Genomic DNA, 71,745 nt, shown 5'->3' with positions numbered 1-71,745 from the left:
TTTAAAACTTCATTTTATTTCTCTGTTTTCCTGTCACAGGAGGATGGTTACACACACTCACTAATGCTTTGAGGTGTCCTGTCCCCTCATTTTCAGTTATTTATACACTGAAAATGAGAATACTGTAGACAAGTAAAGACTGGACTGGTATTTATATAGATAGTTATCCATCTATATGTCGTTTTCTTCTTTTGCCTTTTTAGAGCACAAATGAAATGTTTATTACAGTGGATCTTTTCTTCTCTTTATTTAAGTGAGTGGTGGGTTTTAATGAAAGAAAATTATATTCATACACGAGCCAAACAGAATTATTAAAAGATTATACAATATTTATGATTAAAAGTCTTTAAAAAGTAACAGATGAGTAAAAATAGATCCATGCTGAAAGCTGAGCTGAAAGAGAATTATGTCTGAGTGTCCAAATGACCACATAAGAAATGTAATTTTGCCCCTAACTTTTATCTGGAGGAAAACTCTGTGTTTGTGTTTAAATGCTCACAGAAGCTGCTGGTTCTGTGAGCATCATTTGACCTTTGTTGTGGATAAAATTATCATTCCAAGAGTTGGAGTTAAAAGAAAGTAGGAAAGAAATTCCTCATCACATTTCATAGGAGCTATTTTTTTTTTTTTAATCTCTGTGTATAAACTAAGTAGTGATGGGTAAAAGTGTTATTTTCTCATTTTGTTTTCTGAGGAGAGGAGAGGAGAGCTGTCACATACATTACATTATCACATCATTACCAGCCTATTACATAATGATTGAGAGACAATGACCAGCTGCTAAAAGGAATTATATTAGCATGAGCAGAATGGCTATTTACACCACCGCTGTGTCCGTTTAAACAAATTATTCAAACCAAACGTTTCACTGGACTTATGGTGATAAAATCACACAAGAAGAAATTCTCCATTTCAGTTGGTTTAAAACTGCAGAGGAGGGCGATTTCACCTGCACGTCTGTAATGATTTGACCAGTGAACAACGACTAGAAGACGTTCTGGACTGTTAACGGTACAAAAGGATCTAGACTAAGAACAAAGACTCAGTACATAAAATAAATGAAAAATCTAAAACACTTATTTTTTTATTTGTTCTGCAAAGGTAGAAACCATGGCAAAGTTATGCTCTCCTGCATATCTATGTTCTGGTGTTTATGGGCTGTAAAAAGATCATCCTTGACTTAGTAAATATATTAACACAGAGAGACGCAGCAGAGCGCTGTAACACTGTGACAGACTGAGGCAGTGGGGTTTTTGATTTATCTGAGATTGAAAGCCTCCAAGCAGCTTTTGCTGTTGGTTTTATCTAATTATCCACTTTAACTCATTTTCCTTTGGAAATAAATTTCGGGAGTAAAACATTATTCATCAAAGATAATATGCTGCTTTGGCAGGCTTCAAGATCAAAATAAAATAAATAAATCATCAAAATGATCTTCTAACCAAATTAATAAGAAACATCTATAAATGTATTTATTATTATGTTTAATAATATTATATGTATTTACATGAGGGGTTAAAAAGGTTTCATGCCTCTGCTTTCAGTGTGAGTAAACTTCATGTATTGATTCTGTGTGACACCGACTGTCCTGTGAGCCCCGTTCAAAAAACAGCACATAGATCAACATTCGACTATAGAGACCGCAACTCCAAACAGCACATACATATACATGTATGTGTCTGTGTGTAAACATGAAGCCGTTCTGTCACAGGCAGAGCAGGAGAGTATTTATGAAACATGAAATAATGTTTGCTGTAGTTCGAGGCAGAACCATTAAAGAGTCATCTCTTTCTCACCCGATGTGTTTAAATGACCTTAAATTGATTTATTGCTGCTTTTTGCAAAGCCAATATTGCCTGCATTGGTTTGTTTTCCCTTAGCAAGCTGAGGTGAGACAGAAAGAGAGAAGAGGGCAGATGAGAGGCAGTAAAGAGCAAATAAAGACTAACTGGAAATGTGCTATTGAGTTTGTTTAACTGTTATTCTCTCCCTGTCTCTCCATCCAGCCATGAATGTAGGCATCTGTGTTTGTGTTATCCTGGCTGCTTTGTCCAGTGGTTCCCTGAGTCTGCCTTCACAATCAATTGTAAGACACACACACACACACACACACACACACACACACACACACACACACACACACACACACACACACACACACATTATGCAGAGCTAAACAGCGCGTACATTGCCAATTAAGGGAAGTGGAGTAGGACCCTGATTACAAACTTTAATGTCTAAATTGCCTCCACGTGGTACAATTGGATTCAATTTTCCACTGGAGGATAAATATTTTTTTTCATTTGAATTTTTTTTATTTTTTTTATTACTTTTTAAATGTGTTATTTCATAAATGTGTCATTTTCTCCACAGACAGCTGAAAGTACGGCTCTTCTCTCAGGCAGCGGATCTCTCCCTTCTCCCAGCCTGAAACGGCAGGCTCGCTCCGCTCCAGCGCCCCTCTCAGGGCATCTTATCAACTACAGCCAGCACCAAGAGGACGCAGACACTCCAGACAGCCTGAACCAGCTTCTGGCCAGACTCATCTCTAGGAAAGGTGTGATCAGACTGCCGATACAGAATAAGAGAACAAAGGATGGGAAGAGAAAATAAAATGACCGCCTTTCCCTTTTCCCTTTACTTGTCATCTCATTACATGCTCATATTTCCCTCTTCCTCACATCCATCCTTCTGCAGCTTGCGTTCATTCATGCTGTGTTTCAGTCCCACCATCTGGCATTTCCCACCTCCCTCTGGCCTCCTCTCTTCATCTTTCCATGCTTGCTACTCCCCTAACATTTCTGCCTGCGCCCTCTATCATAGTCGTCTGCCTACCTCCTGACCTCACTCTCTGCTTCCTCTGTCACCGCGCATCGGTTTTTTTCTTTCAAGTAAACGCTGTGTGACTACGAGACCTGCTGAGCTCATGGACAGAAATAGAAACACAGCGAGTCAGCATGAGTTAGATCAACAGTGCCATTTGGAAGATAGACCGTATATTATTATCATACAGTATGGGTAGTTTAAAAAAAAAAAGAAGAACAACATAAGTTTTATGAAATGCAGTGAATGTTTTCTTTTGTTTAGTTTGTTTCATCCATGTCTCCTCTAGGCTCTGCCTACCACACCAGATCCTCCCTCAGCAGCAGAGCCAGTGGTCTCCCCCCCAACCACAGGATAAAGGACAGAGATTATCTCGGCTGGATGGACTTCGGACGGCGTAGTGCAGAGGAGTACGAATACTAGTCCTGAAGGCACGGCTTTGTTTCTTCGAACGCTGAGCCCAAAACCTCCAACATCACCAGTTAAAGTTTTTATTTTAAAAAACCTGGAGCCCTTTTCACACTGCACTCTCAGCCCACCAGAGCTGACTTAGTGAGAAGTATATCTCAGCACATATCCTTCAATCTACGAACCACAAACTTCAATCCAAAACTTACGGCACATTATTGTATATCTGTGTTGCTGTTAAGACCAAAGGTAGCAATGCTTGTCCATCCCGCAGTGCTTTCTTAGTCCCTCACTCTCTCTGTGGTTTGGATGGTAATCACTAAAAATGAGTCACAAAAAAAGTTTTTTCATGGAAAAAAGGTGTTTTGATTTCTTAAAATATGGGGTCACTGTAATTTTCTAACCAGCATAGAGTTTTTAATTTGTTTGGCAGTACTTTCTTACTTAAAGTTACATGAGTAGCTCACGATCTGCTAATGCTATTAGACATTGGTTACACAGCAGATGCTTGTTACCATAAATTCATTGTTAGTTAAGTTGTTTTTGACAAATGCAATGTTAGCTTTTTGGTGTTAACAGATCAGTGAAGAAACAGTAGGTCTGGTATAACAATGGGAAATGCCACATTTCCATTTCAGTGGATATACAGAGCTTAACTAAGAAATCACAAATATTTTAGCAATGAGTCAAAACTTGTTTAAAACTAAAAAAGATTATCATTTAGTCTGCAATAAATCATGTTTATATGACTAAATTTAAGCTAGTGCTCTGAGAACTGCACTAAAAACATCATTTCGATTAATATGCTGCTGGATTAACCCATTACAGAAACATTAAAAATGATTTTGGCAATTACCAGTATTGTTAATTTAGGGCTTCTGTGACATTAAACTTACACTGGGTGGAGATCTAATTAATTTGTTTAGCACTGTAAGTCCAACAACTTCAACTGTTAAAAGGCAAAAATTACAAAAAGCTGTTAAACATAACACCCTTTAAATATATTTCCAGTGAGAAAAATCAGTGTCTTAGGATTTAGACATTCGTATTTTAAAGTACTGTTAAAATGCTTAATTTTACTGAGCGTTACTGTATGAATGTATCTGTAGACTTTTAATGTGCCCTTAAGGTGTCCTCTGCAAACTAATCTTCATAAAATTACACAATAAAAAAACAAAAACGACACAACAATAAAAAGCATGTTGTTTCATATCACACCATGCTCAACACTGAATGTGACACATCATTCAAAAATCTTTGATCGTGCTAGAAACTGGGAGAACTGGGTGAAAAGTGGCTAACATGGCAGGCTGCTGCAGTGTGCAGTGTGAAAAGGGCAAAACAGGTTTTGACAAGCACAAAGTGTTGTCTGTTTGATACCTGGGAGTCTCCCTGACTTTGCATAATGGACTTCAGTGGCAGACACAATAACATCAGGATGCTGCAGATATTAAATCTACAGATTAGAAATGTTTTCTTTTCTTTTCTTTTTTTAACGGCCTTTATTATATATAAAGGTTAACTCTCTGTATTAAATCATTTGTTTCTACAGATTCAGTGAAACTCCAAATAAAGCTTTGTTTTCCTCCAATGTCAGCAAGAAATTCAAACGCTTTCTTTTCAGTCTCATGATCTTATGGTTTCAGGGCACAGGTGGTGGGGCAGTTCTCTATATAGTGTTAGATTTGATCACTGCAGAAGAGAAAGAATGGATGTCTCTTTTTTTTACAAACCTTTGGTGCAACCCAGTGTGGGATTTCAGCAAAAGAAAGCCAAAACATTTTCATTTGTGCCCACTATAAGTAAAATAGCTTTCCCGGGATTAGCATTGGGACAAAGGAGCTGGTAGCTAGAAAAGGTTATAATTTAAATCAGACTTAAGTCTCAAAGAGCTCATTTTGCCTTTAAAAGTGTTTGTGTTCGTGCCTGGGGATTAATTAAAGTGGATTATGTTAATGATCTGTTAGTCCTAATGCAATGAAGTTAGGATGAGTACTGTGAATAAAATAAAAAGCCCTAAAATAATAAAAACAAATCTCCTGGTGAAATGAACTAAATGCTGATGAGGGGCAAAATAAAAAATTATCTTCCTCACCAGTGTTGGTCAAGTTACTTGAAAAAAGTAATCAGTAACTAATTACTGATTACTTCCCCAAAAAAGTAATCCCATTACTTTACTGATTACTTATTTTCAAAAGTAATTAATTACTTAGTTACTTAGTTACTTTTTAAAAACACGATTTACAACCTGAAGAGGTGATAAAGCGATAGATCTTTCAGCCCAATTCTACTTTTTCTACATAATCCATCATACAAAATGTAATCAAATGGAAAAGTCTCTTTTTTTAACTTGTTTTATCAGTTTTAATCTTTTAACTTTATGCATCAAGCAAAAATTTAATTATATGCAACATTCTCTGAGTTGAATAAATGAGTTTAACATTTAAACCTATTTTCTGCACATTCCAGCACATAAAATAAAATAATTTTTTGTGTTTACACTCACTCTTTCAAATAGATGCAAGTAAAACACAGCAGAACATAAATAAAGTCAAAGACTCAGCGGTCCTGTTGCTCTATTTTCACCTGTAAAGCAGGACTGCAGTAGGCGGAGGTTTACCCTGGTGCAGGTGTGCAGCGGTCAGTGGAAGGATACGGCAGTGTCTCTGTGAGTTTCCCATTACGTCGTTGCGCTCTTGGTGCTTCCTTGGAAGTTTAGGGGTTTTTTTCGCTGTAAAAAGAAGTTTTCTTCCCACGCACGATGGACGCTAATGTTTTTGTCACTTTTTATGGAATCAAACTCAAAGTAAGGTCAGTACTTCCACGCTTTAAACGCTGCATGCTCATACTCTCTCCCGCACTCGATATGTGATCCATTGTTGATCTGCACACAGCTGTTGTCACTAACGGCGCACTTGCTTACGTCACTGTCGTGAGACATTCTCGCAAAAAAAATCACGATTTTAGTAACGCAGCGTTCCTACGGTAAAGTAATGGTAATCTAATTACCGATTTTGCAATAGTAATCCCTTACTTTACTCGTTACTCGAAAAAAGTAATCAGATTACTGCCCATCTCTGTTCCTCACAAATATGAAAACAGAAAGACAAATTAAACTCTGGCTCTGTTTCTAATTAGTGTGAATGCTTGAAAAGCATTCACAGTATTGTTGTTGTAATCTTTATTAGTGTGAATGCTTGAAAAGCATTCACAGTATTGTTATTCGAATCTTTATTAGTGTGAATGCTTGAAAAGCATTCACAGTATTGTTCTTCTAATCTTTATTATTAGTGTGAATGCTTGAAAAGCATTCACAGTATTGTTCTTCTAATCTTTATTATTATTCCATTTTTTTATTATTATTATCTATTCCGTACGTTTTTTGAAAGCCTACTCCTTCAAAACCGTTCAACTTAGAAAAACCATTCAAACACCGTTAGATTCCTATTCTTTTGGACAACACTGCTTCTATTTTTCATATTTTTAACATTTATATTTTTAATTTTATTCAACTTTATTCAACAAAAATTTATAATGTATTTCAATGGGGAGACCCTTCAAATCCTCATTCAACTTACTCATTTTTAAACTCTTACTACTTCCACATACATTGACATAGAGCCACCATTCAAACTTTAAAACGAAGACAAGACATTCAACTATTCAACTTGTATTTATCTTTTCAATATCTATTATACTTTTTCTTCAGTTCCAGTTTAAGTTTCATGATGTTTTTTCACCCGTTTCAGAGTTTATAATGGGTGTGTATGGGACGGAATGTTGGGGCTAGAGTGAGAGAGCTCAACTGCTAGAGTGAGAGGAGCAAAAAAATTAATCTTAAAATATTTTTTAAAACTGCTGCTGTGTCCACAGCGTTTGCTCTACAGCCACCATTTTACCCTCAAAACGTAGCCATCGCTGTCCTCTTTCATCCAATGTGTTTACTATTGTCCTAGGTGTTATGGTTCTTTCATAAATGTCACCAATGCACAGCCTCCTCCCTCCAACTCTTCCATAGACTCTAATGTTAAAATGGCTCAGAAGGTTCTTTTGAAAATCAGAAGAGCATGGTGTCTTTCCACTGTCACCACGTCCATACAATAAACTCCACAGGCATGAAAACTGAGAATTCAGTAGACTAGACATTGCTGTCGCTCACGGTGAAAGAATTTTGTCAATACGACTTGTACTTTTCATATGGGAACGATTTGTTTCGGCCTGACTTTTCTGTTCATTTTAAGCAGCAAAAGTGAGGCGCATGTCTGTGTACGTGTGTATGGAGCCCTTGGGTGCGGTCACTATAGCAACCAGGCTCACACCTGCCTGCTTAACGAGCTCTCTCTCTCTCTCTGCCAAGATTCATCTTAAACACTTCTCTTTCAACTGCTGCTGTGTCCACAGTGTTAAAGCCATCATTTTACCCTCAAAACGTCGCCATCGTTGTTCTTTTTCCAACATCTTGTCTTTCAAAGCTCAGAGATGTAAACTTTTTAAACTGTGTGGGTCCAAGTGGAGGGATCACATTTTAGTCATTCAGTGATTCAAAGAATATGACCTTTTAATATTCATTCAGATGTTTTCTGACTCTAAATGTTCTTTTCTCATTTCTTAGGGTTTTCTAATTTACATTTAAAACATTTTCAGTTTTTTTCCAACTCCTTCTTCTGTGTAACCTTCAGCTTTTAGCAGTTCAGCACCTTTGTTTTCAGGTTAAATTCGTGTTTTTTTTTTTGTTTTTTTTTTAATCTCATTCAATATTTTTAACTCAAAATTCAGCAATTAATTCATTTCAGTGCATACATTCAGATTCAAGCATTCACACTGCAGTTTCTTCAGAAAATGCACTTTCTAGTTATATTTTCTTATTCCGTACGTTTTTTGAAAGCCTACTCCTTCAAAACCGTTCAACTTAGAAAAACCATTCAAACATCGTTAGATTCCTATTATTTTGGACATGACTGCTTCTATTTTTCTCATTTTTAACATTTATATTTTTAATTTTATTCAACTTTATTCAACAAAAATTTCCCATGTATTTCAATGGGGAGACCCTTCAAATTCTCATTCAACTTACTCATTTTTAAACTCTTACTACTTCCACATACATTGACATAGAGCCACCATTCAAACTTTAAAACGAAGACAAGACATTCAACTATTCAACTTGTATTTATCTTTTCAATATCTATTATACTTTTTCTTCAGTTCCAGTTTAAGTTTCATGATGTTTTTTCACCCGTTTCAGAGTTTATAATGGGTGTGTATGGGACGGAATGTTGGGGCTAGAGTGAGGCAGCTCAACTGCTAGAGTGAGAGGAGCAAAAAAATTAATCTTAAAATCTTTTTTAAAACTGCTGCTGTGTCCGCAGCGTTTGCTCTACAGGTATGATTTTACCCTCAAAACGTAGCCATCGCTGTCCTCTTTCATCCAATGTGTTTACTATTGTCCTAGGTGTTATGGTTCTTTCGTAAATGTCACCAATGCACAGCCTCCTCCCTCCAACTCTTCCATAGACTCTAATGTTAAAATGGCTCAGAAGGTTGGTTTGAAAATCAGAAGAGCATGGTGTCTTTCCACTGTCACCACGTCCATATAATAAACTCCACAGGCATGAAAACTGAGAATTCAGTAGACTAGAAGCTGCTGTCGCTCACGGTGAAAGAATTTTGTCAATACGACTTTTACTTTTCATTTGGGAACGATTTGTTTCGGCCTGACTTTTCTGTTCATTTTAAGCAGCAAAAGTGAGGCGCATGTCTGTGTACGTGTGTATGGAGCCATTGGGTGCGGTCACTATAGCAACCAGGCTCACACCTGCCTGCTTAACGAGCTCTGCCTGCCACTGTACCAAGATTCATCTTAAACACTTCTCTTTCAACTGCTGCTGTGTCCACAGTGTTACAGCCATCATTTTACCCTCAAATTGTCGCCATTATTGTTCTCTTTCCAACACCGTATCTTTCAAAGCTCAGAGATGTAAACTTTTTAAACTGTGTGGGTCCAAGTGGAGGGATCACATTTTAGTCATTCAGTGATTCAAAGAATATGACCTTTTAATATTCTTTCAGATGTTTTCTGACTCTAAATGTTCTTTTCTCATTTCTTAGGTTTTTCTAATTTACAATTAAAACATTTTCAGCTTTTTTCCAACTTCTTCTTCTGTGTAACCTTCAGCTTTTAGCAGTTCAGCACTGTTGTTTTCAGGTTAAATTCAGGTTGTTTTTTTTTGTTTTTTTATCTCATTCAAAATTTTTAACTCAAAATTCAGCAATTAATTCATTTCAGTCCATACATTCAGATTCAAGCATTCACACTGCAGTTTCTTCAGAAAATGCACTTTCTAGTTATTAGTGTGAATGCTTGAAAAGCATTCACAGTATTGTTCTTCTAATCTTTATTATTATTAGTGTGAATGCTTGAAAAGCATTCACAGTATTGTTCTTCTAATCTTTATTATTATTAGTGTGAATGCTTGAAAAGCATTCACAGTATTGTTATTCTAATCTTTATTAGTGTGAATGCTTGAAAAGCATTCACAGTATTGTTATTCTAATCTTTATTATTATTATTATTATTATTATATTTTATCTATTCCGTACGTTTTTTGTAATCCTATAACTTCAAAACCGTTCAACTTAGAAAAACCATTCAAACACCGTTAGATTCCTATTCTTTTGGACAACACTGCTTCTATTTTTCATATTTTTAACATTTATATTTTTAATTTTATTCAACTTTATTCAACAAAAATTTATAATGTATTTCAATGGGGATACCCTTCAAATCCTCATTCAACTTACTCATTTTTAAACTCTTACTACTTCCACATACATTGACATAGAGCCACCATTCAAACTTTAAAACGAAGACAAGACATTCAACTATTCAACTTGTATTTATCTTTTCAATATCTATTATACTTTTTCTTCAGTTCCAGTTTAAGTTTCATGATGTTTTTTCACCCGTTTCAGAGTTTATAATGGGTGTGTATGGGACGGAATGTTGGGGCTAGAGTGAGGCAGCTCAACTGCTAGAGTGAGAGGAGCAAAAAAATTAATCTTAAAATCTTTTTTAAAACTGCTGCTGTGTCCGCAGCGTTTGCTCTACAGGTATGATTTTACCCTCAAAACGTAGCCATGGCTGTCCTCTTTCATCCAATGTGTTTACTATTGTACTAGGTGTTGTGGTTCTTTCATAAATGTCACCAATGCACAGCCTCCTCCCTCCAACTCTTCCATAGACTCTAATGTTAAAATGGCTCAGAAGGTTCGTTTGAAAATCAGAAGAGCATGGTGTCTTTCCACTGTCACCACGTCCATATAATAAGCTCCACAGGCATGAAAACTGAGAATTAGGTAGACTAGACATTGCTGTCGCTCACGGTGAAAGAATTTTGTCAATACGACTTTTACTTTTCATTTGGGAGCGATTTGTTTCGGCCTGACTTTTCTGTTCATTTTAAGCAGCAAAAGTGAGGCGCATGTCTGTGTACGTGTGTATGGAGCCATTGGGTGCGGTCACTATAGCAACCAGGCTCACACCTGCCTGCTTAACGAGCTCTCTCTCTCACTCTGCCAAGATTCATCTTAAACACTTCTCTTTCAACTGCTGCTGTGTCCACAGTGTTACAGCCATCATTTTACGCTCAAAACGTCGCCATCGTTGTTCTTTTTCCAACATCTTGTCTTTCAAAGCTCAGAGATGTAAACTTTTTAAACTGTGTGGGTCCAAGTGGAGGGATCACATTTTAGTCATTCAGTGATTCAAAGAATATGACCTTTTAATATTTTTTCAGATGTTTTCTGACTCTAAATGTTCTTTTCTCATTTCTTAGGTTTTTCTAATTTACAATTAAAACATTTTCAGCTTTTTTCCAACTTCTTCTTCTGTGTAACCTTCAGCTTTTAGCAGTTCAGCACTTTTGTTTTCAGGTTAAATTCGGGGTTTTTTTTTAATCTCATTCAAAATTTTTAACTTAAATTCAGTAATTATTTCATTTCAATGCATACATTCAGATTCAAGCATTCACACTGCAGTTTCTTCAGAAAATGCACTTTCTAGTTATTATTATTATTATTATATTTTATCTATTCCGTACGTTTTTTGTAATCCTATAACTTCAAAACCGTTCAACTTAGAAAAACCATTCAAACACCGTTAGATTCCTATTCTTTTGGACAACACTGCTTCTATTTTTCATATTTTTAACATTTATATTTTTAATTTTATTCAACTTTATTCAACAAAAATTTATAATGTATTTCAATGGGGAGACCCTTCAAATCCTCATTCAACTTACTCATTTTTAAACTCTTACTACTTCCACATACATTGACATAGAGCCACCATTCAAACTTTAAAACGAAGACAAGACATTCAACTATTCAACTTGTATTTATCTTTTCAATATCTATTATACTTTTTCTTCAGTTCCAGTTTAAGTTTCATGATGTTTTTTCACCCGTTTCAGAGTTTATAATGGGTGTGTATGGGACGGAATGTTGGGGCTAGAGTGAGGCAGCTCAACTGCTAGAGTGAGAGGAGCAAAAAAATTAATCTTAAAATCTTTTTTAAAACTGCTGCTGTGTCCGCAGCGTTTGCTCTACAGGTATGATTTTACCCTCAAAACGTAGCCATGGCTGTCCTCTTTCATCCAATGTGTTTACTATTGTACTAGGTATTGTGGTTCTTTCATAAATGTCACCAATGCACAGCCTCCTCCCTCCAACTCTTCCATAGACTCTAATGTTAAAATGGCTCAGAAGGTTCGTTTGAAAATCAGAAGAGCATGGTGTCTTTCCACTGTCACCACGTCCATATAATAAGCTCCACAGGCATGAAAACTGAGAATTAGGTAGACTAGACATTGCTGTCGCTCACGGTGAAAGAATTTTGTCAATACGACTTTTACTTTTCATTTGGGAGCGATTTGTTTCGGCCTGACTTTTCTGTTCATTTTAAGCAGCAAAAGTGAGGCGCATGTCTGTGTACGTGTGTATGGAGCCATTGGGTGCGGTCACTATAGCAACCAGGCTCACACCTGCCTGCTTAACGAGCTCTCTCTCTCACTCTGCCAAGATTCATCTTAAACACTTCTCTTTCAACTGCTGCTGTGTCCACAGTGTTAAAGCCATCATTTTACCCTCAAAACGTCGCCATCGTTGTTCTTTTTCCAACATCTTGTCTTTCAAAGCTCAGAGATGTAAACTTTTTAAACTGTGTGGGTCCAAGTGGAGGGATCACATTTTAGTCATTCAGTGATTCAAAGAATATGACCTTTTAATATTTTTTCAGATGTTTTCTGACTCTAAATGTTCTTTTCTCATTTCTTAGGTTTTTCTAATTTACAATTAAAACATTTTCAGCTTTTTTCCAACTTCTTCTTCTGTGTAACCTTCAGCTTTTAGCAGTTCAGCACTGTTGTTTTCAGGTTAAATTCAGGTTGTTTCTTTTTTTTTTTTTTTATCTCATTCAAAATTTTTAACTCAAAATTCAGCAATTAATTCATTTCAGTCCATACATTCAGATTCAAGCATTCACACTGCAGTTTCTTCAGAAAATGCACTTTCTAGTTATTATTCTATTTTATTATTATTATCTATTCCGTACGTTTTTTGAAAGCCTACTCCTTCAAAACCGTTCAACTTAGAAAAACCATTCAAACACCGTTAGATTCCTATTCTTTTGGACAACACTGCTTCTATTTTTCATATTTTTAACATTTATATTTTTAATTTTATTCAACTTTATTCAACAAAAATTTATAATGTATTTCAATGGGGAGACCCTTCAAATCCTCATTCAACTTACTCATTTTTAAACTCTTACTACTTCCACATACATTGACATAGAGCCACCATTCAAACTTTAAAACGAAGACAAGACATTCAACTATTCAACTTGTATTTATCTTTTCAATATCTATTATACTTTTTCTTCAGTTCCAGTTTAAGTTTCATGATGTTTTTTCACCCGTTTCAGAGTTTATAATGGGTGTGTATGGGACGGAATGTTGGGGCTAGAGTGAGAGAGCTCAACTGCTAGAGTGAGAGGAGCAAAAAAATTAATCTTAAAATATTTTTTAAAACTGCTGCTGTGTCCACAGCGTTTGCTCTACAGCCACCATTTTACCCTCAAAACGTAGCCATCGCTGTCCTCTTTCATCCAATGTGTTTACTATTGTCCTAGGTGTTATGGTTCTTTCATAAATGTCACCAATGCACAGCCTCCTCCCTCCAACTCTTCCATAGACTCTAATGTTAAAATGGCTCAGAAGGTTCTTTTGAAAATCAGAAGAGCATGGTGTCTTTCCACTGTCACCACGTCCATATAATAAACTCCACAGGCATGAAAACTGAGAATTCAGTAGACTAGACATTGCTGTCGCTCACGGTGAAAGAATTTTGTCAATACGACTTGTACTTTTCATATGGGAACGATTTGTTTCGGCCTGACTTTTCTGTTCATTTTAAGCAGCAAAAGTGAGGTGCATGTCTGTGTCCGTGTGTATGGAGCCATTGGGTGCGGTCACTATAGCAACCAGGCTCACACCTGCCTGCTTAACGAGCTCTCTCTCACTCTGCCAAGATTCATCTTAAACACTTCTCTTTCAACTGCTGCTGTGTCCACAGTGTTAAAGCCATCATTTTACCCTCAAAACGTCGCCATCGTTGTTCTTTTTCCAACATCTTGTCTTTCAAAGCTCAGAGATGTAAACTTTTTAAACTGTGTGGGTCCAAGTGGAGGGATCACATTTTAGTCATTCAGTGATTCAAAGAATATGACCTATTAATATTCTTTCAGATGTTTTCTGACTCTAAATGTTCTTTTCTCATTTCTTAGGTTTTTCTAATTTACAATTAAAACATTTTCAGCTTTTTTCCAACTTCTTCTTCTGTGTAACCTTCAGCAGTTCAGCACTTTTGTTTTCAGGTTAAATTCGGGGTTTTTTTTTTTATCTCATTCAAAATTTTTAACTTAAATTCAGTAATTATTTCATTTCAATGCATACATTCAGATTCAAGCATTCACACTGCAGTTTCTTCAGAAAATGCACTTTCTAGTTATTAGTGTGAATGCTTGAAAAGCATTCACAGTATTGTTATTCGAATCTTTATTATTAGTGTGAATGCTTGAAAAGCATTCACAGTATTGTTATTCGAATCTTTATTATTATTATTATTATTATTATATTTTATCTATTCCGTACGTTTTTTGTAATCCTATAACTTCAAAACCGTTCAACTTAGAAAAACCATTCAAACACCGTTAGATTCCTATTCTTTTGGACAACACTGCTTCTATTTTTCATATTTTTAACATTTATATTTTTAATTTTATTCAACTTTATTCAACAAAAATTTATAATGTATTTCAATGGGGAGACCCTTCAAATCCTCATTCAACTTACTCATTTTTAAACTCTTACTACTTCCACATACATTGACATAGAGCCACCATTCAAACTTTAAAACGAAGACAAGACATTCAACTATTCAACTTGTATTTATCTTTTCAATATCTATTATACTTTTTCTTCAGTTCCAGTTTAAGTTTCATGATGTTTTTTCACCCGTTTCAGAGTTTATAATGGGTGTGTATGGGACGGAATGTTGGGGCTAGAGTGAGGCAGCTCAACTGCTAGAGTGAGAGGAGCAAAAAAATTAATCTTAAAATCTTTTTTAAAACTGCTGCTGTGTCCGCAGCGTTTGCTCTACAGGTATGATTTTACCCTCAAAACGTAGCCATCGCTGTCCTCTTTCATCCAATGTGTTTACTATTGTCCTAGGTGTTACGGTTCTCTCATAAATGTCATCAATGCACAGCCTCCTCCTTCCAACTCTTCCATAGACTCTAATGTTAAAATGGCTCAGAAGGTTCGTTTGAAAATCAGAAGAGCATGGTGTCTTTCCACTGTCACCACGTCCATATAATAAACTCCACAGACATGAAAACTGAGAATTAGGTAGACTAGACATTGCTGTCGCTCACGGTGAAAGAATTTCGTCAATACGACTTTTACTTTTCATTTGGGAGCGATTTGTTTCGGCCTGACTTTTCTGTTCATTTTAAGCAGCAAAAGTGAGGCGCATGTCTGTGTACGTGTGTATGGAGCCATTGGGTGCGGTCACTATAGCAACCAGGCTCACACCTGCCTGCTTAACGAGCTCTGCCTGCCACTGTACCAAGATTCATCTTAAGCACTTCTCTTTCAACTGCTGCTGTGTCCACAGTGTTACAGCCATCATTTTACCCTCAAATTGTCGCCATTATTGTTCTCTTTCCAACACCGTGTCTTTCAAAGCTCAGGCATTTAAACTTTTTAAACTGTGTGGATCAAAGTGGAGGGATCACATTTGAGTCATTCAGTGATTCAAAGAATATGACCTTTTAATATTCATTCAGATGTTTTCTGACTCTAAATGTTCTTTTCTCATTTCTTAGGGTTTTCTAATTTACATTTAAAACATTTTCAGTTTTTTTCCAACTCCTTCTTCTGTGTAACCTTCAGCTTTTAGCAGTTCAGCACCTTTGTTTTCAGGTTAAATTTGTTTTTTTTTTCTGTTTTTTTTTAATCTCATTCAATATTTTTAACTCAAAATTCAGCAATTAATTCATTTCAGTGCATACATTCAGATTCAAGCATTCACACTGCAGTTTCTTCAGAAAATGCACTTTCTAGTTATTATTATTATTATATTTTATCTATTCCGTACGTTTTTTGTAATCCTATAACTTCAAAACCGTTCAACTTAGAAAAACCATTCAAACACCGTTAGATTCCTATTCTTTTGGACATGACTGCTTCTATTTTTCATATTTTTAACATTTATATTTTTAATTTTATTCAACTTTATTCAACAAAAATTTATAATGTATTTCAATGGGGAGACCCTTCAAATCCTCATTCAACTTACTCATTTTTAAACTCTTACTACTTCCACATACATTGACATAGAGCCACCATTCAAACTTTAAAACGAAGACAAGACATTCAACTATTCAACTTGTATTTATCTTTTCAATATCTATTATACTTTTTCTTCAGTTCCAGTTTAAGTTTCATGATGTTTTTTCACCCGTTTCAGAGTTTATAATGGGTGTGTATGGGACGGAATGTTGGGGCTAGAGTGAGGCAGCTCAACTGCTAGAGTGAGAGGAGCAAAAAAATTAATCTTAAAATCTTTTTTAAAACTGCTGCTGTGTCCGCAGCGTTTGCTCTACAGGTATGATTTTACCCTCAAAACGTAGCCATGGCTGTCCTCTTTCATCCAATGTGTTTACTATTGTATTAGGTGTTATGGTTCTTTCATAAATGTCACCAATGCACAGCCTCCTCCCTCCAACTCTTCCATAGACTCTAATGTTAAAATGGCTCAGAAGGTTCGTTTGAAAATCAGAAGAGCATGGTGTCTTTCCACTGTCACCACGTCCATATAATAAGCTCCACAGGCATGAAAACTGAGAATTAGGTAGACTAGACATTGCTGTCGCTCACGGTGAAAGAATTTTGTCAATACGACTTTTACTTTTCATTTGGGAGCGATTTGTTTCGGCCTGACTTTTCTGTTCATTTTAAGCAGCAAAAGTGAGGCGCATGTCTGTGTGCGTGTGTATGGAGCCATTGGGTGCGGTCACTATAGCAACCAGGCTCACACCTGCCTGCTTAACGAGCTCTGCCTGCCACTGTACCAAGATTCATCTTAAGCACTTCTCTTTCAACTGCTGCTGTGTCCACAGTGTTACAGCCATCATTTTACCCTCAAATTGTCGCCATTATTGTTCTCTTTCCAACACCGTATCTTTCAAAGCTCAGGCATTTAAACTTTTTAAACTGTGTGGATCAAAGTGGAGGGATCACATTTGAGTCATTCAGTGATTCAAAGAATATGACCTTTTAATATTCATTCAGATGTTTTCTGACTCTAAATGTTCTTTTCTCATTTCTTAGGTTTTTCTAATTTACATTTAAAACATTTTCAGTTTTTTTCCAACTCCTTCTTCTGTGTAACCTTCAGCTTTTAGCAGTTCAGCACCTTTGTTTTCAGGTTAAATTCGTTTTTTTTTTTAGTTTTTTTTTTTATCTCATTCAATATTTTTAACTCAAAATTCAGCAATTAATTCATTTCAGTGCATACATTCAGATTCAAGCATTCACACTGCAGTTTCTTCAGAAAATGCACTTTCTAGTTATAATATTTTATTATCTATTCCGTACGTTTTTTGAAAGCCTACTCCTTCAAAACCGTTCAACTTAGAAAAACCATTCAAACACCATTAGATTCCTATTCTTTTGGACATGATTGCTTGTATTTTTCTCATTTTTAACATTTATATTTTTAATTTTATTCAACTTTATTCAACAAAAATTTCCCATGTATTTCAATGGGGAGACCCTTCAAATTCTCATTCAACTTACTCATTTTTAAACTCTTACTACTTCAACATACGTTGACATAGAGCCACCATTCAAACTTTAAAACGAAGACAAGACATTCAACTATTCAACTTGTATTTATCTTTTCAATATCTATTATACTTTTTCTTCAGTTCCAGTTTAAGTTTCATGATGTTTTTTCACCCGTTTCAGAGTTTATAATGGGTGTGTATGGGACGGAATGTTGGGGCTAGAGTGAGGCAGCTCAACTGCTAGAGTGAGAGGAGCAAAAAAAATAATCTTAAAATCTTTTTTAAAACTGCTGCTGTGTCCGCAGCGTTTGCTCTACAGGTATGATTTTACCCTCAAAACGTAGCCATGGCTGTCCTCTTTCATCCAATGTGTTTACTATTGTACTAGGTGTTATGGTTCTTTCATAAATGTCACCAATGCACAGCCTCCTCCCTCCAACTCTTCCATAGACACTAATGTTAAAATGGCTCAGAAGGTTCGTTTGAAAATCAGAAGAGCATGGTGTCTTTCCACTGTCACCACGTCCATATAATAAACTCCACAGACATGAAAACTGAGAATTTGGTAGACTAGACATTGCTGTCGCTCACAGTGAAAGAATTTTGTCAATACGACTTTTACTTTTCATTTGGGAACGATTTGTTTCGGCCTGACTTTTCTGTTCATTTTAAGCAGCAAAAGTGAGGTGCATGTCTGTGTCCGTGTGTATGGAGCCATTGGGTGCGGTCACTATAGCAACCAGGCTCACACCTGCCTGCTTAACGAGCTCTGCCTGCCACTGTACCAAGATTCATCTTAAGCACTTCTCTTTCAACTGCTGCTGTGTCCACAGTGTTAAAGCCATCATTTTACCCTCAAAACGTCGCCATCGTTGTTCTTTTTCCAACATCTTGTCTTTCAAAGCTCAGAGATGTAAACTTTTTAAACTGTGTGGGTCCAAGTGGAGGGATCACATTTTAGTCATTCAGTGATTCAAAGAATATGACCTTTTAATATTCTTTCAGATGTTTTCTGACTCTAAATGTTCTTTTCTCATTTCTTAGGTTTTTCTAATTTACAATTAAAACATTTTCAGCTTTTTTCCAACTTCTTCTTCTGTGTAACCTTCAGCTTTTAGCAGTTCAGCACTTTTGTTTTCAGGTTAAATTCGGGTTTTTTTTTTTTTATCTCATTCAAAATTTTTAACTTAAATTCAGTAATTATTTCATTTCAATGCATACATTCAGATTCAAGCATTCACACTGCAGTTTCTTCAGAAAATGCACTTTCTAGTTAGTGTGAATGCTTGAAAAGCATTCACAGTATTGTTCTTCAAATCTTTATTATTATATATTCCGTACGTTTTTTGGCATCTAACTCCTTCAAAACCGTTCAACTTAGAAAAACCATTCAAACACCGTTAGATTCCTCTTCTTTTGGACATGACTGCTTCTACTTTTCTCATTTTTAACATTTATATTTTTAATTTTATTCAACTTTATTCAACAAAAATTTCCCATGTATTTCAATGGGGAGACCCTTCAAATTCTCATTCAACTTACTCATTTTTAAACTCTTACTACTTCCACATACATTGACATAGAGCCACCATTCAAACTTTAAAACGAAGACAAGACATTCAACTATTCAACTTGTATTTATCTTTTCAATATCTATTATACTTTTTCTTCAGTTCCAGTTTAAGTTTCATGATGTTTTTTCACCCGTTTCAGAGTTTATAATGGGTGTGTATGGGACGGAATGTTGGGGCTAGAGTGAGGCAGCTCAACTGCTAGAGTGAGAGGAGCAAAAAAATTAATCTTAAAATCTTTTTTAAAACTGCTGCTGTGTCCGCAGCGTTTGCTCTACAGGTATGATTTTACCCTCAAAACGTAGCCATCGCTGTCCTCTTTCATCCAATGTGTTTACTATTGTACTAGGTGTTGTGGTTCTTTCATAAATGTCACCAATGCACAGCCTCCTCCCTCCAACTCTTCCATAGACTCTAATGTTAAAATGGCTCAGAAGGTTCGTTTGAAAATCAGAAGAGCATGGTGTCTTTCCACTGTCACCACGTCCATATAATAAACTCCACAGGCATGAAAACTGAGAATTAGGTAGACTAGACATTGCTGCCACTCACGGTGAAAGAATTTCGTCAATACGACCTATACTTTTCATATGGGAACGATTTGTTTCGGCCTGACTTTTCTGTTCATTTTAAGCAGCAAAAGTGAGGCGCATGTCTGTGTCGTGTGTATGGAGCCATTGGGTGCAGTCACTATAGCAACCAGGCTCACACCTGCCTGCTTAACGAGCTCTCTCTCTCACTCTGCCAAGATTCATCTTAAACACTTCTCTTTCAACTGCTGCTGTGTCCACAGTGTTAAAGCCATCATTTTACCCTCAAAACGTCGCCATCGTTGTTCTTTTTCCAACATCTTGTCTTTCAAAGCTCAGAGATGTAAACTTTTTAAACTGTGTGGGTCCAAGTGGAGGGATCACATTTTAGTCATTCAGTGATTCAAAGAATATGACCTTTTAATATTCTTTCAGATGTTTTCTGACTCTAAATGTTCTTTTCTCATTTCTTAGGTTTTTCTAATTTACAATTAAAACATTTTCTGCTTTTTTCCAACTTCTTCTTCTGTGTAACCTTCAGCTTTTAGCAGTTCAGCACTTTTGTTTTCAGGTTAAATTCGGGTTGTTTTTTTTTATCTCATTCAAGATTTTTAACTTAAATTCAGTAATTAATTCATTTCAGTGCATACATTCAGATTCAAGCATTCACACTGCAGTTTCTTCAGAAAATGCACTTTCTAGTTATTAGTGTGAATGCTTGAAAAGCATTCACAGTATTGTTATTCTAATCTTTATTATTATTATTATTATTATATTTTATCTATTCCGTACGTTTTTTGTAATCCTATAACTTCAAAACCGTTCAACTTAGAAAAACCATTCAAACACCGTTAGATTCCTATTCTTTTGGACAACACTGCTTCTATTTTTCATATTTTTAACATTTATATTTTTAATTTTATTCAACTTTATTCAACAAAAATTTATAATGTATTTCAATGGGGAGACCCTTCAAATCCTCATTCAACTTACTCATTTTTAAACTCTTACTACTTCCACATACATTGACATAGAGCCACCATTCAAACTTTAAAACGAAGACAAGACATTCAACTATTCAACTTGTATTTATCTTTTCAATATCTATTATACTTTTTCTTCAGTTCCAGTTTAAGTTTCATGATGTTTTTTCACCCGTTTCAGAGTTTATAATGGGTGTGTATGGGACGGAATGTTGGGGCTAGAGTGAGACAGCTCAACTGCTAGAGTGAGAGGAGCAAAAAAATTAATCTTAAAATCTTTTTTAAAACTGCTGCTGTGTCCGCAGCGTTTGCTCTACAGGTATGATTTTACCCTCAAAACGTAGCCATCGCTGTCCTCTTTCATCCAATGTGTTTACTATTGTACTAGGTGTTATGGTTCTTTCATAAATGTCACCAATGCACAGCCTCCTCCCTCCAACTCTTCCATAGACTCTAATGTTAAAATGGCTCAGAAGGTTCGTTTGAAAATCAGAAGAGCATGGTGTCTTTCCACTGTCACCACGTCCATATAATAAACTCCACAGACATGAAAACTGAGAATTTGGTAGACTAGACATTGCTGTCGCTCACAGTGAAAGAATTTTGTCAATACGACTTTTACTTTTCATTTGGGAACGATTTGTTTCGGCCTGACTTTTCTGTTCATTTTAAGCAGCAAAAGTGAGGCGCATGTCTGTGTACGTGTGTATGGAGCCATTGGGTGCGGTCACTATAGCAACCAGGCTCACACCTGCCTGCTTAACGAGCTCTGCCTGCCACTGTACCAAGATTCATCTTAAACACTTCTCTTTCAACTGCTGCTGTGTCCACAGTGTTACAGCCATCATTTTACCCTCAAAACGTCGCCATTATTGTTCTCTTTCCAACACCGTATCTTTCAAAGCTCAGGCATTTAAACTTTTTAAACTGTGTGGATCAAAGTGGAGGGATCACATTTGAGTCATTCAGTGATTCAAAGAATATGACCTTTTAATATTCATTCAGATGTTTTCTGACTCTAAATGTTCTTTTCTCATTTCTTAGGGTTTTCTAATTTACATTTAAAACATTTTCAGTTTTTTTCCAACTCCTTCTTCTGTGTAACCTTCAGCTTTTAGCAGTTCAGCACCTTTGTTTTCAGGTTAAATTCGTTTTGTTTTGTTTTGTTTTTTAATCTCATTCAATATTTTTAACTCAAAATTCAGCAATTAATTCATTTCAGTGCATACATTCAGATTCAAGCATTCACACTGCAGTTTCTTCAGAAAATGCACTTTCTAGTTATATTTTATCTATTCCGTACGTTTTTTGAAAGCCTACTCCTTCAAAACCGTTCAACTTAGAAAAACCATTCAAACATCGTTAGATTCCTATTATTTTGGACATGATTGCTTGTATTTTTCTCATTTTTAACATTTATATTTTTAATTTTATTCAACTTTATTCAACAAAAATTTCCCATGTATTTCAATGGGGAGACCCTTCAAATTCTCATTCAACTTACTCATTTTTAAACTCTTACTACTTCAACATACGTTCACATAGAGCCACCATTCAAACTTTAAAACGAAGACAAGACATTCAACTATTCAACTTGTATTTATCTTTTCAATATCTATTATACTTTTTCTTCAGTTCCAGTTTAAGTTTCATGATGTTTTTTCACCCGTTTCAGAGTTTATAATGGGTGTGTATGGGACGGAATGTTGGGGCTAGAGTGAGGCAGCTCAACTGCTAGAGTGAGAGGAGCAAAAAAATTAATCTTAAAATCTTTTTTAAAACTGCTGCTGTGTCCACAGCGTTTGCTCTACAGGTATGATTTTACCCTCAAAACGTAGCCATGGCTGTCCTCTTTCATCCAATGTGTTTACTATTGTCCTAGGTGTTATGGTTCTTTCATAAATGTCACCAATGCACAGCCTCCTCCCTCCAACTGTTCCATAGACTCTAATGTTAAAATGGCTCAGAAGGTTCGTTTGAAAATCAGAAGAGCATGGTGTCTTTCCACTGTCACCATGTCCATATAATAAACTCCACAGACATGAAAACTGAGAATTTGGTAGACTAGACATTGCTGTCGCTCACGGTGAAAGAATTTTGTCAATACGACTTTTACTTTTCATTTGGGAACGATTTGTTTCGGCCTGACTTTTCTGTTCATTTTAAGCAGCAAAAGTGAGGTGCATGTCTGTGTGCGTGTGTATGGAGCCATTGGGTGCGGTCACTATAGCAACCAGGCTCACACCTGCCTGCTTAACGAGCTCTCTCTGCCACTCTGCCAAAATTCATCTTAAACACTTCTCTTTCAACTGCTGCTGTGTCCACAGTGTTAAAGCCATCATTTTACCCTCAAAACGTCGCCATCGTTGTTCTTTTTCCAACATCTTGTCTTTCAAAGCTCAGAGATGTAAACTTTTTAAACTGTGTGGGTCCAAGTGGAGGGATCACATTTTAGTCATTCAGTGATTCAAAGAATATGACCTTTTAATATTCTTTCAGATGTTTTCTGACTCTAAATGTTCTTTTCTCATTTCTTAGGTTTTTCTAATTTACAATTAAAACATTTTCAGCTTTTTTCCAACTTCTTCTTCTGTGTAACCTTCAGCTTTTAGCAGTTCAGCACTGTTGTTTTCAGGTTAAATTCAGGTTGTTTTTTTATCTCATTCAAAATTTTTAACTCAAAATTCAGCAATTAATTCATTTCAGTCCATACATTCAGATTCAAGCATTCACACTGCAGTTTCTTCAGAAAATGCACTTTCTAGTTAAATTTGTACTTGAAGTCTTTGTGTGCAAAACTGGCAAAAGTGATATAAATATACTGATAGGTGCTCTTTGATGAACACGTGGAAAGGAATTCTCTTCCGTTTATCCAATTTAAAGTCACGGGGAGGCTGGAACTGACCCCAGCTGCCATAGAGCGAGAGGAGACACCCCGAACAGGTCGCCTGTTACAGAACCAATGCAGAGAGACAGATAATCATTCATAGATTTATCAACTTACTGTGATATTAACTTACCAATATTAGTTATGATGTTATGACAATGAAAAATCCCATCATAGCTTAAAGACCTTACACTAAAATATTATCACAATAGAGTACTTCTGTCCCAGATTGCAGGCTTACTTGTGATTCATTCAAATCTACTGGAAGTTGGACCAGTGAGGCCATGAGATAAGTGAACCATTTTGAAGAAGTCTCACAATTACTAAGATACACTACCTGGCTTAGCTTTGATTACAGCAGGCATTCGCTGTGGCATTGTTTCAATAAGCTTCTGCAATGTCACAAGATTTATTTCCATTCAGTGTTGGATAATTTTTTTTTTACCAACATCTTGTATTGATGATGATAGTGTTTTTTCTTTTACCTTTCAATACGGATGGTCTGTTTATGTTTTGATCAAGAGCCTTTTTTGGGCAGCTGAAGAGGAGAAGTCTATCTTATGTCCAACCTCTGGCTGTATCTTGGTCACATTACCCAGCAAAACCCAGTATGCAGGTTCATCTGTAACAGTCCTTGTGCCACAGATCAACACTGTTGCTTCTACATTAAACCGAAGAGCAGCGACATGGGTGCAGGTCTCCGGGACTCCGGCCTTACAGGTGCAGTGGGCGGCTTCAACCTTCCCTGTGATGCTCACAATGACCCATGGCTGTAATGCTGGTTCATTCAGTCTTTGAGAGGGCAGTACCTGAAACACACACAGACCCCAACCCCAGATCACAGCACTGCCCCCACAGACTTGTACAGTAGGCATGATGGGTGCATCACTTCATCTGCCTCTCTTCGTACCCTGTTGCGCCCATCACTCTGGAACAAGGTAAATCTGGACTCATCAGACCACATGACCTTCTTTCATTGCTCCACAGTCCAATCTTTATGCTCCCTAGCAAATTGAAGCCTCTTTTTTTTTCCGGTTTGCCTCACTGATCAGTGTTTTTTTTTTGGGCTCCACATCTATTCAGTCCCAATCTGTTGAGTTCCTTTTGCATTGCGTGTGTGGAAATGCTCTTATTTTCACTATTAAACATAGCCCTGAGTTCTACTGTTGTTGTTGTTGTTTTTTAAAATTAGATTTCACCAAATGTTTAAGTGATATCCGATCACAATCAATTTTTTCCGGTCACGTTTCTTCCTCGAAGACGATTGGGTACCCACAACCCTTCCACTTTTTAATAATGCGTTGGACAGTTCTTAATCCAATTTTAGTAGTTTCTGCATCTCCTTAGATGTTATCTTTTATCAATGCATGCCAATGATTTGACCCTTTCCAAACACTATCATCTTTTCCACGACCACGAGATGAGTCTTTCGACATGGTTGTTTATGAAATGAGAAGCAACTCATTGCACCAGTTGGGGTTAAACAACTTGTTGCCAGCTGAAAGACCTATGCAGTAATTATCCAATAGGAGGGCTTGTACCCATTTGCTTAGTTAAATCCAGGTGGTTACCTTTTTTTGGCCAGGCAGTGTAATTACATTACTAATTTGCAGACTTACGGACACACATTTAAAAAAAAAAAAAAAAAAAAAAGTGGTATTGCAGCATTTGAACAGTCGATTACTGGATACCTTAATGACCTCCACAGACTGTTGTGTGCAGTAATTACCTCATTGATTTGTTAAAAAGTGCAAAGATGTGTGAGAGATGAATTGTGGGGCTTCTGTGGGAACAGCAGGAAAAAGAAGACTCACACATGCTTGGAGTTGAATTTTCACAAACTTGTAATGAAAGATACTTTTCATTTTTGCCTTTATACACAAATACAGCTCAATGTTGCCTGCTCTATTACGTGCTAACATTCACAACATTCATTCATATTCAAGTGACTGACTTTGATGTGCCGTCACAGAACTGTCACCACTCTATGTTTTCGTGTGCAGAACACAAGAAGGACCAATGTAATAGAACACAACATGGTTATATTACCTTAAGTAATAATTTGGTAACCCTCTGTTTACATTGAAAACATGTTGAATGATCAGACAACTCAATGAATTTAACGTAATGAGTGAAATACTCATTGGTGGCATTGCTTGACTGATTTTTCAGCGCAGTTTCATCTGTTGTTGGATAAAGAGAAATCGTCATTGAGCTGCACTTGAGGACAGTATGAATGTAACTGTTAACATGCTTCCTGGTTGGAGGCTCATCGAATACACAAGAATATTGTAGCTCTCTGTTGGAGTCATCTGAAGTTTTTCACTTTCTATTCTAAGTTTTCTGCATGATTACGGTGAGTACACCTATGTCACACATATGAAATAAGAATTTCAGCTAAAATTTCTCTTTATTAAAAAATGGTGGCATGTGTTATCTGCACACAGGATGAAAATGTCTCTTTATATAGACAGGTGGGTATCTGCTGGTCTCTTAGCTCAGATTTATCCATCCAGTCTCGTTCAAAGTCCTGAACTCAGTTGATCTGCTGTAGTAAGAGTATAACTCATTTTGAAAAAGGTATTTAAAAAAAAAAAAAATACAAAATGACTAGTTATGTTATAATGGGTCTGTTTATTTATTCGTTTTAGATGCACTGATTACCATCGTCCTCACACACTCTATTGAAAACAGACATGCACACATTCACGCTCCAACACGCAGACACATTTGAAATAATCACCATCTGACATTCAGAACATGTTAAAAACCAGGAAGACATGAAACAATCAATATCAGTTGTACAAAGTTTACAACAACAGAATAATACCAACTACCCTAAACCGAGCCATAGTGTTAGAAAGTGCAGGAGGCCACGAGTCCCTGTTTGTAGGGCTAGCAAAAACAGATCCAGGAGCAGCTTATGTATGCGATTAATACATTTATAGTGTGAATGTGAGTATTAAGAGACAAATGTGTCTCAATTGTTCAAGTGCAAAAGTAAACAGGGAAAAATAAAGAAGACTTGTGATGCTGAACTTTGGAAGAAAATTAGCAGAGGTTTGCCGGCCAGTTCCCCAAACAGGAACCGCACAGCAGGGCTTAAAAGTGCAACGGAAATATCAGAGGTAAACTTTACAACAAACGATGCATCGCTATCACCTTAATCAGAGTTTCTGGAAATTTCTGCCCCAAAATCGATTTGAATGTGGATGCACAACATATTATTTTCGACTTATTGTCTTTGAGCACATTGATTGGAGACATAAATACTAAGGTCCTGTGTTCAAGTCATTCTCGTATAAGACACTGCTCACACACATATTTACACGCACACCCACATCAGTACCTAAAAGCACACAAATAGAGGCAACAACTGTAAAACTAAACAAGGATCAAGTGCTTTCGAAGTTAGAATAAAGGAAAATCATTAACGGCATTGCTACAATATAATGAGGCTGTAGATATTTGGCATTGGTTTCATCACGTTTAGCTGGACTGTTTGACAAAGCAACACTAGGTTAGTAACCTTTTATTGGCTACAATTGTCTTTTTGACAATTATTAATTGGAATTGAGTTCGTTTTCTAAATAATGTGACACCTCTCAGCGTTATGGATTGATATGATTTTGGTTGGTGTGTTTATGAGGGTTGACACAGGAGGTTTGGCAAAGATTTTTTTTTTTCCAGGCGATTAACGTGTACGCGTGAGATTAATGTGAAGTTCACGTGAAATTAAAAAACAAAATTAACCATATGCTGATAAAACAAGACAATCAAAGCAGTTTTAAAAGCCTCGGCTGAAGACATGACTGTTACAGCTGTAGAGATGGTAGTGATTTATAAACAGCATCATTAAACAGTGATGGTGAGCCTGGCATTAGTCAATAGGCAAACTCTTACCCAGTTCCCATTACTGAGCTTGAGTCCTGCTGGTTATAGAAACACTAACAGCTACTGGCTGGTTACTGGTGGCTGATTTAGTGGCTAAATGATATGGATTAATTACTCACATCCTCCAGACACACTGTCAACCCTTCAAATCTGATCTGCTCTAGCTCTCGTGCATTTATTTTTATTTTATGCTTCACTTTAAGACATCCACGTGGAACCACAAATCTAATCGATCTAAGCACGTTTCACAGGGTCTTCACTGAGGGCAGGGAAACAGCTCAGCAGTGGCTAAAGATTCAAAAGGTGAGGGGGAGGGTGGGGTCTTTAGTACACCAAAACCAAGCTCACTAAACTGCAACTACCTGTAACGGAGATTTTCTGGAACTAAACTCCACATTCACTGACATGGTCACAAAATGCTGCCATGACTACACACACACACACACACACACACACACACACACACACACAAGCTACCAACCACGCTCACGTGAACTAGTCATGTACTTCAAATGTGCAACTTTCACTTGCTCATATATATATCTGTATTCAAAGAAACTATATTTATTCTAAAAAAGTTTTACTCAAGTTTAAATGTATTTTCATGTTCGCATTAGAAACTTCACGTATAATATATTGATCGAGAGAACACAGTGTATCTCGTTGTCGCTGTCACACTGACAGGATGCTACAGATGAGGTCTATCTGTAAAGAGCACAGTCCTGGGTCACTAAAATACCGTTAAGAATCGACTCTTCCTTCAAGTACCAGAGTAAAAGGTGAGAGGGGCTAAATTAAGACTATAAGAGCTAAATGCATCTGCATGTGTGTGTGACTGAGTGTTTTTAGTTTTCATTGGCATGATCATGTGACCGTTTGGTTTCGTACTCCTCACTTCTTCCTCTTTGGTCCCTGTTCTGGTCTTAATGAAAGTCTGCAGTTAGTTTATTTGGATAATTTGAGAATGACTGCACACTGGAACACAGAGTGCTGAATATTAAAAAAAAACAATTAAATTACTATCTATACCGACCACTGATGTGTAAAGGAATTACTAGTATTTGTATTTGTATGTGTCAGTGGAAGTGTCCCATGGCTTCAGCAGCCTTCACTCTCACAACAGGATCTGGATCTTGAAGCAGCATCACCAAACCTGTAAACGAACGCACACAAATATTAAAACCAGCAAACAAACAGAATGAGATCAGAGAGGAAATGAAGGGATTTTTTCACTTTACCTTTAGTGATGGTGCCCATGTTGAGGTGGGAGTGATGCTCCTCTTGAAGATTTCCCAGCATGAACCCTGATGATGGATACATCATCATCATCATCACATGTCATCTGTAAACTATCATACTGTAACCTAACTGACACAGAGGCTGGTTTTCATTTGACACTTCGTGCTTATTGATAGAACTTCAGTTTATAATATGGAGTGATCTTTTAAAGTGCAGTGATACCTATAAACATGGCAGCTCCTGCTCTGACCTCAGGCCAGTTACTCTTGAAGAATTGGATGACTGAAATGTGGTAGAAGTTCAGCATGCCAGGAAAGTCCTGAATCTACAGCCCACAAAACACACAATAAGCATCACAAACGAGCATCTATATTATGATTTATTGTAACTTTGCGGTGAGAAAAGCAAACATCAGGACAGAAAGCTGACAAAATCTAAAACTAACGGTTTGAATTTATCTCCCCACATTTAAATAAGCTTAACTCAGACGGTCTCTCAGCTCACCAGGTATTTTGTGAGGTCGTTGATGAATTCTCCGTAGTGCAAGCTCTTATCTTCATGTAGGTGGTTCTGAAACATGGCTGTGATCTGTTCTGATCCCACTACAGGAGCACACACTCGCATCGCATACTTACACGCCTAAACAAACAAATCAATCCACTTTTACATGACAGCATGTAACAGCTCACCCTCTAGTACTAAAGTGTATCTGCAATAAGAGAGAAAGCTGCTGTCACAGTTTGTGTGTGCTTTCCAACTTTACCTTAACCACCTCCGGGTTTGGATCAACCAGGTGTAACAGCAGGCTGACCAGAACATTGTGGATCTGGTCTTTGAACACTTGCTCTCCTGAGCCAAACGTGGACAGGTTACCCATGAGATGGATGGAAGTACAGCGGATGTCATCGTTCTCCTGGTTGAGAGTCAGAAGCGGCACTTAGCATTTTATCTAGACAACTAGAGAAAGTGCATTGCCTGTTTCATCGTCTCATGTAGGTTGGAATGGGAAATTTCACTTTATTAGGCACAGAGGTGTAGGCAGGTAAACAGGTGTGCCTACAAAAAGGGCCCTGTTAGTAGGCACACCTGCTGAAAAGCCACAAACGTACAGGTGTCTCATAAAGCCTCCTTGCGTCTGAATATTTAAAAAGTCATCTTCTCACAGGACTGAACAAAGCTTGAGAAATCTAACTGACCTCAGATGTGAATGAACTTTTAAGAAATATTGATATAAAATACAACAAAATGTTACTTTATTTAGATTAATATTTGATTAATAACATGATACAGGACATATATAAAGACCAAGCTTACACTTTCCAAGAAAGGTTTAATCTTCATGAAGATGTAGACCGCGAGTAGGTGAACGTTTTTCTTGTCAAGGTGGACAAGAACTTTAGACAAGCCTGACATGGCCTCAAGTGTGATCAGTTTACCTGTTTCAGTTTTATATAGAAAAAAGAGAGATCTGATTAATGACTGTACCATGTACGCTTTAAGAAACACTGCAGTGAATTAGATACAAATGTTTATTAGCGTTACTTTTTTTCACTTTTAATCTGCTGTTGACTTACCTGGATCATCTTTCTCCTCCATTCCTGAACTCATGGCTGCCAGCAGCTCCTTGGCATATTTATTCACCTAATATGAAAGTTACATGTGAGTGAGTGTCGTAACAGTTAGGGTGGCTGAGTGCGAGTGCTGTGAGTGTGCGTACCTTTTCAGGTGAGCCCACGGCTATGTTCCCCAGCCCTCGCACAGACAACATGCGGACCGTGCAGCATGGATCTGATATCCTCTCCATCATGTTGTTCATTAACACATCTACTAACATCAGCTCTGTCACCACATGATGGTTCAACAGCTGGAGTCACAAGATAAGACCGTGACAAAAGACATAAAATAAATAAAAAACATTTTATTGTTGTTCTCCTGCTGCTGGCCAATGAAGCTGCTAAAGATACTCATTTAGTCATTTGCAATTTAGATATAACGATAAGAATTGGAGACATGTAATCACTGGGTTTATCACCTCAGAAAAGAAAGCAGTGACAGTGATTCGCTGGCATTCATAGATATTGTTCAGTAATGGACACAGACACTCCACGATTGCAGGCAATCTGGGACCAGCATGCTTAGCCATCGCCCTAAGGACAAGGCAAACAAACGCTTGTTTACAAAGACACCATAGCACATTTAGAGCACATTTAAATTAACATTTTAACTCCTAATAAGACAGGGTTTGGATAAAATGCAAAACAAGGGCATAGTGTTTCCAGTGTACTGTTTTAAAAGAGATTTACAGCTTTACTGATGTGCAACATGAAGATATCTGTACCTTGCTAGCAGTGTCACTCCTTTAACATGTGTACTGGCTTCCTTCACTGCATCCCAGGCGTTATCCTCATCCAGTTTTTTCATCACCTCATCTAACTGGGCTCGTGCTAACAAAATTCTCAGCGCTTCAGCTGCTACCCTGGAAGAGAAGAAAGGATTGGATCCAAAAGTTCACCCACAGAAACACCTGACATTCTAACTTGACAGAGATTTTATTTATTTATTTTATACATAAAAAAAAAAGATGAGTACCCTGCGACGTGGATGGAGGCAGTGTGTTTTGAGTTGCTGTCCTTTGGTGCTGAGACTCCGACGCTCGCTCCCAGTCGCACAGTGAGGCAGGAGAATAGCCGAGGGAACAGACTGACCGCTGGCTCCTGACTCTGACCGTTTAATAACAGCTCCTTGAGACCGCATGTCATCTGAATGACAAAAGTCACACAACATTCACACCCATCAATTATCTATAGTAAATTTACCAAGTTTAAAAACAGCACCAGAAACTAAACACAAGCTAATTTCTTTGTAGTCTGTACAACAGACTTTCATGATATGTGTGTGTCCTGTGCACAACAATTGCATCTCAATTTACATGTAGTGAGTCACTTTGTAACTTACAGCCAGTGGCTGATTAGTAGCCACCTTTGTTGTTCCTCCTCTCATCAATGACTCCTTCTTGTCTACGTAGGGTGCCATGATGCTAAGTTTCTCCATCACCATCTCCATGATCTGATTAGCTACAATGGGGTCTGCTCCCAAAGCCATCCACATCTCACTGATCCAGCTGCACGAACAAATACGCTTCATGTTCACACATGTCCCAGAAAATCTCTGTTACAGCTAAAATATGAGCAATTCTTTCTTATATTAAGACAAAAAACAGCTGGCATGTGGTCATGCTGAGGAAGAGGATTTAAAGGTTCTTTATACTTACTTGTCATAAGGAAGTGGTTGGTTGACTAGTGTATTGATAACAGTCTGTAGATGCTGAGAAGCCAGGATAAGTACTGTTTGTCCCACTGCCACTCTCACCTGAACATAATACAATAAAACAGTTATTCTTAGCAAAGCGAGTGAGTTCATTAAGTACCTGCAAGAAAACAAAGTAAGAGAGTTGTGAAGTAAACGGCTCATCATTGCAAAATAGGGCTCAAAGGTATTCTTCTAATTTGCTCTCTGTTATTTTAACATGGGGATAATAAGAAATCCTTTAAATTGTAAATGCTGATAACGCTCAATATCTGAATAATTTAAGTGTGTGATATATGAATTGTGCATTCATGTTTGTCTTTACCTGGTCCTCTGTGACGCTCTGCAGACGCACATGCAGCACCTCCAGCATCTCTGGGACCTACATACACACCAAACAACACAGAAACAAACAATCGCTGTGTTTGGTGATCCAGCAGGACAGCAGCAGGTAAAGCACTTCACTGTTACAGTTGCAAAACCATGTCTGTGAAGCTGGTTACATTTAGCAGGACTTTTGATTTGATGTCATCTGTACGGCCATCAAGATCATTTTAGACAAACACAATCTAACTAAACCAGTAACAGCTATACTTTCCATGTCCTGCTTAATTCTCAGAAATATTTCATCAACATTTCTGGGATGTCTTGACCTAACAGGCCTCTACAGGTCACACCAGATCATGTGAATCAGGTCAGAGCTAAGAGGCTCAAAAAAAGTGGAATTTCCTCCTTTCTTTGTCTTTCTTTTGTAAACCACTTTGCTGTTTAATTCTGTTCTGAATTTATTGCTCACTCATTGATTCAAAGATTTCTTGGCCCTTGGGTTGCAAAGCAGCCAATCTTGAGTTTTTAAATGTAGTTTGTACCTTCAAAGTGGTCTTTTAAAAAAAAAAAACAAAAAAAAAAAAAAACTTTCCCCTTCATTAGGCGTTTTCCCGATCAGTGTTTTTTATGAATACATGAACAAAGACTTTAACAAGGTTTAAAGATTTACAGTGCCGTTTTTTGCAGCCCTTTGGTCTTCTTCAACTCCCAAGACTGAGTGTTATTCCCTTTGATGTTTGAAGGACGCCTACTCCCAGGAGAGTAGCAGTAGTCTTAAATTTTATTCACTTGTAGACAATTAGTTGTTTTCGCGGGCTGAATAACATCCAGATCTTTAGAAGTGCTTGTTGCTGCTTTTCCCTGCTTGGCGGATCGCTCAAATGCCTCTTCTTAAGGTTCTGTGAAAGCTATCCCCCAAATTTGTGAGTAGGCAAATGTTGTATACATTTATTTATAAGGAAATGTCAGTGATTCCAGAGATTTCTCTTTTGCAACTTTATATCATATGCAATGACTGTACAGGCATAAGAAAATGCAACTAAAGGCAGTCCGTGCGTTACCATATCTTGTAGTCCGCCTCCTCTGTTCTTGAGCAGAGTATTCAGAATGACAGTTGAAGCTCGGCAGCAGTTTGTCTGGCTGTCGACAAGCCCTTCAAACAGCATGAACACCAATGTCGTCAGCTGCTGCTGAGGCAGACGCTTACTCATCACCTGATTTCATGCAGGGAAAGATACAGTTACACACACACACACACCTACATTATGGTGGACAGAGTGTGACAGACTATACGCATTACAACAGATAACTGCACAAACATATTGTTGAGTGTCATACTAAAAGATAAAATCCACACTGGCAAGAAAACAAGTATTGAGCACGAGCAATAAAGCAGTTTGCAGCTCTCCTGCGCGTACCTTGGTAAGGTCTGAGCAGGTCTTGTACAGAACTGAGTGGTCAGGGTTCTCCAGCCGATCCTTTAACAACAGCAGAGAGTCCACAGATTCATCCTTATAATCCAAAGAGAATCCTAGGAACAGGGATAGAAATATTTAAATAAGTTTTACACTGACAATAATTATTCACAGTTCAACTCCAGATTATCCAACCCCTGCTCCTTTTATAAACTAATTACAAAATAACAGACAGGGTCTCATCATTGCCTCCTTACCTTTCCCCACTTTATGACATGGTACTTCCTTAAAACAATGTATAAAATGTCAAAGCGTTACATGACTGTACCTTCATATCGAAGTTGTATATAAAGGAGTGTGTGTATGCACTCGACGGCAGCAGCGCGCACGGCAGGGACAGGGTCCGAACAGCGTGGAGACAGGCGGCCCAGCAGAGCTCCAAGGTTGTGGAAAGACACCATGTTCTACACAAAGTTTTGAGTTGTTAAATGGTAATTACACGATTATCCATTGAATTATAAAAACATTTTGTCACCAATATATCTGCCCTATGTTTTTGTGTGTACCTTGACAGTCAGGTTATCCAGGTAGTAAGCCAGTATGTGAGCTGTGGCTGTGATAGCTCGCTCCCTCTCGTGGTCCTGTCCAGAACTCAACCATGATTCAATGTGCTGCACAAGGAAGTCACATCAGAAAACGCAGGTTACATACACTATGGTAAATGGCCTGTATTTGTATAGTGCTTTACTTTGTCCTTTACAAGAGCTTTACACGTACACTACGATATGATACTGGCATGTTAAAGTCAATCATTACTGTATGGCAGTCTACAATACTTAAAGATTTTTATAAAGTTATTTGTGGAACTGGAGTCGTGAGCAGGACTGACAGAAACTAAAATTAAAAGCAGAGAAAGAGCAATTTGTATCATGCACTTAAAACCAGAAATAAATAGTGCTAGAATCACCAGATACCTAATGATACAATATTGTCACTATACTTCACTCACAATATAATATTATTGTACTTTTAACATATGCTGAATATATTCAAAAGCATATTTTGGAATTTATTTTTCAGTTTAAAAAGGTGATTTGTCTTCAAAGTTAAACTATTTCAGTATTTGTTTTACTCTATAAGATAAAGTTATTGCCTTTATTTTTTGTGCTTTAAATGAGATTGTTAAGCAGATCCTGCTTTAGACCCTTCACTAAAACCTGCTGTCAATGCTGGAGCGTGAGGAGGCTGCTGTGACTGAGCCATCAGCGTGCTTTGAAGTAGGAGCTAGCTTTAGTCGAGCTAAGTGTGTCCAGTGTTGGACAGTTTCTCACTTGCATTAAACTGAGTCAACATTATGTCAGGATGATGGTAAGAGAGTATTTAAATTATTTTTCTAATAGAAGTATTATTTATTTAATAGAATATTGATATTTTGTTTCCCTTAATCGATCTATTATCACCATGTAAAACACTGTGATACTATTCTGTATTGATTTTATTCCCCATTCTTCTACTGCTCGACCAAAACTACTAGTAAAGATTTTCATCAGCCCCTTAATCTTATGACAAAATGACCTCATTTATTTTTTAAAAATTAAATAAATAACATATTGAATAGCCAAGTGAAAACAAGAGCATTTGCTGAAGCGGCAGGCTTCACCTTAAAGACATTCTGTAAACCGTCGGGTGTTGGATCTTTAGCCAATACGCTCTTCAGCAGCTCCTGCAGAGCAGCCAGCGTGTCTTTGTACAGCGCCTGTAGAGATCCACCAGAATATATTGACTGACAGCATGACAGCATTTAAAATACTTGGCTACAATGACAGACAAAGTTTGCTATAAAGATCAGAGGTGGTACAAACAAACTACAGCAGATCTCAGTCTATCTCACTTCACCTTTCTCTGCTTGGGGTCGAGCGGCTCCTCTTCTTTAGTTTTCTCTGGAGTGTTCGTCTCAGCTGGCAGACAGAACACACTGTTGATACACACCTTTAGCAAGTCAAAGTTCTCATTCTCGCTCATCGGAGGGTCCAGTGGACTGAGGCATTAAGGTCAAAGATAAAACACTGGGAGATGACAGAGCTTCAGTCACTGATGATTCATTTCACGTCAGCAAAGTGCTGCCTCGTATTTGTCTTCTGTTGACTTTGAGTTCTGTGGTTATCATTTAAGTCTGCAAAAGGAAGTCACCCCAAATCAAAGTTTTACAGTTCATTCAGTGCAAACAGTAAGATTAACTACTACAAACACTCATTTATTAGTAAGCGCTCTGTACATATATTCAGTAGCTGTTAGTCTCTATTATTAAGGGACTTAATTTGTGTCATATTACTTTGCAAAGTTCAGTTTCTTCACTGAAGTGAAGGATACATAAGGTTGGCACACGTGCTCATCACAAGCTGGCGTACTGGAGTCCTCAGTGCATCAGCTTGCTCTGCCTTAATGAAGTCCTGACCAGTGAAAAAAATAAAAGACAAGAACATGTCTGCTGTTCTTACTGTCTGCAATTACTGTGTAACAAGAAGCTGGCCCTTAATTTCCACTGACCAGCATAACAGTAATGAGCTCCTGCTTGCGAGAGAAGATGTAGCCCTGTTTCTTCACACACTCACTGATGGCTCTGGCTATGAGGCCAACACTCTGGATCAAACTGAGCTTCATAGTCAGGTCCTGTATTGGGAAAATGCAGAGATGACGGTGCACAAAATAAAGACAAATGACGCACAAAGACATTAAAAAAACAACAACAAAAAAAACAAAGAGAGAAAATGATTCGGGTCAAGAGGCAGTCTCCGTTATCAAGAATGAACAAGATGCAGTGCAAACCTGTTTTAGCAGACACAACTCTAAACAAAGCATAGTAAAAATAAACAATAAAATACATATAATAATAAATCAGTCAGCTAATTAATTAAATCAATCCAACATGTATATTGCAGATTGATCCTCCATGCCTATGGATGGAAAGAAATGTGAGGTGATCAGTAGAACAACACAACATCTGCAAGCTCTGATCAGTAAGACATAAAAGGCGTTCACACAGCGTGCGAGTCACCAGTGAGTAATGTAACAGCAATCAACCTTTAAGCAAATAAGGCAAAAAGAAAGAAAGAGTAGAGCTTATAGTGAAGAACAGAGAGAGACGGACCTGAAGGTGTTATTTATCAATGTCACCCTGACTAGAACAATGCCGTAAACACAGCTGTTTCTTTGCCCCAAATGATTATAATCACAAGACAAAATGTTAACAGCTTAACAGCACACACATAATACAATATTGTCGTAAACCTGAATATTATTTAGTAAGGACTAATGTAAGAAAGGTGGTCTGCTAGTTTCTTATCATCTGCTCTTTGTAGCTGAGAGCCGACAACAAAAGATAAAAAAATCTTTCAAGCTTTCCTGAAGTGAGTGTGTGAGATATTTTCAGTGATGCATCACTTTGAAGCTACATTTCCCAGAAGTACACCACGGTCCCTTATTGCAATAAGAAGTGATGCTCAATATGGTTTCCGACGGTTCAACAACCAAATTTAGCTGGGATATATTTTAGTCTCATTGCTATTAGGTGATTGTAAAAAAGTTTTAAATTGCATTTTAAAAATCAACATAAACTCCACCACCACACTGGAAACATGTTAGTGATCGATCATACATGAATGCCTTCAGAGGACAGTAAAGTCTGGTGCTCTTGCACCGTGAAACTTCACATGTATGCAGTGAAGCTGGGTTGAAGCATAATGAAAAGGCTGTTTTACTGCACAGCGCTCTCAAATTGAAGACTTTCATGTATGATTTTAGTGACAATATCACCAAAAGTATGCAGATTTTATGCAGAAATATATTAAGAAAGGAGGGTGAGATCAAACTGAAGAAAGAGGAAATGTTAACTAGCAAGGATTAAAGACAAAGCTCCTGGATTCCTGTGACGATACCTTTGTCTCTACTTTAATCCCCAGAACCTGCATAAAGAAAAGGTGATAAGGAATGAGCTCACATACAAACACAGCCCTGATTCCTGCAGGATTCAGTCAAATAAAATGTTCATCAATAAGCTGTTAAAATTAAGAGTTTCCTTGTTCACTGCCTGTAGCATCAGACCTGGATCTTAGCTCAGTTTGCTGTTTTTTTCTCTTTCTTCTCATGAACTGTCTGATCACCTAAGTCAGCGGTCCCCAACCTTTTTAGCACCACAGACCCGTTTAATGTCAGACAATATTTTCACAGACTGGCCTTTAAGGTGTTGCGGATAAATACAACAAAATAAAATGATACGACCAAGACAAAAACTGGTATTTTGTAAATATAATAATAAAGGCAAATTCACTGTGTAATTGTGTAACTTTATTAGCAGCGTCCTCCTGAAATGCGCCGACAGCATTGAGAGTAACATCCTCCTCTCTGCCCCTTAATGCTCTCTGGTCGCTATGGTAATGCGTAAATATTTCTTTCAAATATATACACCTAAGCCTCAACTCTCGCGGCACAGACCAGACGACTCACAGACTGGTCCCCAGCCAGGGGGTTGGGGACCGCTGACCTAAGTGATGCAGGAGTCTGTGACACCCAGCAACACCATCTCAAACAATGGCAAACTACTAAATCACAGGACTGTTTCTCTGTGTTTCCATACCTTGGTGTTGAAATGTTTACTGATGCAGCGTAGGATGTCCTGATCAATGCGGTTCAGAATCTTTTCTGGAGGGGCGTTCGCAGCCACCTGACCGTAGCACAGGATTAATGTGCTTTTCACCTTCTCCACCTCGACATCATTACGCTCCTGAGGTTAGACAAGAAAGGAATAACCAGCCGTTTTGTTTTTTGTAAAAAAAACTGTACAATCAGTATTCATTTTGTTAACCAATAATTTTTGTCACACTTTTTCCTAATAAAAACAAGCTGACAAGGAAATAAAAAATAATGCTCGAGGACAAAAACGATGACGGGATGTGTTGCCACTTTTTGTCAACGAAAAAAAAATATTGAAAATATTCTGCAGAGACAAGATCCAATAAGAACTATCTAAGAGACAGGTGTATAGACGGGTGGGAATATGGAAGTGATCCAGTCAGAAGTAATCTCTGATCTTAAATTAACATATGAGAGGAAGAGAAGAGTAGACATATGGACACATTTGATATTTCATGTCAAGGAAAATAAACAGTGTTGAGAAACTGTCACCAACAAAACTTGACACTCTTTCACACTTTATAATGTAGCCAACGTCAGATTTGGTCTCATATCTTATGATATTTAGCTAAAACTACAAGAATTTAGATTTTTTTAGAATGAGATTTTGGTCAAAAGATTGTGAACAAATCAAAATTTGACGTCTAAATGAACACTGCTCTACATAAAATAAACATAAGGAAACTTGTTATTTGCACATTTTCCATCGTACTTTCAGCAGGTTAAAGATGCTCGGTGACTTCTTGAAGGCATCCGATTTTCCAAACTCATCCAGCTTGGCCAGAGTTCCCTCCAAGTGGCTATTTGCACACAGACCGACGCCCATCGCCACTCCCTGAGAGATGCAGATGACGGGAATTTAGAGTCAGACTATAAACCTGTGCAACAACATCGAAAGTGACATGAGTTTTGTACGAAAGAATATTGTCAGGTGACAGTTTCAGGTACCTCTCTTTCGACTGCATCATTGTGCCGAGCTGCGAGGAGAACTTCATGCAGCTGTTTTTTGACCAGGTCTTTATTGAAACAGTGTTGGAGAGTCACTCCTATACATCGATACAGGAAGCTCTAAAAAAAGGGAAAAAAAAGGCTCATTATATAAATATCTAAGCAGCATTTTCATATCTTTCTCTCCTATAAGAGGAACATCTGTGATATCAATTATACTATACAAAATTTACTAGTTAAGTTTTGTTTATTTTCAAGCTACACCCTTGGTCAGGTGTAACTTTTCAACTTTCTGTATGCAATCAAAAAATATATATATAAATAAATAAATATAAATTTTATGTGTTCTGCTAAGCATTCATTATGTCTGCAGCAGATGACCAAATCAAATTATACCTTGCAATTGGATTTAAGAATGAAGAAATACTTGTGATTTAAATATGATTCATAATATTAGCATGAAAAAAAATGGACCCATTTAGAAGAAAACAACTTGGTGATTTGGGTGAGATGATGAACGTTTGGCATCAGCTCTCATTGCACAGTCTTGCCAAAATATGCACAAGGAGTACCATGGGCATCATTTTAGTGCTAATGTGTGCTGTGTGAACTGTGGTCTCATATTTGTGATGGAAATCTTAGAATATTGCAGTTTTCTTCTCTTGGAAATTGACAATTTTACTGTCAGAAATTCTGACGTTTTTCTTAGATTTATTACCACCCTCTACCTGCTCCATATTTTTCACTTCTAAATTAAGTTTGCTTTGAAGTCTTAGCAGCTCTGAACTGATTTAATAAACCTTTACTGTTAAAAAGGTACCTACCTTCTCCTCTAAGGCGTTGTTATATGTAGGGAGGTATCTGGTTGATTCAGCTGCCAACTGACATACCCACTTATCATCATCAAGTGCTGTCAGGGTTTTAGACAAGAGCTGTGGACAGTTTTAGCACCGTTAGGATGACTTTGATCAAATTAATTGACTTAAATGTTTTTTGACGAAGCAGGGATCATAACAGTCTAACTATATAAATAATCTAATAATGATGACAACCATCATTCACTCTCTTCCCAAATAAGTGGGACGATATTTTTGTTTTATTCAGCTGAAAATCACTAATGCATTTGAAGAGGGAATATTAAAAATAAACCCACACACCTCCAGTAACCTCTTGTCCCATTCCTTCTTATCCAGACTCTCTGCAGCGGACTCTGTTAAAACCAAAAACCACAGTCAGAAAGCTCTGGCAGCAGCATAGTGAAAAATACTGTGCATGAGGATGACACTCAAGGTGACGATCATCTTTACAAGAAAAAAAAAACAAAAAAAAAAAAACCAAGCATGAGAACCCCTGAAGGGCAAAAGTGCCAGTTTGTGTAACTACAGCAAAGCACATATATAGTATAATACAAATAAATGCATAAAATGATTACTGTATGTGCACATATTTTCATACCCTCTAGTACTGTAAGCAGTGGAGCTATTTCTTTGTCCCAGACTGCCTCAGCATTGGGGTGAATGTTAATACTGAGGATTTGGAGGAGATGGAGGGACGGAGCGCCATGATCTCTGTTATTGAATGGAAAAGCTGCATTCACCTACAAAAACAGATACGTATCATTTATATCACAGATCACATAAAAGACAAACAATTGCAGTAAATCTGTCTAACTTGGTTATTGCTCCGTGGTAGGAGGAGCTAGAGAAAAAAATGCAACTACAAAGAATTTGGGATTAAAAGCCATAGAGAGTGAAACAAACGCATGCACGCACACAAAAAACACACATACAGACTTAACTTTCACTCACAGTATGCATATAACACCCCATCATTATATGCAGATCACACACACACACACACACACACACCCCGGGGATTAAATTAGCATAATAAATCCATGCAGTCCTTTTTTCTTTTTGTTTAATTTTCTTTTTTTAAATTTTATTACAAAAATTTTGCTCCAGCCAATTATTAGATGGGATGCTTGGCAAGCCTTTATTTGAATACTGAAGATGCAAAAAGGGAATTAGGTTTAGCCGATGCTTCTATATTTGCTTACCAGCAGTCTGATCATCAGTGTTTGTGGAGATGGTAGATTGACTAAAGGACAGAGATGAGACATGTTTAGGTTAAACTGATCATTCAGAACAAGAACAAGAGACGTAAGAACAAATTTCAATGCTTATAAAGTTATTTATAATATTATTTTTTCCACTTCCACACACAACATTTCAACATAGACCCCTTACAGCACACTGCTTTCCACACGTTACATAAAGAAGTGTCTATAGCCATGTACCTTCCCGTGTAAAGTCGATTTTGAAGCTGGGCTCTTGGTTATTTTTCTTCTTGCTGCCCAGCACTATGAGACTTTTACAAAGAGGAGTAGTGGCATTGCTGTACTGTGAAGGGGTCAGATAAAACAGCAACTTTGGCCACAGTACCTTCAAACAAGAAAACACACATGTTAAATATCACAGCAAAGGTCTTAAACGTAACACTTTTAACTGACTAGTAGTACAAATCAAATTTAACTGACCTACACTACTAGTCAGGGAAGTTTCACACATGCACAGCATAAAATAAAGACATAAGAAACACCTGCTGCTAACACCGTTTCCTGAACAACACATGTTAATATATATACACAATATTTATCAGATCAGACTGGTAGAAAGGGTACATACATCGGCTAGTCGTCCAACAGTGGTAGTGAGGAGATGAAGGGTGTTGTCACACATTGACCTGAGTGACTCGTTAGTTACCTCCTCTGGATCTGTGGGCCTCTGACTCCGCTGAAGACACACAGAAAAGGGCACAGGTAGTAATACATATTTTACTTAAAAACATCTTTGCTGGTCCTTCTGTACAGTTCTTCCTTAATCTGGGGTGCTAAAGTCCTCAGGTTATCTGTGAGAGGACTGATGTTTCACATCTGCAGAATCTGTCATTTTCAGCTCCATATAGTTCATTAATCTTATAGACTTTAAGATAAAGTATTAAAGCTCATTTGTGAATTATGAATGATTATGAATGTCTGGGCATTAATGGGCTTGTTTGCATGTCATCATTCATGTTTGCACCTTAGATTTTAATCACATGGAAAACAGAAAATGATATTTGTTTTTACTGTTACCATTTTGTACATTGTGTACATATATACAACAAAAAGCCACCATACTAACACACACATACAGCACTGAAAATGCAACTAACAGAGAACTTCCATACAAATCAGGAAAAAAAAAAAAAGGGGGAAATGAACACAAAAGGAGTTGTACCTGATACGTGTCAGGTAAAGCACAATGTTGAACTATGAATCGAACCAGTAACTCTCCTCCCTCTAACTCCAAGTAGCCGTGATGAGCCATGGCACTGATCACTTGGACCACACGCTTCTTCACCTGGGAAACAATGACATCATTGTCTAAACAACTAAAAGCTTAAGGAAAAGAGTAAAACACAAGAAGAATATGTTCATCCATCTAACAGCATGATAGTCAAAAAATAAAAAGGTGTGTGTGTGTGTGTGTGTGTGTGTGTGTGTGTGTGTGCGCGCGCGCGTTACCTTGTTGCTGTGGTCAGCCATCGGCTGTCTGATGCTGGCCAGAATCAGCAGCTTCTTGCTCTCCATAGTAGAAGCTGTAATGCACAGGTACTAATAAAGGCAAAGTCTTAAATAATCAAATGAATCAACACTTCTATGTATGCACACATAGATACATAAATACTATCACGTGATTTAGGTAAACTGAACAATTTGCTTCTTACTTGTCTTGAAATGTCTGTGTGCCGTAAAACAGGCAAGTGTGTGATCAGGGAATAGTGTGTGTCATGCTTGGAGCTGTTATTGTATTTCCTTACTGGAGGAGTTGATGAGGTGACGGAGGACAGCCAAGGAGCCCATCCTGCTTCTCTCATTACTGTTCTCCAACTTCTGAAGAACAAACATAACCAGGCGATCTGGGAAAGAGTTCGCTAAAGGGAGAGAATTAGAAGTTTAAAAAAAATAAAATAAATACATTTAAATGTGAAATGCATAAATTGACACAGATGTAATAATCAGGTCAAAAAAAGGCAAGCAAAGCAAGACAGAGGATAAGAGCAGTCCACAAACAGTTAATGCAATTATCCTGTGGTGGAAACTGGGTCTAACACGCTAATGCACATCTCATTACTGCTCTTGTGACTCTCCAGAGCTAAACCAGATAGAAAAGTTTGACCGGACAACATTCAGCTGTCACTGTGCACTCCACATCAACATAAGAAGAAAAATAAAAGTAAAATTAGTACCAATCAAACTGAAGCAGCGCAGGACCTCATTGTGGTTCTTGACAGTAGGAGGGTTACTGTAGTCAACAGGGGCAGACACCTGGTAGAAACAAGGGAAGAGCATCATGGTGTCTATTCTGGTGACTTTTAGTTACATCAGGAAAATAATGGTCGCGGTAGATTAGATTATTTTAGATGTCATTAAAAATGGCTCACTATAACACAATTGTGCTACATGTCGCATTATTCTAAATAATATTTTTACCATTACCTTTATCCCTTGTATTAAAACAGCTGTGATAATAACAGCGTATGTGTTATTCAGCATGGATAAAATACAGTTTTCTAATTTGGTTTCTGTGGCTTCGGGTGTCATGGGTGCAGATGTGTGTTTGGATCAGTGACAGCCAGGAAATGTATATCTACCTAATACGAATCACTGCATTTGTATATTAAAAATGGGACTGATATAATTTTACATAACAAGGACTCTGCTCATAATCTACAAGTCAGAGTGCAAATCAAGCAGCTAAAGGCAATAAAACATTTGTATAAACGCTCTCCTGCAGCTGTATCATATATAGGGATGATGGTGTTCTCCTGCTGCTGAAGAATGGGAGAATATTAACATGAGTTCATTTTTGCATGGACCAGTGCATTTTTGAAAACCATAATAAAAAAAATTAACAGTCTGAGCACATGGTCTGTTTTTACAGCACAAAGTCACATGTGTTTATTGTTTTTGAAAAGCTTCATGTGCCACCACTTTCCCACTTCGGGTACACTTCTCAGCTGAAAATAAGAACTGAAAATGTTGTAGGAACACATTCTTAACAGCAACATGCACTTTTAAGCACCGTTAAATATTACATATATAAAATGGAGGGAAAAAAAAAATTACAAAAGGAACTGTAACAGACACTGCTGCTGTAACATTATGCCATCACATCACATTACGTAGTTGAGGTGAAATTTTGCAACACGCAGGCATCAGGCCAAGTGTCAGCTGAGTCACAAGGATGTGAAAATGTGTGACCTCAGTAACAGTTACGGTCATTTGATTCATCAACTAAGAAAAGCAGCACAGGTGAGCAATTCGCAAGAATTAACCCAGTCCATTCATTCACAGATTTGTGCTTTCAATACCATAAGTAGTTCAGCACCAAACAGAAATACTGAGAAACAATTCTTCTAACCATTTGTTTCTCATCAATACACTACACAATCAATGATACCAATTTATTACCATGCAAAGAAATGCACTTAAGGTGTACCTGTTGGTGCAGTGCAAAGAGCAGAGCTTCCAGTTGTGCCTCCAGCATCCTGCTGCCCATGTTGACAGATGCATCTAGGACTTGGCACAGACTCTGTTTAGAAAAACAAAACAGGTACACTCACGCAAAGGCTCAGACTCAGTTTAAGATGCACTTCTACTTAAAGCCAGGACAGAGTTTAGAGATGCTCAGAGAGTAATGGTCCTCCATTTCCTTACATAAATTATACTTTCTACAAAAACCCATAATAAACAATCCCTACACTGATGCATCACACTGTGCCCACCTTGCTAATGATGTAGTGCTCGTTGTTTTTCTTGTACAGGGACAGGATGGCAGGAACAAGTCTGGGAATCTGTTCCTCCAGTTTATCGCTGGCCATCAGATGACACATTGATCCCACCGCCTCAGCCACTGTCAGCCTCAACTGGAAGCCAAACAGAAAAGAAAAGTCAGAATATGAGGTGATAGAGATGACAAAGATTAGGTGAGTACTTGGACATATGTGTAATAAGAATGACCTTCACATCAATAACCTGTGATTGAATAAATATTAGTTCCCAGAACAAGCCTCTTTCTGAGATAATTTAACTAAATACTCTTCTAATAAACAGTTGTATCTTCCCAATTGTGCAACAAACGGTTTAATTGTTTGGTTCAGTAACACAGATTAATATAGAGTCAGTACAAAAAGTAAAGATGTCACCCTCTTCTAGTTGAGTTTTGTGACTCTCTTTTGTTGACTAAAACAGATTGCACCTTCCAGAAAACTCAAAAAACATTTTTTTGGGAATTTCCCAATAAAACAGTGTCTCTCCAGGATAGGAGAGTAAATTACACCAAGTGTTCTCTCTGTGAGAAAATTAATTTAGCTTTTATCATTTATTTTTTTATTTGTCATTGCAGCTTTGGATGGCTTACTTCTGCTTCCTTAATGATTCAGCTTCCTTCAACAATGCCTCAACCCATGACTTCTTGCAAAATGTAGGTGGTTTTTCAGTTGTATAGTCCACTGCATTTCATATCATCTTGCACGATCAACCTACCTTGGGCTCTCTGCTTTGTAACCAGTTATTGAAGAGGATTTCAAAAGCAGCATAGATGTCACTGGAGAACGTGTCTTTTCTGACTGAAGGATCTGGAGCCTTGTCTAAGTTGGCCAGGTACTCCAAGATACTGTCGCTGAAATGAGACAGAGCTGCAGGGAGAGAAAAAACAACAAAACAGGAAACAGAAAAGCCGTGTGACTGTAAAGAGCAGGCAAAGCAAACACGCGAACATCGTGAAGCTGCACTTTTTGTTTGGTTTGTTCAGTCAAAATCTAAGAAACCACTGGAAAACAGGTCAGGTGGTTCTTACCAGAAGAGAAGACCCACTTTATGTTGTCCTGTTTTGCCATGCTCAGCATGGGTAACATGGTTCCCAGAATAGCATTCAGAAACGGCACCATGCCATAAACTAGAGAACAGAACAGATTACACATTTATGGCACGCTTACATTTCCCTCTTCCTCTATAACAGCAGTGAGACATACATTGGCATTATTTTTGCACTATGAGACTAATTTTTATACAATAATTCAAATGGATTTGTCTATCAGTTATTTGGCTGTTACCACAATAAGTGACACTCAGACATGAGTAGTTCAGACAACTCTGATTATTTTTCTTTTAAGTTATTCCAGATTTCATTTTATGGAGTTTGGGGAGAAAAACAACAACTTCATTCATGCCATAAAACACATGCTCAAATTCAAATGTAGGATTAGTAACGTCAGCCGCACTTTAAAGGCCCTTTAAAGACTGACAAACTCTGTTTAACTACCTGACATGCTACTTTGGTAGCTGCCATACTTGGAGCACAGACACTGAAGTTCAGGGCTCTAAATAAGTTTTACTAATCCATTAGAAAAGTACACATCAGCTCAGAAGTTTTGAAAAATATCTTACTGCTGCCAGTATGACTCCATACTTAGTGGAAAAAATGAGCCCTAATCATTTGTAATCACAGAGTGCTCCTAAAAAACAGAGAGAAAGAAAAAAAAATCCTGGTGTTGTGCAAAATCTTTGACCTGCAAGTGCTCTTACTGGACAGGTTTAACAGGTTCAGCTTTTCTCAGCAACCGCTCAATTCCTTTCTTCTCAGCCAAAATCCTACCCTGGCCTGCATGTGGGCTTCCTTAAAGACAGACTGCACATTTTTCCTTTCATGTACGCCAGTAAAAATGTCCTTACCATTTGAATCAGAGAGGTTGGCCAGTGTTTGAACTACAAAGAAGTGAGGCAGGACCCCTGGCTGGAACTTGCTTAGTATCTCCTCCATGATGTCATTGATGTGCTTATTACCCACCGCGACCAAGATATTACTGGCTGCCTGCTGCCAGTCTGGGATGACCTCCTGAATCAACCATGAAGGCAGAACAACAATGAAGAGGATGTAAGAAAGGGGCCACACGAAACTGTATGACTAAGGCTTTTAAGATATCTTAATCAAAACTCAATCATGTAATGTCCACACTCTTAAAAAACACAAAAATCAATGATTAAAAGTAAATATTCTACCTTTGTCAAAGGAGCTTAGAAAGAAAAACATCTGGACTTCTTTAAGTTTCTTGAAGACGTTACACCTCTCAGCTTCTTTAGCTCTAAAGAAGAAGAACTGAAGAAGCTTCTCGGATGAGAGGTGAAAGGTCCACTTAAAGAAGTCCAGATGCTTTTCTTTCCAAGCTCCTTAGACTACGATGACCTGGGCGACTGAGAACCTTCACAAACATAAATAATTTACCTTTGATCGAGTCATTTCATCTGAGGCCAGGGAGATAATACTCTTTATCCTGGAAGGACTGATCTCCTCTATCCTGCAGCTAACAATCAGCTCAATAGTCCGAAGAATCACAACTCTGTGGCTCACCACCAGCTACAGAAGAAAGATGAGATGAAGAAGAGGAAGATATGAAGAGGCGATATAAAAGCATGGGGGAAGAAAAAAAAAAGAGGACCACAGGCTGGTCTGCGATGGAATAACATCAGTCACTATGCCAATAAGCTCTCCGACCACACAGAAATCAGCCTTCATTTTGATGTCAGTACAAGCGTAAAATCTGATGACTGCATCTCCCAAAGCTGTGTTACCTTGTTGTCAAAATCTGTCCATAGAAAGGCAGAGCTTCCAAAATAGCCTTTGTGGTAGTTTCTGTTATAGTATATGTCTCCCTAAGCACATTTTAGCATGATGATACTGACGGATTAATAAGATGAAAACAGTATCAGCCTCACTGACAAGGTCATTAACATAAAGGAGAACAGGAACACAATGGAGTGAAACAGGAAATTAAAATGCTACAGGAGCAGTTAATCTGAAACATAACAGCATGACTCTGTTTTCTGCTGAATGTCAGGGACTGCCTTTAGATAAGCAAAGAATATATCACCAAGAACATTTTACACCATCTAAATTTAAAAAAGCCAACTAATGAACTGAATGAATTCAGTGGCTACAACGGTATCAAAAGTCTCTGCATCTGTGTGCGGGAAAAAAATGCAGAAAAACAGGCTCAAAATAGATTTAACAGTCCATATTGCTTTTAAACATTAAACGACTTTGCAGTTGTTTTCTTAGTTACGTAATTATGGCAGACTTTCGTCTTCCTAAGGACTCTCACTATTCTGGGTTGTTACCTTAGGGTGTTTCAGGAGGTAGTCCTGACACATGGCCAACACTCGGTCTGGCTGCTGTTTTCCCAGAGTCAAAATAGACTTCCTGACTTGTTCCTGGACTTCTGAGTCTTTATCGGTGGCTGCATCAAGAAGAGCCAGGGTCACCTCTGAAAGGAAAACACAACCTCAGAAGCATATCGGAGCAGAAAAGGAGTAAACATAAGTGGATGGACAACATTTCAGAAAGCTGAATTGACCAATGTCAAATACATGTGGCTTAGCCTTCAGTAGGGAAGGGAAGAGACTCACGTTCAACATCCGTCTCATCCATGTTGGACAGCAAGGAGCTCTGGCTTCCTGGAGCCAGAGGCCAAAGAGGGGTTGTTTCTCCTGGGATACAGATGGGCTAGAGCTACCGAAGACAGTATACAGTATTTACAGTTAATACTGTTCTTAATATTGCCATTTTTTCATTGGAAATAAACTGCTGTTTTGACTTGGGAGCAACCAAAATCATTTGATTCATTTAAAATGTTCATACTACCATCCCAGTATGGATGTTCCTTTATCAAATATGTGCAGTAATGTATGCAAAAACATGACAACCAGGGGTTAAAGTGGGTTGGAACAATCTGAAATAGCATCCCACCGCCTTCAGTTAATGATTAATTACATCTGATAGAGAGGTTAGTGCATCTTACTATTGAGTGAGTTGTGCTTGTTTCCAGTGATGGCATGGAGACACTTGCTCAATAATAAGAAAACAATGACATCCCATGGTTCATTTACATCTTAAACACATCCCTTTTTCCTTTTCATCCCTGTGATGCAATTAATGGTGCTGATTTAAATAAGGTTTCACGGTAGTCTGCATCTAGTTAGTGCCACAGAAGAGGTAAGAAATGATTTTTAATGGGGAAGTATTGTAAAAAGTAACTTTAAAACAGCTCAACAAATATCAACAAATGCACAAACTATATCCGTGCAGTGTGTTGCAAAATACATCCGTGAGCTAAATGCTCAGTTGCTTTTTTTTTCCCAGGGAGAGGAAAAAAATGTTAACATGCATCACTGACATATGGAGAAAGATGCCAGAAAGATGAGTTATTTATTTTTAAAGAATGGGATTTTCACATGCTGAGCAGTCTCTGAGTTTTAAATCAGATACTGGATTATGCATGATGTGTTGTTGAATTATGTTTTTGCCTAACATTTTGCAAATGCTTACATGAAAATATGGCAGTAGGCAGTTTACTGCATGCTACACTGGTTAGTTTGCAGTATTGTTATCAAGTTTACAGAGAATTAGTATGTTGAACTGAATATATCTTGGGTACTGCTAATGGGTTACATGAGTTTATATTTAAGGTGATTAAGTTGTTGCGGATTAGACTCATTCACCGAAGTCTACCTTTTACTGTCTTAACATCTGCTTATATCTTGTTGAATTCAGGTGGTTAAATCCATAAAGAGCAGGGAATATCGGAGTAGCATGGCAGTTCAGCTGATCACAATCTGCAGACAAAGAAACATCTACTGGACATCACAGAACACATTTTTATGTAACTTACTTCTAACTCACAGTAATTATTTGGCCCTGCTGCAGCCAATCTTTGTGCCTTCACCTGCCAAATCTCAGTTTAACCTCTGATTACAACAACTCACGTAGACACAGGGAACCTGCGGGAAGCTACCTGAGAGCAGACAGTTGATTGTGACCTCTGTGACAAGTTCACACTGAGACACGCTAACACCTATTAATGAGTTTAAGGCTGTATTCAACCAAAAACTGCCACTATCTGGTCAATAGGACTTAACTTTTTATCAGTCCGCCACACCTGCTGTGCTAAAGGGTTAACATAACCAACAACTGAATCGTTGCTAGCTCGTTCAGTCATTTATTGTAATTTTACGTTGATTATACCATAAAGAACGATGACATTGCAAGCAAACACACCGTGTGGGCTAAGCTAAGTAGAGTGCCTGAAGTGAAGCCACTTATACATGAGTGAACTGTTAAACCTTTAGCTTTTACCTGCTTTGGTGGTGATGCTGCTGTCGCAACCTACTCAAGAGTCATTAGTGTGCTAACCTAGCAGCAGCTGCTGCTACGGAAGAGCTACTAGCCTTCTTATTGAAGCAAAACAGCGGCCTTTCTAATATGGCTAACTTACCAGCCGAGGGTCTGCCAAACAATAATCTCTCACCCCACGGTCAAGTCTTATCTTGGTTTAAAAAACAGGCTTGCGTATCCGTGTCACAGTTGACGTTAGCGCCTGACTAAAGACTGCAGGTGTAAACACGCTTGGTCATGTGCTTTCAGTCAGCAGGAACGCATCAGGCAGGGGGCGTGGCTAGCGTGCAGACCTGAAACACATAGAGCTGCCACTTTCACTGCTACCGAGAGGTATCGAGACTTTGACTTGCTCAAGTGCGTCATCAAATTAGTATTTATTTCTGTTGGGTAAACTGGGTACCTCATCATAATTCATTATTTTAAAAAAAAGTAAAAACGGCTAAAAAAAGATAAAGTGGATGTGGGTGTTTGATGTGATTTACTCAAAGAAAAACATTCAAGCGTAAGTGTGAGTGTAAATGGAGCACAAACGCAATTTTAACATACTAGTACTAATAGAACAAATCTCCATACTGTAATGGAGTTGTGGTTATGAATTTTAAAAAAAGGGTATGATCCTTTTATAGACGAAACGTCTGTCAATAAAGATTGATTCATTGATTGATTGAATCATTGATTGATTGATAAAGTAGATGTTTTTTCTGACTATAGATTTAATATTTATGTCTTTTAGGACTCTAACAAGGGTTACTGGGGAAAAGACCACATTATTTCATCAAACAATAAAAGTACAAATTCCAATCTTGACTTGGTTACTGTGCTCTAATTCTACACAAATTAAATGTGTGCAGGAAATGTCATCTCCAAAAGAATATAAAGACTTTACAGATTGAAATGTTTACTTAAAAGCCCAAAAGAATATTTGTCATGTCTCTTGGAGCAATAGTTAAAATCGTGGGGAAATACTGCCATCTAATGATCCACCCTAACATTGTCGCATGGGAAGTAGTTTCACCTCTGTCGTTATTTGTTCACTTCTCTCTGTGATGATAGTTTTCATTACATATTAACTACAGTGCTTAAGAGTTCTGTGCAGATTCAGTTTTTTCTCTTTGTTTTTAGTTTTCTTCGTTGGTCTAACCATGGACTATAATAATGACCAAGTGTTCACAGATAGAGTTGTGACTGGAGTCCAAAGATATGTAAATGAACTAGCTAACAATAGAAAGCATAGAACATGCCTAATTATTAACAAATATAGTTCAACATTTGACATTTGTCGCACCTTTAAGCATTTTTTGTAGGTCCTGTGTTGAACTTGTTATGAGAGGAAATCAGAAAAAGAAAGAACAGTCGACTGTATCTGTCTTGGTGCTAAGGAGAGATTATAGATGTTGCATTAAAGATTCTTTTTACATTTTTAACGCCCCAAATTGGGATTTTTAGCATTCTTTTGCAGGACAAAGAGCAAGCCACACACTGTTGTCCAGGTTTTAAAAAATGCTTGATTTAAATAATCTTAATTAATCTTTAACAAATGCTTTGCAGCTTTGACTTTCAAAGCTGTTGGAGACCAATCACTGAAGGAGGAAAAATGTCACTACAGCATATAGTTTGCCATGGCAGCCCAGTGTATAATGCAGGCAACCCGAATCTGACCTGTGAAAATCTAAACCAAATTACTGTCTTAATACTTTTAGGTAACTGAAGTTATACACAGAAAGTGAAGAAACAATCAACAGATTGTATTGGTCAAAACTAAACATATATTCAGAAGTCATTTAAATACATATATGGCCATTTTAAAAGAGAGCTACAGTGAAAATGTTCATCAGTAATGGATGCGGTAATCTTGATTCCCTCTCTTCCTCTATCTGATGGATGCAGGTGAGGACCATCTCTTTAATTTGGAGCATTTGCATGCAAGACACTTTATTAATCAGCACAAAACATCAAGTATACAAACTCTGTGTTTGAGTCCCAAATAGTGAATTTGTGCCTGCCAGTTTCTTTTTAATAAAACATGAAAAATGAAATATTAAATTGCCTCAAATAAAAGTTTTGGGCAAATTTTGAGCAGGCAATGAAAGAATCGAATCTATATTTGACATTGATTTTAGCAATTTTACAATAGCCCTTTTTAATTTTTATGCCAACATATTTTAGACTAAATAAATAATAACAAAGACTTAATAATAATAACAACAATAATAATACAGATAAATGTTTGGCAGTTAGACTCAGATGGCCTAAATGCTGGTGGTGGAGATGAAGGTGGCTTGAATGGAGCTTGAGTGATGAGTGAGTGGAGACGGGGAGGAGGTGGGTTGCACAAAGGAGTCCGCGAAGGAGAAAGACAGATGCGCAGTGAGATTTTAAGTACGTGACACGAATGTTGATTGGCCGGGAAAAGGCAGAGAGAAGATGACTGGACTAGCCCAGCGATGACACAAGCAGCTTGACAGCGTGGGAAAGTGGATAAATCTTAGATTTATTTGGCAGCATATGGGAGCGAGCAGACATTGAACCTTCCCATAAGCTTCATTTAAGAAAAATAGAACTAGGGTGGGGAAAAACCTTGCATTTTATTCAATATACTGGAAGAAAAAAAAAAAAAAGATCAGCACTAGGTGGTGAAAAAGACATTTTCTCAGGTTTGCTTCTCTGAAGAGTAAGATATGTATGTTTCACTTGTCGTTTTCTGGTTGTGACGTTCTGCTCAGCAGTCTGCAACTGTTTACAGAACTGGACTTTATCATTTTTATCACTGTTTAAGCATGAAGAAAGGAACCAGAACTGCTGTTTACTCTGTTTATACACACAAATTTGGGACAAAAGAGACTTGGACATCAGTTATTTCCTGAGGAAGTTCACTGCTTACATTTCAAAAGACTAACATAAGCTTTCTGTACCAGGAATGATGAAGTAGAGTCTGCATATTACAGCAGTGTATCTTATACCAAGACATATAATTAGAAAACTTGCTGATATGAAATAAATTGCTGGTCTCACTGTGCAGCATTGATTCATCTCGTTTACTCCCCTGCAGTGAACAAATTGAATAAACAACAAAACATTCAGCAGAATTTCCTCCCTGTAGTCACCCTGTTGTCGGGTAGAAGCCTGAGGAGTGGACATTGCTGTCAAAGACAAAGAGGCTACATTCAGAACCACCGTCCTCTCACTGCAAAAATGCAGAGCTCTGGTTCACCCCCAAATCAGACCGTTTTAGTATATTTGACCTCTCTCTTCTTTTGTTGTTTGTAGCCTACAGCATATTAAACAGTTTTCATATTCATCTCTGTGAACTGACCGACCTCATAAGCGAGTGTGGGAACCTCCACCTGTTGCATACTTTCCAGAGTGGATATGCTCTTCAGCATTACTTCTCTGTGTAGCAGAATGAATACTGTATGCAGTACTTTTGTTTTTAATCCAACTACTAACCAATCATATTAGATGGCTCTGCTATAAATAGTAGCTGCCATCTGAGTGTCCCTGAATCGCTCACCTGTTGTTATCCGCATGCGGCCTTTCGGTCACCTGACTTCCCTGGGTGTTACAGTTAGGAGTTGCGTACATGTTGCGACTTCCTCAGCCTGAATTGGCTGTACTTTTGTTGATTGGTGTTACTCATGTTATCACCTGCGGATTATCTTCCTGAAGCCTCCCATCGCTGCTGGTATGTGTTTATTTTGTGTCATTTATTATTTTACTTGGTGGTAAATAAGTGTGTTTATAGGCAGTGTTGGGAAGGTTACTTTTAAAATGTATTCCACTACAGATTACAGAATACATGCCCTAAAATGTATTTTGTAACATATTCCTTTACGTTACTCAGTGAGAGTAACGTATTCTGATTACTTTGGATTACTTAATATTTTTTCATGCTTTTTACAACTACATGAAAGTACTATTGCTGTGTGATTTATTACTATTACTGAAGGATAATCGCCATACCAATACCAACTAGATTCTTAAATTTTAATATAAAATAAATGAGTAACAGTAAGGTGGACATTAGGTAAGGCTGCACTTTTTGCAGCGATCTCGTATAGAAAACTATTCCGCGTGTATATAAAACAGGTCCGCGGCTCCGAGCGTTAGTACAGGGACAGTTACTCATATTTTGTATTTTAAATACATTCAACAAAAATATAAACGCAACACCTTTGTTACTGCTCCCATTCCCCATGGGATGGACGTAGAGACCTAAAATTCATTCCAGATACACAATATAACCATCCCTCCCAAACAGTGGTCACAAATCAGTCCAAATGTGTGGTAGTGGGCACATCTGCTATATTGAGATAATCCATCCCACCTCACAGGTGTGCCACATCAGGATGCTGATCTGACATCATGAGTAGTGCACAGGTGTACCTCAGACTGCCCACAACAAAAGGCCACCCTGGAATGTGCAGTTTCTTGCGCTATTGGGGGTCTGGGGACCCAGAACCGGTCAGTATCTGGTGTGACCACCATTTGCCTCATGCAGTGCAACACATCATCGCATGGAGTCTATCAGATTGTCAATTGTGGCCTGTGGAATGTTGGTCCACTCCACTTCAATGGCTGTGCGAGGTTGTTGGATATTCGTGGGAACTGGTACACGCTGTCGTATACGCCGGTCAAGCACATCCCGAACATGCTCAATGGGTGACATGTCCGGTGAGTATGCTGGCCATGCAAGAACTGGGACATTCTCAGCTGCCATCTGCCCTGAACAATGTGAACCATGATTCATCCGTGAAGCGCACACCTCTCCAACGTGCCAGACGCCATCGAATGTGAGCATTTGCCCACACAAGTCTGTTACGGCGACGAGCTGGAGTCAGGTCAAGACCCCGATGAGGACGACGGGCATGCAGTTGAGCGTCCCTGAGACGGTTTCTGACAGTTTGTGCAGAAATTGTTTGGTTGTGCAAACCAATTGTTCCAGCAGCTGTCTGGGTGGCTGGTCTCAGACGATCTTGGAGGTGAACCTGCTGGATGTGGAGGTCCTGGGCTGGTGTGGTTACACGAGGTCTGCGGTTGTGAGGCCGGTTGGATGTGCTGCCATATTCTCTGAAACGCCTGTGGAGACGGCTTATGGTTGAGAAATGAACATTCAATGCACGGGCGACAGATCTGGTTGACATTCCTGCTGTCAGCATGCCAATTGCACGCTCCCTCATTGCTTGTGGCATCTGTGGCATTTTGCTGTGAGACAAAACTACACATTCCAGGGTGGCCTTTTGTTGTGGGCAGTATAAGGTACACCTGTGCACTACTCATGATGTCAGATCAGCATCCTGATGTGGCACACCTGTGAGGTGGGATGGATTATCTCAATATAGCAGATGTGCCCACTACCACACATTTGGACTGATTTGTGACCACTGTTTGGGAGGGATGGTTATATTGTGTATCTGGAATGAATTTTAGGTCTCTACGTCCATCCCATGGGGAATGGGAGCAGTAACAAAGGTGTTGCGTTTATATTTTTGTTGAGTGTACGTAACGGTGGTACATGCCGTTACTCCCCAACACTGTTTATTGGCTTCTGCAGAAGCCTCATATGGGCTACTTTGTTAACAAATTGAGCGACGCTGTTTGATCGGAAGTGTAGGCCTCAGTGGGTGGCTGATAACTTTTATAGCTTGGGCGCCACTGCTTCTCCGGGCTACACTGACAGAAGTTCTGCTGCTTTGTCTTTTCTTTTGGATTTCTTTTTTTGTTTTGTTTTGTTGTTTGTCTGTTCTGTTTGCGTTGTTTGCCGTCTCACTGGAAGTGTTGGGATATGGGAGCCTGTTGATGTGCATGTGAATTGATTGAATTTTTTACTTAGAGCAGTTGGATGTATGACAATTTGGCGTGACACTGTAACCCCCCTAACCCCCCTGGAAATTACGCCCCTGTGAGCAGTTGAAAGTGTAAATGATGACTTTTTGTCAGTGATTGGTTTTTGTTTCCAATGCTGGACAAAACTTGTTATGGTTGTTCCTCCACTCACAGGTGTGGTTTTCAGTGAGAAGCAACAGCAAAACACAAATTAATTTAAAAGGAACAGTAACATGCACTGGTGTTATAAATAAAGTATAAAGGCACTTTCTCCATTTAACCATATATGACAGAGAAAAACTCTTACTGTATACGGCGACATCTCTTGATGCATTTCCAGAAGAACTGATGGCCATGCAGGAATACAATCCACCATCAGAGGGCACCACCTCATCAATCATCAACACATTATCCACCACTCGCACACGGCCTGAAGTTGAACTCTGACAGAGAGAAAAAGACAGAAGGTGTTTTTCTGGTCTGAAATCTGACTAAAGCACAGCTGCTTTCGAAATGAAACACAATCAAACCAACCAAAGACTTGAAGCATGATGGCAGCACTGCTCTCAGCAATCTTGTTGGTAGCCGTGCAGACGTACTCCTCAAAGTTCTTCCTGACAACAGACTGTATAGTCATCTGGCTGCTGTCTGAGTTGAAGTGATGACGGGAGGGGTTAAACTCCACAGGCCTGGAAAAAATGAAGGTAAATTTACTTTCATGGCAAGCATGCATATATGTTAACTAACTAAAAAGAAAAGAATGAACTGTGTGATTAATTAGATAAGTTTATCTGCACGGTGGTTAGCACTGTTGCCGCACAGCAAGAAGGTCCTGAGTTCAATTCCAACATCAGGCCGGGATCTTTCTGTGTGGAGTTTGCATGTTCTCCCCGTGTTTGCGTGGGTTCCCTCCGGGTACTCCGGCTTCCTCCCAAAGACATGCAGCTTGTGGGGGTAGGTTAATTGGATAATCCAAATTGCCTCTAGGTGTGAATGTGTGAGTAAATGTGAGTGCGAATGGTTGTCTGTCCCTGTGTGTTGGCCCTGCGACAGACTGGCGACCTGTCCAGGGTGTACCCTGCCTCTCGCCCTATGACAGCTGGGATAGGCTCCAGCACCCCCCGCGACCCCGAAAAGGATGACCGGAAGCGAATGGATGGTGCTTTTCTTTTTCCATTACATGTGGTGTAAATGATATTGAACCACATAATTGTTCTGACATGGTTATACTTGTTTTCCATTTTATGAAAAACAAAAAGTTTACCTGTAGATAGAGAAATAACATAAACATCTGCAGACATTTTTTATTCCATCCTAACCTAACAATTATGAAATTTACCAGAATTGAGTCCTGTTTATTTTGACTTAATTTTTATTTTGGTTGTCATTATATAACACTGTTTTGCCAGCAGCAGATATCAGTGGTTGTTTGTCAAAAAAACATCTCAGAGAAGGGAAAAAAGTGTCTGTTTTAAAGAATGTATTTTTATACAGTGGAGTTTACTGATGGCGACTCGGGAGGTTTTAGTCAAAAGTCAACCCATTTAGATTGTAACAATCTCATTAGTTAAATTTAAATGGAGGAAATTAGTCAAAGAAATGCAGAGTTTGCAAACTGGCACGTAACATCATGTAGCATTACCGTAAGTTGTTTGTTGGAGTATTTTTGGGTCTTATCTCGGCCTCTACTATTGACAGAAGTTCTTTCTTTTGTTTGGCAGCCGCCTTGGGGAGATGATGAAAGGAAAACAGGGGACTTAACAAATAAACACATTTGGTAAACCAATTTTCTTCACCACACTCTCACACGTTGTAAACATATCAGATAGATAACAACGTCCGCTGCACACACACACACACAACAACAGGCCAGCATCTATGGGACTGATAAACTTCTTATTAACAGTGCAGACTTTCGGACTTCCCCAAAGAGATTCTGGCAAACCGTCAGGCGACTCAGGAGGGGAAAGCGGTGCTCTACCTGCACTGTGTACAGTGCAGGTGGAGTGCTGCTGACTTCGACTGAGAAAATTGCCAGGCAGTGGAAGGAATACTTCGAGGACCTCCTCAATCCCACTGGCACGTCTTCCGTGGTGGAAGCAGAATCTGGGGACGAAGGGGATAACCCGCCAATCTCTGGGGGCGAGGTCACTGAGGCAGTTAAACAACTCCTTGGTGGCAGAGCCCCTGGGGTGGACGGGGTCCACCCCGAGTTCCTGAAGGCTCTGGATGTTGTAGGGCTGTCTTGGTTGACACACCTCTACAATGTTGCGTGGAGATCAGGGGCAGTACCCCTGAAGTGGTGGGAATGAGAATCAGCACCTCCAAATCTGAGGCTATGGTCCTCAGCTGGAAAAGGGGGGAGTACCCACTGCGGGTCGGGGATGAGTTCCTGCCCCAAAGTGGAGGAGTTTAAGTATCTCAGGGTCTTGTTCCCGAGTGACGGGAGAAAGGAGCCGGAGATTGACAGATGGACTGGTGCAGCGGACGCAGCGATGCGGACGCTGTACTGGTCTGTTGTGGTGAGGAGAGAGCTGAGTGTAAAAGTGAAGCTCTCAATTTACTGGTGAATCTACGTCCCTACCCTCACCTATGGCCACGAGCTGTGGGTAGTGACCGAAAGAACGAGATCGCAAATACAAGCGGCAGAAATGAGCTTCCTCCGAAGGGTGGCTGGCCTCTCCCTTAGAGATAGGGTGAGAAGTTCGGCCATTTGGAAGGGGCTGGGAGTAGAGCCGCTGCTCCTCCACATCGAAAGGAGCCAGTTGAGGTGGTTCGGGCATCTGACAAGGATGCCTCCTGGGCACCTCCTGGGTGAGGTTTTCCGGGCATGTCCCACCGGGAGGAGGCCCTGGGGCAGACCCAGGACATGCTGGAGAGATTATATCTCTCGGCTGGCCTGGAAACGTCTTGGTGTTCCCCCGGACAAGCTGGAGGAGGTGGCTGGGGAGAGGGAGGTCTGGGCTTCTCTGCTTGGGCTGCTGCCCCCGCGCGCGACCCGGCCCTGGATAAGTGGAAGAAAATGGATGGATGAATAGACAGTTCTACTATATAAAGGATAAAATATATGTTAATTGTTCCTGAAAGTAAGAAATTATTGTGCTCAATCAGCCAAAACACAATCTATAAAAAAGTTACATAAATAAGATAGCTTTAAAAAAATGCTCAAAAGAAAATAGTTAAATTATTTAGATATAAATGAAATAAAGTAAAACAAAGGAGCTAAAAAAACCAAACACACCCCCCCCCCCCCCCCCCCCCCCCGCCCACAGAAATCGAATCATAAGACATTAAAATGGTAACTTCAATGTTCAGTGTAAATTGCTGAAGAATAAAGTCAATGTATACAGTCTTCCATTTCAGCCTGTTGTTAATGTGGATGCTCAGGCATCTATACTGCTCCATATCAACATCCTGGCCCGAGATAGACAGGTCAAGGTCAAGTGGCTTTATTGTCATTCCAACCATGTGCAGTGGTACAGTACACAGTGAAATGAGACAACCTTCCTCCAAGACCCTGGTGCTACATATGACATATAACACACAATCAACGCAGGACTACATAAAGTGCAATGTGCAAAAAATGCAAAAACAAAACCAAGACAGAACAGAACGTTACAGACACAAGACAGTGCAGACACAACTGCAATAGAAATGACTGAGCATTGTGCAAAAAGTAACTTGGTGTATGAAGGTGTGCTGTCTGTGTGTGTATGAAATTGTGCAGATAAGTGCTTGGTAGTGACGTGTATGAGGGTGTGTGTGTGTGTGTGTCAGTCCAGTCACTGAGTGTTCAGGAGTCTAACAGCCTGGGGGAAGAAACTGTTTGTCAGTCTGACAGTGAGGGCCCGAATGCTCCGGTACCTCTTGTCAGAAGGCAGCCGGGCGAATAGTGTCCGTGAGGGTTTCTCCAAAATGCCTGTGGCTTTGCGGATGTAGCTGGTGCGATAAGTGTCTGTGATGGAGGAAAGAGAGGCTCCAGTGATGTTCTCATCTGTTCTCACTATCTGTTGTAGGGTGTTGCGATCCGATACAGTGCAGTTATCATCAGACCAGACAGTGATGCAGCTGCTCAGGACGCTCTCAATAGTCCCTCTGTAAAAGTAGGAGTTTTCAGTGCTTTTTCACTTTCAGAAGCAGAAGCTTTCACTGAGCTGTACTGACAGTTTGAGGTGTATGAGGTGAACAGGAATAGAGACAGCATAGCCGCTCACCACTATATAAAACAAAGCACTGTGGCCTGCCTGTCAGGTGGTGTGTAATCTTAGACATGATGGGCCATTCTCACATTGTACAGAAAAAACTGCCATCAGTCATAACTGTGGTCAATCTCATTTTATATTACATGAAAGAAGAAATTCAGATTAGCAGCCACATCATACTCATGCTGATCACACTCACTATTACACAGCACTGCATCTGCAGACAGACTTTTTTCTTTGTTTTCTAGTCCTGATGTTTTCTTCAGAAGTCAACAGATGTTTACGTGACTGGAGTTTATCACATCCTAAACATCCAAACATGAAGAAAGCAACTGAGACTACAGTTTAACTCTGTTTATACACAGCTGGATTTCGAGAAAGATAAAAAGTTGGTATCAAAAAAGTTGCTTGGATATCAAAATACCAACATTAGCTCAGCATACCACGACTGAACAATAAGGTTTTTAATGCTGTAGTCATGTGAGTTATAGTACATAGTACATCTTGCTTACTTGAAGGATTTAAGTCAGAAATCCATTCAGCACAACTGGAGTCAATACTTGGTTGATCTGGAATTAAAAACTGCTAAATAAATGTTGTGTTCAGTGACTGTAGAAGCTTTTGGCTTCACTTTTGTAAAGTGGGAGGAAGCAGAGACATGTCATCATTCTTTTTATACATTTACATTAAATTTGAACATGGCGCTCAGTGAGCTGTGGAAGCACAGTCATTTCCATGCAGGGCTTTTTTTTAATGGAACATATTATATTCTTAAACTCTCTAAATATAGTAGCCAGGTGTTATATGTAACTGTGATAGGCTTAGTCAATAAAGAAAAAACAGGTTTTCTCAGTGTTCATAGTTTTACTGTATGAGATAATTACACCAGGAAAAAGGGAAAAACATTCATTTGGTGAGTAAAAGAGACATACAGCTGCTTTCCAAGTCAAAGTTTTTTATAAAACACAAAGAGAAAGAAGTAACATGTATTTACAAGAATGTACAGTGAAAAACATAATATAAAAACAAACATGCATCGCCTTCAAAAATTCGAAGATACTTCAAATAAATTGTCGTTTGAACAGCTTGCGTCCTGTAATCATTAATTTGGTCATAAATACAAAAATGAGTTACATCAATCAGTTTTGTGTCTAGCAACCATATCATACATGTCGGCTATTATTACAGGTACTTTAAAGAGGGATCTCATTTTAAGTGTTCAGTGACACTAGCAGAGCTTCAAAACTTTTCCTAAAAAAGTGCTTGAGAACAAAACTGGCTAAAAAGTCCAATTATGTTTTTCATTTTTACAACATTTCTCATTTAGTCACGGTACGGCTTTTAAACCCAATAAATACCAACACAAATTAGCATACTTTAAATTAAGGTTGGTTATGTGTAGGTTTAGTATATATTGCCCTTTAAATAGTCCACATGGTAAAGTTGTCATATTTGGTGTTACATTAATAGGATATTTTGTCATAGACATAAGTTAGTAGAGCTGCCACAGTGCAGTAATAATAAAAAGTTAGTAACAAAAACCAAAATGAACTAGGTCCTCACGCCTGTGTAACATTCAAATGTGAAAGGCAAACCTTTGTTGTGTCTTTATGATTTTTTTTCATAAATCAAGTGTAAAGTTAGAAAGTAACAACAATGGCTTTAGCCTGTAAACCACAGACATGAGGATTACCCTGTAAAAGCAGACAAAGTAACAAAAAAACTTCTGCTAATCTCCTGTCTGCAGTCACGTATCAACCAGGTCAGCTAGAAGCTTGAGGAGAGGACAGTGCTGTCACGAGAGGCTGCACAAAGAATCGCTGTCCACTGACTGAAACCGTTCAGAGGTTTGGGTCAGGCCAAAGTCAGCCAGTCCCCTACGGAGTGTTAAAGTGTTTGCCCTTTCCCATGGCACCTATCATTACTTCACTTCTTCTTCTGTTGTTTGTAAAGTACATGAAATCTTCCCGTCTTTGTTTTCTTGTCTCATGCATTAATGCTGGGCAGGTCTCTATCAGGTTGGGTTTTCCTGCGAGACGAAAAGAAGTAGTCGGTGAGATTCTCAACGCATGTTTATGACATATCTGTGTAGATTTACAGTGTGTGGGAGAAAATGAACGTACTCATTCTTGGTGAGTGGGGCCTTGTCACATTTCCCTTCCTTGAGTGGGACCCCCACCTGTTGCATACTGCTTTTCAGAGTGGACATGCCCTTCAGCTTTACTTCTCTGCAGACAAAACACATAAATATATGAGTTATGATCATGGAAATATATGATATAAGCTTCATCTCCTCCAGGTTATTCCAAACACTTACCCCTTTTCACCTCCTTCTTCCAGCTTTTTGATTCCTGGAACTTTCTGCCCAAAGAGCTTCACGGCAATGCACATGAGCAGGCCGCAGTGGTTTCTGTAGCAGCAGGTGGCATCGACAGCAATGAATACCACCAGAAAGATGATCATGACGATGCCAACCACAGCGCCTTTGGTCATGCCGCTCTTGGCTGGTGGGAGAGAGGAAAAAGTCTCAATGCGCAAACAGAAAACATTAAACATCTTTATTCTGACAAGAAAATTCTATTATTCAGGTAGATCTGCTGTGATTTTGTATGAGTGTCAGTTTTTCAATGTATAAATTACACTCTAAGAATAACTTCTAGCTCCGTATATGCTGCAGATCTCAAGAGGCCACATACCAGACTGTTCTGCGATGGTGAAGTTGAATGTGGCAGGTATGGAGGAACCGTTGGCATTGACTGCTGAGACTTCCAGCTGATAGTTTGAGCCAAAAGCCAAGTCTTTGAGGGAAACAGAGTCAGCATCAGGTGGCATCTGCAGTTCCTTCCACTCAGCCTCTTCTTTATCCTGGTTAAAGACAGCAGAGCAACCAAAGGACTTAATCAAGGGAAATGGGTTGATGGAGACAAACACAAAGACAGGCTCATGCTGTCTCTTACCTGTCTGTATCGAGCATTAAACTGCAACACAGGGCTGCCACCATCTACCGTGTGTTTAAGAGGGACAGAGAAGGTGTTGCTCTCTATTTTCATCTCATCAGAGGATAGAACTGGACTGTCAGGTTCACCTGTGGGAACGACGCAAGAAAAACACGAAGAATTCATAACAATATTTAAAACCTGATCACTGCATTTGACTGATTTACTTAAACTAGCATGTCAGGTTAGTTTAGCAAAAAACTGTGAGAACTTTACCTTCTGAGGATGGATGACGGTGGATTACATCATGTGATGAACAGCGCGAGTGAATATCAGGAGACGGAAGAAGATGACATGGAAAAGAAAAAGTAATGATGGCAGATAAGGATGTAGTACCACAAAAACATCAGCAAGCATCCTGCACAGTGTGAACCAGTAATTCATTCACTCCTATTTAAATTTATGGAATGAATTAGAGATATAATGTATGCTTTATATAATATGTTGGTAATGTGTGAAGAACTTACGTATTCCCTGTGTGTGGACATTGTGTGTCTCAGAGAACTTTCCACGTCCCACTGCATTCAGTGCAGAGAGACGTACTGTGTACGAAGTGTACGGCTTGAGGTTGATAACAAGAGGATCTACAAAAAACACACAAACAGCATCAGATACTGCACATATTCAAGTCCTACTACTCATTCACACATTCATAAAACTTTTACTTGTGAGCAGGTGAAAGTGCTGGAAAGAGGAGGTGTTTCACCTGTAGCCGGGACGGTGTTCTCCTTCCACTGCTCTGTGGGTTTTTCTTTCCACTGCAGGACAAAACTTGTGATGGGTGTTCCTCCACTCACAGGTGTGGTTTTCAGTGAGAAGTGGACTGAAGCTGGACCCGCAGAGACTGACAGGTAGAGAGGTGGACCGGGCTGAGCTGAAGTTAGGGTGTAAAATGAAAAAAATGAAAAAGGGAACAGCAAAACACAAATTAATATAAAAGAAACAGAACATGCACTGGTGTTATAAATAAAGTATAAAGGCACTTTCTCCATTTAACCATATATGACAGAGAAAAACTCTTACTGTATACGGCGACATCTCTTGATGCATTTCCAGAAGAACTGATGGCCATGCAGGAATACAATCCACCATCAGAGGGCACCACCTCATCAATCATCAACACATTATCCACCACTCGCACGCGGCCTGAAGTTGAACTCTGACAGAGAGAAAAAGACAGAAGGTAAAAACATTTTAAAAAACATTACATATATTTAACCATATAACATTATGGGCTCTATCAAATTTTTCAATTCAGGATTAGTGCTTACATATAGGTCCTTGAATTCAGCTACACAATTTGCTGTTTGAATCTAAGTATTTATGTTTATACAGTCTTACCAGTGTTTGTCCATTTTGCTTGTTGAGCCAGTGTAATTCAGGGTGGGGATGGCCAGTCACATTACAGGACACAGATACAGCCTCACCCACCAACACACGCTGCTGCTCTGCTGAGACAAACACCTCGGGGGCCTCTGAAATGAAACACATCAATGATCGTGACACAAACTGCTGAAACGAGATTTAAAAAGAGTTTTTCTAGCACAGCTGTTTTTAAAGTGAAACACAATCAAACCAACCAAAGACATGAAGCATGATGGTAGCGCTGCTCTCAGCAATCTTGTTGGTGGCCGTGCAGACGTACTCCCCAAAGTCCTCCCTCACAACAGACTGTATAGTCAGCTGGCTGCTGTCTGAGTTGAAGTGATGACGGGAGGGGTTAAACTGAACAGGCCTGGAAAAAATGAAATAAATAGAAAATTGCTTATTTTTTTCATGTTAATATGCTATGCAATATGAGATAGTGAGACTGTTTAGATATCAGGAATGGAGAAAACGAGGCCAGGAGAGGGAGGCAGAGATAAAGCTGGAAATCAAGGAACACACACACACAGCCCCCTTAGACACGTGCACTCTGCTCCACCCGCTGATGCACAGTGTAGATGTCACGCTACATTAGTGACGGAGAGCGTCAGGGGGACTAGTCCAAACATCAACACAACGTGACCCAGTTTCTTTGCTGATTGTACATTTTCCCTCAGCTATGGTGGTAATTAAAACCAATAAAAACAACAACAACAACAACATTATTTACATTTTGTGACAAGCATGCATATATGTGAATTAAATAAAAAGGAAAGGATGAACTGTGTGAAAAATCTGACAAGTTTAACCTTAGAGGTTTTGTGATGCCGTTAGAGAGAGGGATGTAACATGCTCAGATCGTGTTCAGCCCATACATTTGATTTTTATTATTAAATCATAAAATGTGGTCTTACATGGTCCAGGTGATGTTGGGTTGTGGCAGACCGTCCACCAAACACAACAAAGAGACGTTAGTTTCAGGTCCAGCCAACACTTTCTTCACCTCTTCTCTCAGTCTCACAGTCGGGGGAGCTGCAGGAGAGGGTTGAGTTTCAGTACATTTTCAGGTGGGTTTTTTTTGTTTGTTAATCTCATTCTAAAACTCAATGAGGAAGTGATGATAATAATTCAGCCTCATGAATGTGTTGGTGCAAAACAGTCACTTACCATTGACAACAACAGAAACAGAGAGTTCCATAAAGATTGACGGCCTCCCTCTGATCTGAGCTCTGCACACGTATGTCCCAGCATCCTCTCTCTTCACCTTTTCAATACGGAGCGTGTTATCAGACTGCTTACGCATATGCCCTCCCACTGAAGCAAGAGAAGAAAGGCAGAAAAAATTAACTAAAAACTATTTTGATGCAGAAATATTGATTAGAGCAGCTTTGGCTATGATAGTCATACACTAACTTTTGCTTATTACGACTCTAAAGTTTACAGGAGAGTTTGCTTGGGAAACTGAATGTTCACAAAAGGTTCACAAAACGCTCTTTTTAAATCACAAAGCAAGCCTTCATATTGCAGGGTAGCATCAGGTCCTATGTTCCCATTTTTTGCTCTTACCATTAGAGATTTCTTGCTGGTTCTTAAACCACTGAACATCCACCTGTGGCTGTCCAGTCACCAGGCAGGGTACCAGCCCATCTGTACCCTCCAGAAACTCATGGTAGGTCTTAGTGCTTCCAAAGGATGGCCCATCTGACAGAAGAGGAAAAGATTAAGGATAAAGCAACAAGTCCTAGCATACATTTTACTGAGTTTAAAGTTTAAATGGAAAAAGTGCCGCCAGCTGTTACGTACCATAAACAAACAGCTGTATCTGAGCATCATCTTTATGTCCGCTGTCAAAATCGCAGTGGCAGGTGTACCTGCCAGCATCCTGCATTGTAGCCTTCTTAATTACCAATTTGGAGGAGGCCTCGTCCAACTTATTCACAATCTCTTCATCATCTATGTCCTCCCCATCCTTTTGCCAGGTTATGTCTCCCTCTGCTCCAGCTGAGAGGAGAGACAAGAAGGTCAAAAAGAAAAAGAGAGGGGAAAAAAATATAATTTGTAGCCTTATTTTAATACCTTCACAAGAGTATAAAGCTGGATTGCAAAATATGTTCATGCTGAATCGTTTCAATTAGATAAGAAATATAAACGACTCACCTTTACACAACAGCAAGATCTCATCTCCAACTTTAATATCTAGTTTAGTGGAAATGATGCTCATTTTAGCATCTGGAGGAGAAGACAGGAGAGGAGATTGGTTTTAGTCTGGGATGTTTTTCCTCTCTTTGGAAGAAGAAAAACACAGAGCAACATCTCATCCAAAGCAAACACAGTAACACTGTTGTTCCTAAATCACCTATCAGGACTTTTTAGTTCATTGTTAAACATTTAACAGACAGCAGTTGAATGACATGCACAACACATCTCTCCCCAGTAAATCCAGTTCAAACACTCCAACGCTCTGTGGATGTGTCTCTCAATAAAGCATAGTTTTCTTGAATAATTTCATCCTTACACTTCACAGTTTTCATAGACCACAGTCTCAGTTTTCCCACTCTGACAACTCTGCATTTCCACTTCAAAATCATTAAAAACATCAGCAGATCTTACCTATGCTGTCCATCAGCTGCAGGAGCAGCAAGGCCAATGTCAGGATGCGAGTTGGTTGGTTCATCTTGCTCACCTGTCTGCAGATTACCGATCTTTCAAACAACAACTGTGCTGTCAGCAAATCAAATTCAGAAAAATCAGCTAGTCAAAAAATAAATCTGTCTGAGTATGAAACTGACAGGCAAACACCTGTATCCTATCCACCGAGCACCACTCTGAGAGAAACAGGGTCTATGTCAGTGGTTATATAGGGGCACAAGGGCAAAAGAGATGAGAGGAAATGAGGAGGAGGAGGCGGGGAACAGACTTCTGGTCTCTCATCCCTCCTAAAACTCCAGCAGAGTCACTTTGGGTCATTCAGGAAGAAAACTGGGATGTGGTGAGTGAATGACATCACTGCTCCTCTCATCTTTTCCTTAATCTCTCTCTTTTTGTTTTGCTCAAAATGGTCCCCCACGTTCTATTATCTTTATCTCTTTTGTTCATTTTTTTCACCGCATTCTGCTTTGCTCCCCTCCAGTTTCTCGGCCAGTTCAATTCAATTCGGCACGCTCTATCAGCGCATAGGTCACGTGAGCAGTTGAAAATGTGTGACACAGAAAAGCTCAATCTAATAGGTAATCCATGAATGTGCATCAAGAATGGGAAAAATTGCAATTATAGTAGATTTGCTTGTTTATATGTTTGTAAGTTCATTTCATGTGACTGCCTACACTGTAAGAACAAGTCCTAATATAAAAGTATTTTACTGTGTATTTTGCAGTTTTGTTCTGTTCTTCTAGAATATCATTAAATTTACATCAATAGTCTGTGATTTCACATTTCAAATGTAAATTAATGTAAAATCACTGTAATGTAATAAAACATAATGTCCTTGTTTTTTAAATGTATTTGTCTGTACATATGCATATTTAGATTGTTAAAATACATTCACAGATGTATCACGATTGCACAAATATTTGTCCGTTATGTGAAGGATTGAACTGTTAAATTCAAATGTAATGCTATGGAAAAATATATAACATGATTCCTATAAACTTTGTTTACATCAAATAATAATTGTTATTGCTATATAGGGCGATCGTGGCTCAAGAGTTGGCAGTTCGCCTTGTAATCGGAAGGTTGCCGGTTCGAGCTGTCAGTCTGTCCCAGGGCATGCAATCCACTATTATTTAAGTTAACTGTATATTTCTGTACATTTAAGTATTATTATTCATATTGCCACATTCATTGACTTTGTTTATAGGTAATTTCATTGCTTGATCACATTAAAATGTTCCTAATTTAATGTTTAAAAGCACTTGAAAAAGGCAAAATCCCATGTAAAATTAGGGCAACCAACTGTATTGTCATTACTGAAAAAAACCTTATTTTTATGGGAAAGTTATTTTCTGTTATTTCATGGTATTATTTTGGCGCCCCAGCTGCCAGAATATTACTGTTTTTCTAGGATTTCTTTTTAACAGTGTATGTTTGCCAGTATTGTTGGGTTGGCCTGTTTTAATTCATATTTATCTTCTTTTCTATCTTTTCATTTGCACTTTTTTTTTAACACTGCAAAACAACAACATTTTTCTTCAGAATAAACAATGTGCACAAATTAGGTACGGTATTTACATTGCATATATCGCTAAATATACCTCTACATCACATCAGTGTGTGTATGTGCATGCTCTGTCCTTCAGTTTGCATTGTGTAAGGACACAATCGTTATCTCATTTTATGGGAATATTTGTATTATTCTCATTACCAAGGAGGCATTAGGTTCTTTAAAATCTGCAGTTAAAAAGTTACATTTGCTAAAGTTCACGTTCCCCCTCTCTCGCTCCCTCTCTCTCACCTTCTCCACCCTGTTCCCTCCTTGTCCCTTCAGGCTGCCGGATGAAAGTGAGGGGAGGCAGCCCTCAAGGGAAAGAAGAGATGGAGAAAGATATTTTTATCATTCCATCGTTTGTTCCTCTCATTTAAAGAGGGTCACATTCTTCTCAAGAAAGCGCACCAGACTGCACATACAGCATGGCAACGCTCGCATTCACAGACATTTTACATCCTGCAGGAAGCTGAGATCAACAAACCACAGTGATGCCCATTCTGCTGCAAAGAAAACAATTTCTTAACTTTGCAAAACAGCTCGTATTCTGGGATCGCCTTTGGTAGTGTTAATTGTTGGCTACATTTGATCACAGACCTTGAAAAAAAAAGCTTTTGTTTGAGATGTGAAAGCGACGTCAAATCAAAGGAGCGAAGTGTATACAGTGACGAGGTGACATAAATGTTGTGTTTTCACGGGAGAATGGTTTTTTTCTCTTGTCACTCTCAAAATGAGACATGCCACTGAGCAAGCGTGTGCTACTCACATCAGATTAAAGCAAGAATAAACAATCAGCAGTAATCAATGAAAAGCAAAATGATGTAGGTGCTTTTTTTGTACTACGTGCTCTGTGAATCTATCATGGTCTGTTAAGTTACTGCTGAATCAGTGATTCTGTTCTTAACAACTTCTGATATATCAAAATATAAATGCAGTGCCTTTCATGAGAACTGATTAATGTTGTTGAGGATTATCTTTAAATCTTATCAGGGTTTAAAATTGTGCATTGTTAAAGGTGTGCAAAGAGTCCTGGCTCCCCACTGAAGCATTTTTAGACCATTTTTTAATGCAGTTACGTTTCAATAAGGCTTGCTTTAAGTGTTCTAACCATCTTTGTGCCTGTGCCCATTTTTAATGTGTTAATTTATTTTGATGTCAGCAAGAATTAGATATGATCTTTGGGATCCAGCATCTATAGTGGGTGGATTTAACTATCTATTGCTAACCAAAGTCGGTACAACATTAGTTCATAACTTAGTCCAAATTGGTCACTCTTGGTTTCAAAAAAACAACACGATTGTTTACATCACCATAAATGTGCTAAATTCAAGTGTTGGTCTGCCACATAATCCCATATACTACATGGTTGCCATGTATATGGGACAAAATAGCAAAGACTGTTTGGGCCACACTGTTTGTTTGAGCTGCTCAGTCAGGGAAACCCATGCCTTGAAACTCTTGGTGTACAGTGTTTGCGCTGATGTTCATGTCAGAGGAGCTTGGAGCTCTGCAGTTATTGAGGCAGTGGAGCGCTGCTGACTTTTATGCGCTATGTATCTCAGTGCTCAGAGACTCACTCTGTAACTTCACATTATCTGCCACTTTGTGCCTGAGATTATTGCAGTGGTGGATCCTATTGCAGTACTGTGCTGAACTACAGTGAGCTCTTTAGAACGATCCACTATTTCACAAATGTTTGTTCAGGTCCACTGCACGACTAGGTGCTTGATTTCATACACCTGTGGAAATGCGACTGAAAATACTTGGATTCAAAAACTGAGAGATCGTGTCGTCCAATACTTTTGTCCACCGAGTGTCGTGGAATCCACTATGACAAAATCAAACACAGTAACTACGAATAGGGAACACTTTACATCCCTTTTGATCATAACCATAAAGATCGTAATGATGATCAGTGTTATGAACTTAAACGTGTAAAAGTGTACACACATGCACGCATACAGTTTATGCCACTGTGTTTCATCTATGTGATGTTAGTCAAGTCTTGTTCCTTTGGGTCCTATCACTTCCACTGGCCAACTGCCAGCCTGCCTCTCCTTCTTTCCCTTTGATAGCCTATCAGTGTCTCCACACCAACGTCCAGCCAGCCAGTCAAAGGTTGGAGAGCCCAAAGGGGACACCTATCAGGTTGATTATCAGGAGGTGTTATTATGGCTCATTAGAACAGAGTGCGCTCATAACGAGGGCGTTTAACGACGGTGGTCACACACACACAGATCTTGTTGGCATCATATTTATTTGAGTCTTTTTTTTTTTTGCTTGATTACTAGCAAAATTTATAAAACTGACAAAAGTCTTGCTTTAATTCATGGTGCTGCTAACAATTTATTAGTTCAGGCCCAAAGCGCTATGAAGGCAAAATCCAAAATAACCACACATCTAAGTGGTCACACAAAGATCATGAGGAGTAATGATGTGATTAGCACTG

General features: G+C 38.6%; 3 protein-coding genes and 1 long non-coding RNA gene across 7 annotated transcripts in view; 2 read left to right on the top strand and 2 right to left on the bottom strand.

Moving 5' to 3' along the window:
* Positions 1-4,835, top strand: part of ccka (cholecystokinin a) — a 4,970-nt gene extending 135 nt beyond the window's left edge. The window contains exons 2-4 of the mRNA XM_086310699.1: positions 2,007-2,086; positions 2,374-2,557; positions 3,113-4,835. Coding sequence (XP_086166825.1) covers positions 2,007-2,086; positions 2,374-2,557; positions 3,113-3,246 — 398 coding nt within the window. The 3' untranslated portion in view covers positions 3,247-4,835. The remainder of the gene's footprint in view (positions 1-2,006; positions 2,087-2,373; positions 2,558-3,112) is intronic.
* A 20,664-nt stretch (positions 4,836-25,499) lies between these two features.
* Positions 25,500-50,966, bottom strand: mroh1 (maestro heat-like repeat family member 1). Of its 4 annotated transcripts, XM_086310695.1 has the most exons (46): positions 50,807-50,966; positions 50,044-50,147; positions 48,942-49,044; positions 48,654-48,799; positions 47,761-47,892; positions 47,211-47,373; positions 46,336-46,434; positions 46,023-46,174; positions 45,263-45,403; positions 44,977-45,069; positions 43,724-43,802; positions 43,295-43,408; positions 42,999-43,072; positions 42,712-42,834; positions 42,118-42,225; positions 41,730-41,874; positions 41,490-41,530; positions 40,886-41,027; positions 40,588-40,640; positions 40,255-40,362; positions 39,431-39,550; positions 39,195-39,317; positions 38,427-38,573; positions 37,729-37,755; positions 36,341-36,463; positions 36,164-36,243; positions 35,690-35,831; positions 35,454-35,549; positions 34,360-34,464; positions 34,122-34,257; positions 33,797-33,909; positions 33,440-33,592; positions 32,377-32,433; positions 32,017-32,114; positions 31,701-31,866; positions 31,335-31,504; positions 31,084-31,221; positions 30,778-30,892; positions 30,463-30,609; positions 30,320-30,386; positions 30,060-30,181; positions 29,509-29,658; positions 29,250-29,384; positions 28,968-29,070; positions 28,745-28,810; positions 25,500-28,659 (listed from the first exon to the last, which is right to left on the bottom strand). In XM_086310695.1, the coding sequence occupies exons 3-46, from the start codon at positions 48,961-48,963 to the stop codon at positions 28,583-28,585; spliced, it is 4,911 nt and encodes a 1,636-aa protein (XP_086166821.1). In that variant the 5' UTR covers positions 48,964-49,044; positions 50,044-50,147; positions 50,807-50,966; the 3' UTR covers positions 25,500-28,582. The 4 variants fall into 4 exon arrangements, with proteins under 4 accessions (XP_086166821.1, XP_086166820.1, XP_086166822.1 ...); XM_086310694.1 differs by lacking the exon at positions 50,044-50,147 and having other exon boundaries at positions 50,807-50,965; XM_086310696.1 differs by lacking the exons at positions 50,044-50,147; positions 50,807-50,966 and adding an exon at positions 50,668-50,692.
* Positions 50,967-54,261: 3,295 nt separating this feature from the next.
* Positions 54,262-64,408, top strand: LOC147318649 (uncharacterized). Its single transcript, XR_015131475.1, has 3 exons — positions 54,262-54,391; positions 63,075-63,322; positions 63,412-64,408. It is a non-coding gene; the product is annotated as an uncharacterized LOC147318649 (long non-coding RNA).
* ncam3 (neural cell adhesion molecule 3) lies at positions 61,336-67,909 on the bottom strand. The gene is made up of 16 exons (XM_086310693.1): positions 67,706-67,909; positions 67,253-67,324; positions 66,899-67,096; positions 66,662-66,796; positions 66,263-66,409; positions 66,010-66,127; positions 65,311-65,465; positions 65,072-65,205; positions 64,754-64,889; positions 64,437-64,604; positions 64,198-64,314; positions 63,692-63,819; positions 63,431-63,599; positions 63,052-63,238; positions 62,858-62,962; positions 61,336-62,763 (listed from the first exon to the last, which is right to left on the bottom strand). Exons 1-16 carry the CDS (start codon positions 67,767-67,769, stop codon positions 62,721-62,723), a joined length of 2,076 nt encoding a protein of 691 aa, XP_086166819.1. The 5' UTR covers positions 67,770-67,909; the 3' UTR covers positions 61,336-62,720.
* Positions 67,910-71,745: the final 3,836 nt, after the last annotated feature.

The sequence above is a fragment of the Aulonocara sp. 'chitande type north' Nkhata Bay genome, linkage group LG11, assembly GCF_057382095.1.
Source record: "Aulonocara sp. 'chitande type north' Nkhata Bay isolate Kocher_YH1m ecotype deep benthic linkage group LG11, A_spYH_male_GT1.1, whole genome shotgun sequence".
Taxonomy (NCBI): domain Eukaryota; kingdom Metazoa; phylum Chordata; class Actinopteri; order Cichliformes; family Cichlidae; genus Aulonocara; species Aulonocara sp. 'chitande type north' Nkhata Bay.
Note: the sequence above shows the minus strand (reverse complement) of the source record. Positions and strands in the feature narration are given on the sequence as shown.

Coding starts and splice junctions, on each gene's coding strand:
- mroh1 (XM_086310695.1), bottom strand. CDS start 48,963: ATGGATGAGACGGATGTTGAAC. Junction 32,115..32,376: donor AGAGCGTCACAGAGGACCAG/GTAAAGACAAAC, acceptor TATTATGTTCAG/GTGAGAGTGGCAGTGGGACA. Junction 31,222..31,334: donor GCCTCCATCCACGTCGCAGG/GTACTCATCTTT, acceptor CTTCTCTTCCAG/GGTAGCAGCTGAAGCGCTGA.
- ncam3 (XM_086310693.1), bottom strand. CDS start 67,769: ATGAACCAACCAACTCGCATCCTGACATTGGCCTTGCTGCTCCTGCAG. Junction 63,239..63,430: donor CACCATCGCAGAACAGTCTG/GTATGTGGCCTC, acceptor CTCTCCCACCAG/CCAAGAGCGGCATGACCAAA. Junction 62,764..62,857: donor GCCCCACTCACCAAGAATGA/GTACGTTCATTT, acceptor TTCGTCTCGCAG/GAAAACCCAACCTGATAGAG.